Raw genomic sequence first — 72,089 nt, 5'->3', positions numbered from 1 at the left:
TACTCCAGGTTGTGGCAAGGGAAGAGGGAAGTTTGTTTTCAGAATCACCATATTGAACCATTAACCCAAGAACAAAATAGTTTATTTGCTTATAAACTATTTAAATACTTTTGCTTCATTTTAATATTTGCTGCAGCTCAAGTTGGCAAACAAAATGTTTAATATAGTGGCACTGTGAAGATACTGCATCAGTCCTATCATTACATGAATGAATTTCTAATGTATTTAGGTCAAGAGAACTGGACCAGAGTTGAGGATTACACTTCTGAAATCTAGTATAAAATGTGTCACTAAATTACAGTGTGAACTCTCAGTCCAAGCCTAAGTTCTGTGTATTTGAATGGCATAACAATAACAGGAAAAATATACTAACCAAAATAATAGCCCTCCTGGCTAACGTGATTTTCTGAGGTAAAAATGATTATCATGTTACAATATAAAAGTGCTTTTTGTTGTTCTTGTTAGCATTTTATTGCTCTTTAACTCTAGATTACAAACAAAGAGGTTGTTTTAACAGGGAAATGTCTAACTGTTGCCGTTCTGTTTTCACCGTTTTCTCTACTCAAATTCCTTTCGAAATGAAAGACTGTATTATAGATTTCTCCCTTTTTTCTCTTTCTGTCTCATCTACTTGTTCTTTCTTTCCTTCTTATGTTCCTTTATTTTTTTCATTTCATTTCCTGCCTTCCTTCCTTTAAAAAAGAAAACATCGAGCTTTTATTCTGTGCTAAGCATTGTGCTGTTAACTATAGATACAAAGACCGCTGAATAATGGGACAAACCAGAAAGTAAGAATTAAAAAAACAATAAATACGGTAATTTCTCTGCTAGCTGCAGCAAGTTGAGAGAATCTTATGAAGATCAGTTAATAAAACTGAACCACCACAGGGTCAGGGATGACTTCCAAGAAGATGACTCTTAATCTGAGTATTGAAATTGAAAACTGGGTCAGTAATTCCAGCAGAGGACGTAGTGTGTTCAGAGACTTAGAGATGTGGGGGAACTGCATGTAGTTCAGAGGTTCATACAATGGGACGGGACTGAGACAATCAGTGGAGATAAGGACCGACACTTGGTGTCAGAACAAGCTTAGTCATGAGAACTGGGCCAAAGGTTTAGAGTGGTAGTGTAGCAAAATGAAAAATACAGGGACCCCTAGATATTAGCCTAGATTTTCTTATCCCTACACATACCCTATCCCCCTACAGACTCCACTGGTAATTTTTTTTAATATTCATTTTATTGAGATATATTCACACACCATGCAGTCATACAAAACAAATCGTACATTCGATTGTTTACAGTACCATTACATAGTTGTACATTCATCACCCAAATCAATCCCTGACACTTTCATTAGCACACACACAAAAATAACAAGAATAATAATTAAAGTGAAAAAGAGCAATTAAAGTAAGAAAGAACATTGGGTGCCTTTGTCTGTTTGTTTGTTTGTTTGTTTCCTTCCTCTATTTTTCTACTCACCCATCCATAAACTAGACAAAGGGGAGTGTGGTCCTTATGGCTTTCCCAATCCCATTGTCACCCCTCATAAGCTACATTTTTATACAATTGTCTTCAAGATTCATGGGTTCTGGGTTGTAGTTTGATTGTTTCAGGTATCTACCACCAGCTACCCAAATTCATTACAACCTAAAAAGGTTTGTCTATATTGTGTGTAAGAGAGCCCACCAGAGTGACCTCTCGGCTCCTTTTGGAATCTCTCTGCCACTGAAGTTTATTTCATTTTCATTCACATCCCTCTTTTGGTCAAGAAGATGTTCTCCATCCCACGATGCCGGGTCTACATTCCTCCCCGGGAGTCATATTCCACGTTGCCAGGGAGATTCACTCCCCTGGGTGTCTGATCCCACATAGGGAGGAAGGCAGTGATTTCACCTTTCAAGTTGGCTTAGCTAGAGAGACAGGGCCACATCTGAGCAACAAAGAGGCACTTGGGAGGAGGCTCTTAGGTACAATTATAGGGAGGCCTAGCCTCTCCTTTGCAGCAACAGTCTTCCCAAGGGCAAATTCTGTGGTAAGAGGGTTCAACCCATCAAACCACCAGTCCCCTATGTCTGTGGGGATGTTAGCAACCATCGCGGTGGGGGGAATACCCCTGCATTCTCCACCAGCTCCTCAAGGGGGCTCTGCATATTTTTTTCCTTGTTTCTTTTTTTAACCTTTTTTTTTTTTAAATCAACTGTATGAAAAATAAATAAATAAATAAATAAACATACAGTAAAAGAACATTTCAAACAGACAATGACAAGGGAGTAAGTAAAAGACAACTAACCTAAGATAACTACTTTACTTCCAACATATTCCTACTCTACCCCAAGAAAGTAACCTAACATAGCAACATTTCTGTGAACTTGTTCCTACTATACCCATCAGAAATTAACAGACCATAGTCATTCCTGGACATTCCCAGAATGTTAAATTTACCCACGATAGCTTATCTGTTCTTATTGGATTATTGTTCCCCCTTCCTTAATTACTATCGTTAGTTCCCCTACATTCTACATTATAAACCATTTGTTTTACATTTTTCAAAGTTCACATTAGTGGTAGCATGTAATATTTATCTTTTTGTGCCTGGCTTATTTCGCTCAGCATTATGTCTTCAAGGTTCATCCATGTTGACATATGTTTCACAACATCGTTCCTTCTTACTGCCGTGTAGTATTCCATCGTGTGTATATACCACATTTTATTTATCCACTCATCTGTTGAAGGATATTTGGGTTGTTTCCATCTCTTGGCAATTGTGAATAATGCTGCTATGAACATTGGCATGCAGACATCTGTTCGTGTCACTGCTCTCAGAACTTCCGGGTATATACCGAGAAGTGCAATCGCTGGATCGAAGGGTATCTCTATATCTAGTTTTCTAAGGAACTGCCAGACTGACTTCCAGAGTGGCTGAACCATTATACAGTCCCACCAACAATGAATAAGAGTTCCAATTTCTCCACATCCCCTCCAGCATTTGTTATTTCCTGTTTGTTTAATGGCAGCCATTCTAATTGATGTGAGATGGTTTCTCATTGTGGTCTTAATTTGCATCTCTCTAATAGCTAGAGAAGCTGAACATTTTTTCATGTGTTTCTTGGCCATTTGTATTTTCTCTTCAGAGAAGTGTTTTTTTGTATCTTTTGCCCATTTTATAATTGGACTGTCTGAACTATCGTCATTGAGTTTAAGATTTCTTTATATATGCAAGATATCAGTCTTTTGTCAGATACATGGTTTCTGACAATTTTTTCCCATTGAGTTGGCTGCCTCTTTACCTTTTTTTTTTTTTTCATTTTTATTGAGATTGTTCAGATACCATACAATTATCCAAAGATCCAAAGTGTACAATCACTTGCCCCTGGGTACCCTCATACAGCTGTGCATCCATCACACTTAATTTTTGTTCAATTTTTAGAAACTTTTCATTACTCCAGACAAGAAATAAAGTGAAAGATGAAAAAAGAAAAAAAAGAAAAGGAAACTCTAAACCTCCCCTATCCCTAACCAACCCCCCTCAATTGTTGACTCCTAGTATTGATATAGTACGTTTGTTACTGTTTATGAAAAAATGTTGAAATACTACTAACTGTAGTATATAGTTTGTAATAGGTATATAGTTCTTCCCTATATGCCCCTCTATTATTAACTTCTAATTGTATTGTCATACATTTGTTCTGGTTCATGAAGTGATTTCTAGTATTTGTACAGTTGATCATGGACATTGCCCACCATAGGATTCAGTTTTATACATTCCCATCTTTTGACCTCCAACTTTCCTTCTGGTGACATATATGACTCTGAGCTTCCCCTTTCCACCTCATTCACACACCATTCGGCGCTGTTAGTTATTCTCACATCTTGCTACCAACACCCCTGTTCATTTCCAAACATTTAAGTTCATCCTTATTGAACATTCTGCTCATACTAAGCAAGAGCATCTACATTTCTTCCACAAGGCAGGAGGGAGAGTCAAAGAAGGTAGAGAGGCAAAAGAAAGATGAAACAAAAAAATGACAGCTAGGAAGCAGCAAAAGGAAAAATAACCTTAAATCAAAGTAGAATAAAGAATCAGACAATACCACCAATGTCAAGTGTCTAACATGCCTCCCCTATGCCCCCCTCTTATCTGCATTCACCTTGGTATATCACCTTTGTTACATTAAAGGAAGCATAATACAATGATTCTATTAGTTACAGTCTCTAGTTTATGCTGATTACATCCCTCCCCCAATGCCTCCCCATTTTTAACACCTTGCAAGGTTGACATTTGCTTGTTCTCCCTCGTAAAAGAACATATTTGTACATTTTATCACAATTTGTACATTTATCACAATTGTTGAATACTCTAGATTTCACCAAGTTACACAGTCCCAGTCGTTATGTTTCCTCCTTTCTTGTGGTGTCTCACATGCTCCCCACCTTCCTCTCTCAACCGTATTCATAGTTACCTTTGTTCAGTGTACTTACATTGTTGTGCTACCATCTCCCAAAATTGTGTTCCAAACCACACACTCCTGTCTTCTATCACCCTGTAGTGCTCCCTTTAGTATTTCCTGTAGGGCAGGTGTCTTGTTCACAAAGTCTCTCATTGTCTGTTTGTCAGAAAATATTTTGAGCTCTCCCTCATATTTGAAGGACAGCTTTGCTGGATACAGGATTCTTGGTTGGTGGTTTTTCTCTTTCAGTATCTTAAATATATCACACCACTTCCTTCTTGCCTCCATGGTTTCTGCTGAGAGATCCGCACATAGTCTCATGAAGCTTCCTTTGTATGTAATGGATTGCTTTTCTCTTGCTGCTTTCAGGATTCTCTCTTTGTCTTTGACATTTGATAATCTGATTATTAAGTGTCTTGGTGTAGGCCTATTCATATCTCTTCTGTTTCGAGTACGCTGCACTTCTTGGTTCTGTAATTTTATGTCTTTCATAAGAGATGGGAAATTTTCATTGATTATTTCCTCTATTATTGCTTCTGCCCCCTTTCCCTTCTCTTCTCCTTCTGGGACACCAGTGATACGTACATTATTGTACTTTGTTTCATCCTTGAGTTCCCGGAGACGTTGCTCATATTTTTTCATTCTTTTCTCCATCTGCTCCTTTGCGTGTAGGCTTTCAGGTGTTTTGTTCTCCAGTTCCTGAGTGTTTTCTTCTGCCTCTTGAGATCTGCTGTTGTATGTTTCCATTGTGTCTTTCGTCTCTTGTGTTGTGCCTTTCATTTCCATAGATTCTACTAGTAGGTTTTTTGAACTTTTGATTTCTGCCATATACATGTCCAGTGCTTCCTTTACAGCCTCTATCTCTTTTGCAATATCTTCTCTAAACTTTTTGAATTGATTTAGCATTAGTTGTTTAAACTCCTGTATCTCAGTTGAAGTGTACATTTGTTCCTTTGACTGGGCCATAACTTTGTTTTTCTTAGTGTAGGTTGTAATTTTCTGTTGTCTAGGCATGGTTTCCTTGGTTACCCCAATCAGGTTTTCCCAGACCAGAACAGGCTCAGGTCCCAGAGGGAAGAAATATTCAGTATCTGGTTTCCCTGCGGGTATGTCTTAGAAAATTGCTCCACCCTTTGATGCCTCAGGTCACTGTGCTTTTCTGCCCAGCAGGTGATGCCTGTTAGCCTATAATTCTTGCCTGGTGTGAGGAGGTATGGCTGTGTTCCCCCAGGCTCTGGGGTCTGGTTCTGAATGGAAAGGGCCCCACCCCTTTCCTCCTAGAGAAGACAGACCCCCCAGGTGGAGGTCATTAGCATTTCAATGGTCTTGCTCTCTGCTTGTGGTGTCTCCACCCTTCCCAGAGTCACAGCACTGGAAACTGAAAATGACCTGGGCTTTCTCCACTGAGCCAAAAAAGAAACAGATAGTCCCCTTCAGACCCAGTCCAAGGCAACCCTGCGGCTCTCGCAGATCAGTCATCACCCAAAGCCTCTGTCTGTTTTTTGGGGCTGCGTACCTGTAGTGAGCAGTTCACACTCGCTACTTAAAACCCCAGTTGGAGCTCAGCTGAGCTGTATTCGCTTGCTGGGAGAGAGCTTCTCTCTGGCACCACGAGGCTCCGCAGCTTGGGCTATGGGGGAGGGGGTCTCCCGACCTGGTTCCGCAGGTTTTACTTACAGATTTTATGCTGTGTTCTCGGGCATTCCTCCCAATTCAGGTTGGTGTATGATGAATGGATGGTCTCGTTTGTCCCCCCGCAGTTATTCTGGATTATTTACTAGTTGTTTCTGGTTTTTTGTAGTTGTTCTGGGGGACTACTTAGCTTCCACTCCTCTCTATGCCGCCATCTTGCTGCCTCTTTACGTTTTTGAGAAATTCCTTTGAGGTACAGAAACTTCTAAGCTTGAGGAGTTCCCATTTATCTATTTTTTCTTTTGTTGCTTGTGCTTTGGTTGTAAAGTCTAGGAAGTGGCCACCTAATACAAGGACTTGAAGATGTTTTCCTACATTATCTTCTAGAAGTTTTGTGGTGCTTTCTTTTATATTGAGATCTTTGGTCCATTTCGAGTTAATTTTTGTGAAGGGTGTGAGGTAGGGGTCCTCTTTCATTCTTTCGGATATGGATATCCAACTCTCCCAGCCCCATTTGTTGAAAAGACCATTATGACCCAGTTCAGTGACTTTGGGGCCTTATCAAAGATCAGTTGGCCATAGATCTGGGGGTCTATCTCTGAATTCTCAACTCAATTCCATTGATCTATATGTCTATCTTTGTGCCAGTACCATGCTGTTTTGACAACTGTGGCTTTATAATAAGCTTCAAAGTCAGGGAGTGTAAGCCCTCCCACTTCGTTTTTCTTTTTTAGAGTGTCTTTAGCAATTCGAGGCATCTTCCGTTTCCAAATAAATTTGATATAACTAGCTTTTCTAAGTCTGCAAAGTATGTTGTTGGAACTTTGATTGGGATTGCATTGAATCTGTAGATAAGTTTGGGTAGAATTGACATCTTAATGACATTTAGCCTTCCTATCCATGAACATGGAATATTTTTCCATCTTTCAAGGTCCCCTTCTATTTCTTTTAGTCGAGTTATATAGTTTTCTTTGTGTAGGCCTTTTATATCTTTGGTTAAGTTTATTCCTAGGTACTTGATTTTTTTTAGTTGCTATTGAAAATGGCATCTTTTTCTTGAGTGTCTCTTCAGTTTGTTCATTTCTAGCATATAGAAACATTACTGACTTACGTGCAGTAATCTTGTATCCTGCTACTTTGCTAAATTTGTTTATTAGCTCTAGTAGCTGTATTGTCAATTTCTCCGGGTTTTCCAGACATAAGATCATAGCATCTGCAAACAATGACAGTTTTACTTCTTCTTTTCCAATTTGGATGCCTTTTATTTCTTTGTCTTGCGGGATTGCCCTGGCTAGCACTTCCAGCAAAATGTTGAATAACAGTGGTGATAACGGGCATCCTTGTCTTGTTCCTGATCTTAGAGGGAAGGCTTTCAGTCTCTCACCATTAAGTACTCTGCTGGCTGTGGGTTTTTCATATATGCTCTTTATCACATTGAGGAAGTTTCCTTCAATTTCTACCTTTTGAAGTGTTTTTATCAAAAAGGGATGTTGGATTTTGTCGAATGCTTTTTCAGCATCTATTTAGATGATCATTTGATTTTCCCTTTTGATTTGTTAATGTGTTGTAATACATTGATTGATATTCTTATGTTGAACCATCCTTGCATGCCTGGAATGAACCCCACTTGGTCATGGTGTATGATTTTCCCCTGATAATGTTTTATCAGTCTGAAGCATGATAGAATTTGCAGATGAGAAATTATAAACTTAGAGAAAGAAGAGGAGGAATTGGTAAGGACAAGAAGTCAAAAAGGTATTCAATTAAGAAATAGGAATTAGAACTGCCCTGTGAGTGTTTACATTATAGATTTTACCATTTCTCCTAAATAACAGAAGCTTACCAGGAGCTTTTATGTGTTTGCTTACAAAAGAGAACAAAAAGATTCTTGGGAAAAGAAAAAAACATAAGGTCAAAAAATCAATAATAGGCATGATCATAAATCAAAAATGGATAAATTTAAGTCTACTCAAATGAAATCTGAATAAAATATGGAGTTTAGTTAATCATATGTAAATTTTAGTGTCAAAATTGCTTCACTAGTGACAAATATGCTGTTGTAATGTAAGATGTTAACAATAGGCGAAACTGGGAATGAGGTATACAGGGCCCAGCTGTATTATCTTTGCATCTTTCCTGTAAATTTAAAGCTATTGTAAAAAAATAAGTATTTAAATGTATAAATGATGGCATAAAAACCTTGAAAATATAATGTTAACCAGAACATTTTAAAAAACTTAAAACTTTTTACATGATTTTTGTTACTGTTCCTGTTGCTAAGGGGTCTGATCTGTTGGACATAACATAGAAAACTGGAGTCTCAAGATGGTAGTGACAGCAAAGTCTCATGAAGGTAACTAAGTTGGGCCAGAACTAAAGCCAGCAGTGAAGGTCCAGTCATAGTGTCCTTGCCATGGGTTTAGGACCTGTCCACATAGCTGACCTTCCAAACAAGGTTGAAGTCCTGGTAGTAGAAGTTGAGGGCAACCCAAGAAATTAAACCCTAATTTTGGTATAAGGATTGGGCAAATGATAGGAGGTCTGTGAATAGAATGAATCTTGTTGGGGTTCTACATGCTCAGGGTTAACCAAAAGTAAACCAGTTACTAATCTTAGGGCAGCAAGACTAGTTCCAAACCTTAAGGAACTGATACACCCAAGAAGCATAACAGGCCCAGGTAGGACTGATTCCAAACTTGGGTGAGGTTGAATCTTTGTACCGAAAACCTTCAGTTCCCATGGCCAAATAGTGGGTTGCTGTGGAGGCAGGTGGAGGATAGGTGTGCTGGTTTGAATGTATTATGTCCCCCAGAAAAAGCCATATTCCTTGATGTAATCTTGTGGGGCAGACATATTAGTGGGGATTAAGTTGGAACGTTTGGATTAGGTTGTTTGCATGGAAATGCACCCCACCCAACTGTAGGTGATAACTCTGATGAGATATTTCCATGGAGGTGTGGCCCCACCCATTCAGGGTGGGCCTTGATCATTGGAGCCATATAAATGAGCTGATGGGCAGAGGGAACTCAGCGCAGCTGTGAGTGATGTTTTGAAGAGGAGCTACAGCCAAGAGGGGCACTTTGAAGAAAGCACAGGAGCTGCAGATGAGAGACAGTTTGAAGACAGCCATTGAAAGCAGACTCTTGCTCCAGAGAAGCTGAGAGAGGACAAATACCCCAAGTGCAACTAAGAGTGACATTTTTGAGGAACTGCAGCCTAGAGAGGAACGTCCTGGGAGAAAGCCATTTTGAAACCAGAAGTTTGAAGCAGATGCCAGCCACGAGCCTCCCCAGCTAACAGTTTTCAGGACACCATTGACCATCTGCCAGTGAAGGTACCTGATTGCTGATGTGTTACCTTGGACATTTTGTGGCCTTAAGACTGTAACTTTGTAACCAAATAAATCCCCTTTTATAAAAGCCAATCCATTTCTGGTGTTTTGCATCCCGGCAGCATTAGCAAACTAGGACAATAAGAGAAAGAATGGTGAGATGTGAGGCCTGGAAGGTAGGCTGTGCTTAAATTAATAGAGTCTTCTATGCTGTGCTAAGAAATCTGGGCTTTATTCTTTGGGTGACTGGGAATCTTTGAAGAAATTTAAAAAATGACCAAAAGCAAGCTTTGGTTTTGGGAGACTGCTCTGGTGGTGAAATCGATGGCTTAGAAACTTGGAATTCCATCATAAGGTCTTTTGTGTTATGATATGATATGTAGTAATGGTTTGAATTGGGGCAATGGCAATGGAGGGTGGGAAGATATGGAATACCAATTTTTTCCTTTATGAATTTTTTCTTCCTAAAAAGTTGTGGCTAAGACTTTGGAAAGGCTTTTGCATCATGTGGGTTCTTTTACATATGTATTCAGACTCACATACACATGGAGAGATGTATCCTTTATATGTATATCCACCTTTCTCCCAAACTCATGCTAAAATCCTTACAGGCAATGAGAAGTAGGGTTTCCAAGCTTATATAAAACTGTTGGTGCATTCATAATGTGTTCTTTGGAAGTAGGCAATAAATATGCCTAGCCTTAGTTCCCATGTTGTGTTCTGGAAATATGAAGTCAGTAAATCCTCTTATGAGTCCATGAATCAGACTTGGTTTTGTCTCTGTTCAGTTATTTCAGTACACCAGGTGGTCCTAGAAAGAAGGGGCAGACCCACCCCAAATATCTGTGAGACCCATGTTATATGGAGCTTATATAACATGTATCTAAATAGTTAAAAGTTATAAATCAAGCTAGCAATATTAATAAAAAATGTTCTTATAACCTCATAATGACCACAGGGCAATTTGAAATTTAAAACACTCAGACTCCTTGAAGTTCTGTACCAGAATATGGTGGTGTAGCAGAAATAACAGGCCTCAAGTCCCCAGCCTCCACCCCCAGCCCCCAGCCCCCAGCCCCCAGCCTGCCTCTTCTGGTTCCAACCCCCACCAGAGAGGCCTCTCATGCATGATTGTGGATCCCATAATCCATCTCTCCAGGCTCTGTCCTCATGCTGGGCACAGAATGCCCCTCAGCCATCCCTCCAGCCTAGGGGTGCACACAACAGTGGTTTGGTCTACACTTAGGAGAATAGATCCAAAGAGACTCAGGAAAGCTGTGGAAATGGGCTCAGGGCATTTGGCTTTGTACCCCCAGACACCCACATGATATCAGTCATGTCCAATCAGGAAAACAGAAATTTTATCAGTTATATTAATAAAAAGAATTGAATATAGACAATTAGTTAAACAAATACTGTAGAATTGGAAATGCAAAATGGAATACCCAAGTTTTTGGTTTTCTAAAGATAATGTTGCCAACTCCAGCTATCAAGAGGATATTTAAAATATTTCCCAAGAACCTAAACTTTGCTACAAAAGAGCAGCATTAGGAAAAGGGAATGCAAATTCTAAAAGATTCTAAAAGAAAATCCAAAGCTGCAGTTGCCTGCAATGTTCCAGACTGACACACAGTACATTAAAGCCTTTCTGTCAAATCACATACTACTCCCTGGTTAAGTTTCCCCCGCCTGCTCTTCTGGATATTCATTGTAGCCAAAGGACAATGGTGGAAATGTTGAGGGGAGTGAAGGGGAGAGGGGAGAGTCTGAGCTGTACCAGAGATGCCATTACCATCCTCACCCATCTTATTTAAAAATTGTCCAAATGGCAACATTTTTCCTGGTCTACAAGGAGTCCTTCTGTAGCAATACATCATGCAAACATATATGCATACAGACAGACAGACAGACAGTCAGATGCTTTATTAAAGATAAAGTCATTAACTCTTCAGCACAAAAGTGAAACTCCATTTTTATCCAAAACAAATTAAGCTCTTATATGACTAGCGGTTATTGCAAATTGCCCAACAAATCTAAGTATTAGGGAGTTACAGACAATTTTTCTGAGGTTTGTTTTTTGACTAAGTAATCAGAAATGCCTTCCATAGCAATTGACTAGGAAATAGAGTAAGGAAATATAAAAATACTGGCAAAAGTCCATCATTACATTATTATTAATAATTAGTAGCAATAATAATTCAGTAAATATAATAAATATCTTTCCATGGCCATGAGAAGCTACAAGAAGCCTTATGTCAGAAGCAGATAACTACAAATATAAATGTTTAAGTGACCTTTTTTAAGGGATATCCTAGCTCTGGAACTAGGAAACAGGTATATTAAAAATTAAGCAATTAGTCCATAAAATTGGGATGATACTCTTTCCAGGGGAGAAAAATATTAGCTTAATCTTAATTCTATAAAATTAGTCATTTTGTTGGTTGATTACACTTTCCTAAGTGCTCTTGGTCAAATCACTTAATAACTCTGAGTTCATTCATAAACTTGAAGTTTAATAATATTACTTACTTCTCAAAGCACTTTTGAGACTCAAAAGCAAAAACTGTGAGCACATCAAGGACAGGGATCAGGCTATATGAATGGTTTATGCCCACCAGTCATTTCTTTCTTGCTTTTCTCTTTTAGAGTGCAGAACTCTTAAACATTATGAGAGGTGGAGAGTCAGCTTACTGGCTCACTCCCACTATAATTCCACTTAAGGAAAAACTCAAGGTGAAAATGAGATGTGTCCTCTAGAGAAACCTCTACAACAGAATACTAATAGCTTCTCTCACTCCAACACTCTCAGATTTCCATTTTCTCACATAAGCTTTACTAAAAGCGTATATTAAATTCAAGCAAAATGTTAAACTGCATTTCAAGATTTGGCACAATATCATACACAGTCCCTTAGCGTGTGTTTTCGGGCTCCGTTAGAGACAGGGCAAAAGGCAATCACAGTGCTTCGGAAGAGGCTACAAAGAGACATCAGAAGGAACTTCCTGACACTAGGGATCATTAAACCCTGGAGAAAGCAGGATGCAAAAGGAGAAGTATTATTCTTCATCTGAAAAGAATTAAAAGGTAAAATGAATCAAATAAATAGGACCTGCTTATAGACAAAAGATAGAAGAATTGATCTTTCAAGGTATCCTCTGACCCTAGTACAATATTCCTGATATCATTCTTGGGCCAGTAAATGCTCCTGAGTTCCTGCTTAATATTTAACACCCACAAAAGCTATCTATGCTCCCCAGCTATAGTATACAGCAGTGTCTTGTACTTTTATGCTGTCTTCTCTTTGATTCCAAAGTCACCATATTGGTTTCATTCCTTCATCTTCTGGTACAGGATGAGTCAAGAGTGTCCCAGGAAAGAATGTTTTCTAAATCACCTCTCTTTGCTCAATCATTAACAGGACAGCAGGATGCCACATGTTTTTTTCCTCAGTTTCTGCATAGCTGTCTTCATATCAGAATTTCTGAGTGTGTAGATGAGGGGATTCAGCATAGGTGTGATCACTGTGTAAAAGGTGGAAAATACTTTATCCACAGAAAAGCTACAGAAAGGCCTCAGGTAGATGAATACACATGGCACAAAGATGAGGTTCACCACTATTAGGTGGGAGACACAGGTAGAGAGTGCCTTTCTCTGGCCCTGGCGGAAGTGCGTCCTCAGGGTGATCACGATGACAGCATAAGAGACTAGCAGAACCAAGAAGCAGATGAGAGAGAGCAGACCACTATTTGAGACCATCAGGACCTCCACCACATAGGTGTCCATACAGGCAAGCTTGATGACCTGTGGGACATCACAGTAGAAGTTGTCCAGTTCATTGGGGCCACAGAAGGGCAGCTGGATGACCAGCATGACCTGTGTGACAGAGTGGATGAAACCCCCACACCAGCAGGCAAAAACCAACTGAAGGCACAGGTGGCGGTTCATGAGTGCCAAGTAGTGCAAAGGATTGCATATGGCAACATACCTGTCGTAAGCCATGACTGTCAGCAGAAACATCTCACTGGCTCCCAGAAAGTGGAGAAAGTAGATCTGGGTTAGGCATCCCAAAAAAGATATGGTCTTTCCTTGTTCTAGAAAATCCCCTAACATCTTGGGCACAGTAACACAGCTCAGACATAGGTCAATGAAGGAAAGGTGGCCTAAAAAATAGTACATGGGAGATTGGAGCAGATGAGCATCAGCCCACACTGTCACCACTATCAAGAGGTTCCCCAAGACAATAGCCAAGTAAAACACCAAAAACAGTAAGAAGAGAAAAAGCTGCATCTCCCACGAGGATGATAGACCCAGAAGAACAAAGTCTATCATCATAGAATCATTTTCTTTTCTCATCAAGCCAAGAATATCAAGTGACCTAAAGAAAGAAGAATTAAATTAGGAACAAGAAAGATTTAATTTATACAAAAGGCAAAAATAATGAGCTATCAATATCAAGATTCTGGGCATTTATCAAATCAGAAACTGGGATGGAAAAGAACTTAAGCATATTCTGTAAGGTAGAAAATGTACATCCCTGTACAGATAGCACAAGGGACATTTTGGATCTCTTCCAACTTTTTATTCTGGTAATGTCTTTAAATTGCATTTTTAACACTGGGAAGGAAGACGGTGACCTGAATTTGAGGTGGTGAGAGAATGAGAACTACTCCAATTTTTATGAAGACAGAATAATATCCTTTAATAAAATACCCCTCTGTAATAAAGGATCTAGATCTAATGTCCAGCTCTTCCACTCATCAATGGAGTGACCTCAGGCAAGGCATGAAACATCTTTGAGTTTTATTCTCTGTTTAATTAATCCAATGTAGGGATACTAATATCTTACAAAGTTGCTTTGGAAATCAAGCGTAATGTGCCTATGAGCACCACAAAAATATGCCTAAGTCCCTCAAGGTGAAGTAATATTTCTTTTTCACCTTTATACCCACACCACAGTGCTTACTCCATAGCACGGTACTCAATAGTTTATCACATTGAAGGAAGAATGATTAGTAAACTATGAAACACTATGCTGTATGAAAGTTACTAGATATATATATGTTACAAAACACAAATCATTTAGGAAGGATTGAAAAGTAGTCATGTTCTTTGTCTTTTTTTTATTATCCCAGGTAATAGAGGCCAGGAACTTTGCAGAGAGATTGTGTAAGAAGAAATAAAATCTTTACCATTAAAGTTTAGGGAAGCATCAGAATCAGGATGAGTAGGACAGTGGCTGGAACATACTAATCACCCACAGAAGAGACAATGGGCAATGACCCATATCACTGAGGTTTGTACAAAAGCAACCCACCGTGACATACTGTATAGAAAAAGATAATAAGAGAAATCAGAATCATGCTGCTTATGAACATTGATATATTTCTTCCATTAAATTGGTTAAAAATTATCAGATGTTCCTTTGCCTAGATTAGGGTATTTTCAGTCTAGAACTAGCTCTAGGCAAAAGATGAAGTGAGACAAAATTTGTCTTTTCTGTCCTTTGAGTGTCTCAAGTCATTCAGGGAAAGTTGTTTGACAAATTCATTCATGCTGGGTGTCAAGGATTTACATAGAGACTGCAAAAAGGTACCAGAATGTAAAAAAGAAAAGTCAACACCAGCAAATCACTTTATAGGGCATTGTTTCAAGAGAAGCAAATAAGAAAGAGTTTTAGGGCCCAAGGAAATTTTGGATCCCTCTGTTACACCACAAATATCACCACCCTCTTCACCTACTTATAGAGATAGGTACACTACTGCATGTAATTCTATAATCTCATAATTAAGTGAAGGAAGCACCTCACTTTCTAGAATCATTCGGAAAACAAAACACAGCAAAAGAAACATAGAATGGAAAACAATTTGCTCTCATATGTACATCCCTATTTGAACTATGCTATATTGGAAAATTTCCAATCTTTCTGGGATACACCAAGGATTAATTTCCATGTGGAAATGACTTTCTGATGCTCTTCCTAGTTATTCAAATGGTCAAATTAACAAGGGTCAGCTCTCGTTAAAATTCTGGGCCTAATTTTAAACATCATGTTGGAAAACTGAGTCTGAGAAAGAACAAATTTATACAAAGATTGCCAAGAAAAAAACAGAATATAAAGTGCTGACATCATTTAATTTTAGAATATGCCTGAGGAACTAGTTCCCAACAAGAAGACAGTCTGCAAAGGGTGGTCACCTGTACTGTACACCTGTTATGTACATAGGACAGACATGGGGAAAGATAAACTTGTATTAAAGCAGACAAGATTAAAAATAAGATTAAAATCAGAAGGTGGATTAAATAAGAATGTGTAAAATATATTACAACACAAAGTACCACAAATATTTTTAAGTCTTACTCTATGACTTACCTCTTTAAAGTAATATTTAATATTACAGAATTTCTGTACAATAAATATTTTGGATAGTACCCAGGAGATTAATGTAATAGAATTTTGACTAATATCAAAATCTTTACATTTTTATAAGATAAAATTGATAATCCTATACCTTGGTTATTTAAGTTGTAATCAAGGTAGGGAATGAATTCTGGTTATTTTAGGATTTTCTAACTGACTCAAGGAATTTGCTGCCTTCAGATAATTTGAAAACATAAAGTTAACTGACGTGGAAAGTTAAATGTCTGCGTTAATCAAATTGGCATGTTTGATGGAGACATCATCAAGCTTCTATTTTTCTGCAGTCTCTGATCACAGCAAGAAACCTCAGCCCGTGACTATTCAGTGAAGAATCAAAAAAGCACTATTTCCATCAGCATGAGAGAGTGTCCATCCCCCCAAACCACTTCCCACCTCAGCATTTCCCATTCCAAAACCCTCCGGGGCCAGGAAAGCAACATCTAAGAATGGCTGCTCCATGATCATTTCATTCTTCACAACCAAAAAATAACCTAGAGAATTTGTAAAAGTTAATAAAAATATTTCTAAGTTGGCAAAATAAGCCAAAGTTGTTGAGGATACTTAATCAGAAGTGAAAGTCTTATGGAAGGGCCCAATGCAGCCTGGAGGGAAAGAGGACAAAACCAAGCCCATTAAATAATGAAGGGCCCCTTATGGAAAGCAGAGAAGCTATTCTCTAGTTTTTCTAAGCAGGGAACCAGAGAGCTTTATGAGGAAAATACTGAGAGAGGGAATAAAGTTTTCCTCATGGGAGTTGATGTGGCTCTTTTTTAACAAAAGAGTATATCATATTTTGGTATTATTTCTGTTTATTTCTGTGTTGAACTAAAAGCATTCTATCTTAGTAGAAGAAATTGGACCACATTGAGGATAGAAAATGATGTTCTAGTTCTAGGTTAAATACCACGCAAACTCCTTTTAAGGAAATCTGTTGCACTTTCTATTTTCTCCTGAAACACCAAGAAAAGAGCATTAGTTGCAGGTTACATCTATAATAGTATATCCTATTGAGAATGACATGATCTTTCTGCTTTAAACAACTTGGCCTGTTCGATACATTACAATTTATATCACAACTGGGGGAAGTGAAGGGATTTGGTAAAAAAGCAACTGAGATAATTAAAGGACTAGAAATAGCATCTAGTAGGGATCACAGTAGAATTAGTAGTTTTAAGAAAATATTTCCATAAATCCAGTGCCTTAAGTTATATAAAGTGTATCTTATCATATCCAAACCTTGCAACCACCTCTCAAATTACCACCAGCCCTAGAATTTCCTCAGGATAAGGGAATGTCATTGCTTTGTGAACACTGCTAAGTGTATAAACCTAAAAACAAAACTCAAATGATCTTTTAAATTTTTAATCTGATGAACGTTGGAGTATATAGAGAAAAGAGATAAGGACAACAGGAGGAATAAAAATGGTATCAGAGATTGAAAGAGGAGCAAGGGGGAGTGAGTGGAGTTTTGAATAAATGTGTCTGAGAAACTTACATCACTGCAGGGTTTCAAGGAAATGTTACCCTGACATTCATCCCACCTGCCCCCTTTCACAGTCTCAAGCCAGCAAACTGAGCATCCTCAGATGACCATCACAGTTGCCCAGTCTGTGCCCTGTTGCTTCTTTATAAGTCAAGCCCTAGTTGAGTTGGCTGTGTGGATGGGAATGATCTCCTGTCTCCAGGGCTCTGAGTCTATCTAAGGCTTTTACGGTCCTTATTCCACTGCTCAGTCTAATGAGCCCTGGGATTCCCTGTGCTGCTGATGTCTGAATTGTCCGAATCTCAGTTCTTGCTAGAAAGCTGATCTTGGGCTCTGCAGGCTCTGAACCAGAAAGAGCTGAATATATAATACAGCCTATCTCTTTTACTTACTTTGGACTGATTAATGTGGCACTGCACATGACACCCCTTTCCCACTCCTCAATCTATCCCTGAGTAAAAAGATTATCTCCGGTTCCCATCTCAACCATGTTCCCAGGATTGGATGAGGCGGCAGGTTAAAATGCCAAGTTACCCCTGGAACACTTCCCGCAGAGCAATTCAGAGCCTTTGTACGACATTTGGGTGTCTCCTAATGACATCTAAAGCAGCTTATCTAACTGGATCTTATCCAGAAAATACAGCTGTTGTTTTTAGTCATTGAATACAGTTTAGAAATTGTTGCTGTCAGTGTAAAATTTTTTAAATTCTCATACAAATAGAAGATGAGAACAACCACATAAAATTATTTAACTCATTAAAGAGGATTACAAAGACACTTTGAAAGAGAATATGAGAACTGAGATTTTTATAAAACCATGGAATAAAAAAGAATGCTGAAATAAAATTTCTAAGTTAGATGTAAACCAGTTAATGTCCTAAAAGGCAGTATGTCTTTAATTTTTGGGATTATCTTTTTTACCACACTAAAAAAAATCAACACTACTGGTCAGCTTTCTATAATATCTGACTATATATAATTGTACAATGTCTGAGTGCTTAGTAGTAAATAACAAATTTTAAAAACAGTATATCCCCTTAGAGAGTCAGATGACTTTTAAGTGGTCTTGTTAAACAATGTTTTAACCTGACATCAAAAGGTCACACAACCATTGCTTTGTTTTATTTTGAAGTTTTGTATAAATTTTCCTAATATCCCCCCCTTATGATCATACATAACTGCCAAAGACATTCTAAATCATAAAAACATTTGTTTCATTATATTCTACTTTATTTTACTTAATTTTCTTATATAGGTACTAATACATGCAAATCTCCTTGTTATATAGTCAATTTGTCATGGGCAACCATTAAAGCCAGAAAATTAACTTCTGTCTGAAGTTAATATAAGTTGTCTAGGATAGCATTTTTGATAACCTTTATAATTTTAGAGACACTTTTTTTTTTGCTCTAATTTTTTTCTCTATTTAGAGGCCAAAAAACTATAACCACGAAATTCACCTACACCGGGTTTTGCTGCAGTACTTCTAAATGTGAGTGAATTCCTCTCTTCTTAACATCCCCCAAATTTTCTAAGGTCCCTGGCCTGCCAAAAAATAACCTTCCTTATTATATGTAAAGCTGGGAAACAATAGGCCATAGACTGGTACCAGATAATTCCTTGGGAGGACTTTGCAGGCATAGTTCCCACATATGAAACACAATCATTGTCTTGAAAAGATGAGCTTGACATTACCTGATTAAATAAAACTTGTTCTCAGATACAATGCTCTCAGTGTGGACTTGATCACATAATCAATTTGCCCAGTTAGAGTCTGACAAAAAAGAGAGCATTTTCTTTATTAATGCATGGAAATAACATACATTGTCATGAAATATAGACTTAGTAAAAGTATTTCTTTCTGAATTCTGAGGGGGTCAATAAAAAAATATTTGAAAAGTGTTGCATTTCAGTTTCTGTAATCAGAGTCTTCTCGAGACAGATGAAGGGGGACCTCTTTAAATGCCAGTCAAAAAGTAGAACATGAAAAACCAAATATAATCATATGCCCATCAAAATAAGAGCATTAAAAATAATATCTGAAGTTGGGGGAGGGATACCTCTCAGGGATCCATCCCCCTACAGAAGCTCTGAACAACCAGAAAGAACTGGCAGAAACATCTTACTCAAAGCTCCAGAAAAGAGCTAAAGGACTTCAGTAACAGGGTGAGCACTGAATCAGGAAAAAGGCTACTTAAAAGTAGTAGGATTTTGTAGTGCCCTGACTGGGTCCCTGCAGGAAAGCCCAACTCTAATAGATCACTCAAAATCCTCCTGCTCCGGATAACATTTACCAAGTGGAAATCATTTTTACCCCAAGCAATATTTCCTAGCAAACAATGTGACATTCCACCTTTATCAGGTTTTCAAGGGAACAAAGCTAGAAAGTTAACCCAAGTTTAAATTTGTTCTTTGAAACAAATGGTAAGATAACTACACATGCTTTCAGCCATCCTATAATATACACACCCAGGATCCCAGGCTGTAATCAGAAAGGCCAATTCCAGCCAGAGGCTTGCCCTGGAGACAAGGTTACTGCGATGCCCTCACACAGCAAAGCAGAGCCAATCTTCCAGTCTCCTGTCTGAAATAGGATGCCTGGAATAACCAGGCCTTACCAGTCTCCAACCAGCAATCAGTCATGGTTTACAGATATTTGTTTCTAAATTGTAAAAGATAAATGCATGTTAAACAGAAAAACGACCACTAATCTTTGACACATCAGAGCTCTAAAATGAGTCCCATCTGTCTTATCAGATTGGTTATAGAACCTCTGGAATCAGGAAAGTCAAGGAGACAAAGTCTCTCAAAAGTGCACTTTTTGTGTTGTTTCTTGATCCAAGGGCCACTCTCAGATCCAGTGGGATATTTATGAGACAAACAGAACTTGACAGTTTCACTAGATGGACTGGTTATATTATTCTTCAATATGTCATTCTCATCTTTGTGCCTTTTTCCAAGATTTTGATGCTTTTACTTAATATTGTGCTTTCTAATTTATATTAAGGTTTGTAAAATTGTTGTTATCAATGGAAAATATTTATTGATTAATTTCCATATGAGGAATACAAAAAATTAAGAGGCCTACTTCCTATTTTAGCTAACTAAGGTGACAGGAAACAAATATTAAAAAAAAAAATACATAGAAAATGACTTCATAACATATCAAATGAAAGATATTGAACAGCATTTCCAAAACTGTATTTTATAGAATATCAGTCCTAAGAATTGTTCTGAAAACAATACATATGAAAATGAAAATAAAGACCCTGAGTTCAAAAGTTTGGAAATTACTTTACCATTCTCTAGAAGATTCACCATTTGTCTTAAACTATAAGCTCTAAGATACCTTACAGGAAAAAAAAAAAACTATTTAACTTTATTCAAACTAAAATTTATCACATATATTTTCACATCAAATTATTTTTATTAATGCCTATTAATATCTCATGGAAACAGGATTCAAAAGAACACTGTTTTTCTTTCAAAAATATTTATTGAGTTGTACATATGTTCCAGGCACTGTTCTAACTGCCAAAATTATTATAGTTTTGAACAGGATAGAAGTAGGACTATCCCTCATGAAGTATACAATGTAACTTGGAGATAGGCAGTGCAGAAAATAGTTACAGATTTTGATAATGGCTAAGAATGAATAAAATAGGTAATGTGATATTTAGATAGCATGATCTCAGATGAATTTGAATAGGCAGGCAAAATTTAGAAACTCAAGTCTTGCAGGTCATTGTAAGGTGTTCTGGCTTTATTCTAAGAAAAGTGGGAAGAATTTGAAAGACTTTTTAAAAGGGTTACTGGAATGATTTGATATATATAAGATCACACTAGAAAGATAAGATGGGAGTAAACGGGTAAGTAGGTAACTTTGGCTACCTTCCAAAAAATATCAAATAGTATCTTACACTAGGTTATTAGCAGAGGAAAAGGACACAAATAGATAAATTAGACATTTTAAAGAGATGGTGGTAGCTTAGATTAAATGCAAAAGCAAAGACTGATTAAGTCCTCCCCACCCTGCCACCTTTCTGGTTCTCTGCAGCTGAGAAAGCTTTTCCACTCTTAAGGACTTATCAGACCAAATTGGACCCATCTGGATAATTCAGGATAATCTCCCCATCCCAAGGTCCTTAACTTTAATCACATCTGCAAAGTCCCTTTTTGCAGTACAAGGTAAATGTTCACAGATTCTGAATGTCATTCTTAGGAGTAGGACATGGACATCTTTGGGGGCTATTATTTTGCTTGTACAATAACCAAGCATATAATGAAACAAGGTGGCATGCAGACTGCATTAAAGTATAAATTATTCTGGTGTAGTCTCCAGTTCACTTACTTTCTTAGATGCTCTGTCCCATCTGCTATTAAATCTGTCCATTGGATTTTTTTTTAATAGTCAATATAAAAATTTTATTGTTTTTTCTAGCAAATACAGAAAATAAATCTTAAAAAAATACAGAAAATAAATCTTAAAAAAAAAGTGATTTCTAAGCAGAAAATAATAAACCATTATTGAAGTATTTTGGTTTGCCAGGCTGCTAAGACAAATAGGACATAATAGTTTCCTAGCTATCAAAACAAATACTTTACAATAGATGGCCTTGAAAATAGAAATTTGTTGGGTTTCAGTTTCAGAGACTAGAATGCTTTTTTTCTCCTGAGATAGGTAGGTTCTGGCCAGCCAGTAATCCTTGTTTTCTTTGGCTTCCCATCACATAGTGATCCCCTCTCTTTTCTCTTCCAGGTTTGCTGACTTCGCTTTTGGCTCCTGTGGCTTTTTCTCTCTGTGTCTGAATTTCTTCTGCTTATAAAGGATACCAGTAATCTGGATTAAGACCCAACCTCATTTAGTTGTGCCACACCTTAACTAAAAATACCATTTCAAGAGGTCCTATTTACAATGAGTTCACACCCACAGGAATGTGATTAAGGTTAAGAACATGTCTAAATTGGAATGCATAATTCAATTGACCACAATAAGTAAAAAGAGCTAAATTTAAAACACATACATAGATAATGTGGATAGATTGAAAGATTCAATATTGTGAACATGTTGGTTCACTCCAAATTTATCCTTAGATTAAATGCTATCTCAATTCAAATCTCAATGTATATTTCATAGAACTTGAGAGTTGATATCAAAATTCATAGGGAAAGGCAAGAGTCAAGAATAGCCAAGAAACTCTTGAAGGAGAGAAATAAAATAGGTTTAGCTTCCCTAAAACATCAGATTATATGGTTAAGTAACCAGGGGAGTGTGATATCATTGCAATATCAGTGACTAATATATCAATGAATCAGAAACAAACTCATTGATTTGATTGACACCTGATTGATGACAAAGCTGACGCTCTAGAAAGGACATAAAGTTTATTTCAGTTAATGATGTTGGGAAATTGAGTTTCCATTTTGAAGAAAATAAAATTTAATTTCTACCTTACAGCATAATAAGAATCAATTCCAAATGGATTGTAGGAGTGTAAAAGTCAAAAAATCAAGTTTCTAGAAATATTTCCTAAACAAGTTAAACAAAGAACAAAGCTCTAAAAATAATTAAGTACATCTTTTCCTCAAAGGGAAACCATTATGAGAATGAAATTCAGGCTAAAAAGTGGGAGGAGAAATCTTAACCAACAAAGGTATCAGATGTAATGTGTATATATGTATCTTTATGTAAATATGTAAGTATAAGTATATACTTATACATATATACATATACACATATATACAAATCCATAAAAACATATATATATATATATATATATATATATATATATATATATATATGTGCATATGTGCATGTGTACATTCTTATATGCTGTTTAGGCAAATTTAAATTTAAATTTTATAACCACTTCGGAAAACTCTGGAATTCTCCATTAAAGTTGAACATACACATACAGTAAACAATAAACAGTAAACAGATTATATCACTCCTAGATGTATTCCCCAAAACAATGTTCAAAATCTTCTCCTTTACTTTTTTTTAATTTTTTTAATTTTTTTTAACATTTTATTTTGGAGTAAATTCAAAGTTATAGGAACAGTTGCAAAAACCATACAAACCCCATACACAAAACTCCAGCATTCCCTGACCTCCCCAATACCCCCCAATACCCCCCGATCCACAAACTTTAACATGTTGTCCCACTGCTATTTCTTTCCCTCCCCCCCCGCCTCTCTCCCTATCTATCATCCATCATCTATTGCTCTGTCTTCTGAACATATGAGAGCTATCTGCACACATCCTTGAACAAACACTATAATTCTCATATACAATTCCCATGAACAAGAACATTATTTTATGCAATCCCATTAAGCGCAGCTAAGAAGTACAAGAGATTCAACAATGATACAAAGCTTACATTCTATATTTCCTTTTCCTTATGTCTCAGCTATGTACCTTTGAGCCTCCTGTCCTCCATCATTTGATCCTATCCAGGGTCATCCTTGGCATTCAATTGTTGTCTATTTAGACTGCTTTTTTCTTTTTTTTTTTCTCAACTGTGGAAACATATATACAGCCTAGATCTTCCCATTCACCCCCTCACTAGCATTCCATTAGTGGGATTAATCACATTTAGAATGTTGTAGTGCTATCACCTTCCCACCCTCCATTGCTAGAAATTTCCCTTCACGTCAAACAGCAACCTTACACTCATTTCGTAACTCCCCATTGCCCCTTCCCCCATTTCTCTCTGATACCAGCTTAACTTCTATAGGATACATAGACTATGTTCCTATACTCCTCCATTCCCCTATCTTTATATAGTTCTTGTCAAAAATTACATATTTTACGTTGCGTTCAAAACCACTGATTTGTCCTTAGAGATTGTGTATTTTATATCATGTAGGAAGTAAATAGTGGAGTTACAATTAAAAAAATTATTGACTTTTATTTGTATTCCATTGTGGTTGGAGTATGTGCTTTGAATGTATTCAATTTTCTTTTTTCTTCTTAAATTTATTGAGGCTTGTTTTATGTCCCAGCCTGTGGTCCCTTCTGGAGAAAGATCCGTGATCACAAGAGAAAAATGAGTTTCCTGGTGATTTGGGATGTAAGGTTCTATATATGTCTGTTAAAATTCTCTATATCTCTGTCTCCTTTCTTTGTTTCTCTGTCGGTAGGGCTCTCTAGTATCTGGAGTAGGGCAGGTCTTTTACTGGCAAAATCTCTCAGCATTTGTTTGTCTGTGAAAAATTTAAGCTCTCCCTCAAATTTGAAGGAGAGTTTTGCTGGATAAAGTATTCTTGGTTGGAAATTTTTCTCTCTCAGGATTTTAAATATGTCATGCCACTGCTTTCTCACCTCCTTGGTGGCTGCTGAGTAGTCAAAACTTAGTCTTATGTTGTTTCCTTTGTATGTGGTGAATTGCTTTTCTCTTGCTGCTTTCAGAACTTGCTCCTTCTCTTCAGTATTTGAGAGTCTGAACAGAATATGTCTCGGAGTGGGTTTACTTGGATTTATTCTATTTGGAGTTCACTGGGCATTTATGCTTTGTGTATTTATATTGTGTAGCAGGTTGGGGAAGTTTTCCCCAACAATTTCTTTGAATACTCTTTTGTTCTGGTTTGCTAATGCTGCAGAATGCAAAACACCAGAGATAGATAGGCTTTTATAAAACAGGGGTTTATTTCACTACACAGTTAGTCTTAAGGCCACAAAGCATCCAAGGTAACACCTCAGCAATCAGGTACCTTCACCAGAGGATGGCCAATGGCATCCGGAAAACCTCTGCTAGCTAGGAAGGCAGCTGGCATCTGCTCCAAAGCTCTGGCCTCAAAATGGCTTTCTCCCAGGACGTTCCTCTCTAGCAAGCTTGCTCCTCTTCAAAACATCACTCACAGCTGCACTCCATTCCCTCTCTTTGAGTCAGCTCATTTATATAGCTCCACTGATCAAGGCCCACCCTGAATGGGCGGGGCCATGCCTCCATGGGAACATCGCATCAAAATCATCACCCACAGCTAGGTGGGGCACATTCCAAGCAAATCTAACCAGTACCAAAATGTCTGCCCCACAGACTACAAAGACAATGGCATTTGGGGGACACAATACACTCAAACCGGCACATCTTTCTAGACCTTTACCCTTCTCTTCCCCTTCTGGGACCCCAATGGGTCTTAAGTTTGGATGCTTTATTTTATCTATTGTATCCCTGAGATCCATTTCGATTTTTTCAATTTTTTTTCTCCATTCTTTCTTTTGTTTTTTCATTTTCTGTTCTGTGGACTTCTAGGACGCTGAGACGTTGTTCAACCTCCTCTAATCTTGTATTGTGAACATCCAGAATCTTTTTAATTTGGCCAACAGTTTCTTTTATTTCCATAAGATCTTCTATTTTTTTATTTACTTTTGCAATGTCTTCTTTATGCTCTTCTAGGGTCTTCTTTATGTCACTTATATCCTGGGCCATGATCTTCTTGATGTCCTTTAAATCCTTTGTCACGTTTTCATTCCTCGACTGTAGTTCTTTGATTAATTGAGCCAAGAATTGAGTGATATTTTGATATGGGTGCTTGGACTTGGGTTCTCCAAATCATCTGGTTTTATCATATGCATTGAGATTTTCTGTTGTTTTTGGCCTCTTGGCATTTGCTTTGCTTGATAGGGTTCTTTTGAGTTGTTAAAAAAAGATGCCAATCTTATCTTTCAGAAACACAGGTTGGTGGCATACACTTTCTCTAGCTAACCAGCAGGTGGCATCTGTGACTCACCTATACCCCTCAAGTCAGCTCTCCCCAACCTTGTCCCTTGTGTTGGGAAATGATTCTTGTGGGGTTCAGTTGTTGAACTCAGTTTGTGTGTGTTGCTAGAGCCATCCACCCTGAATGTGGGGTGTGTGTCCGGGTGGCCAGGGAGGCAGGGAAGTTTTAATATTCAATCTCCCCAGGTGTTCCTGGAGATTCAAGGCCATCACAAGAGTCTAAGCCTTCATTTCGGATCCATCCCAGACCCTCTCTCTCTCGCTGACCCACAAACCACCGGGCTTGGCGCAGCATCCCTGGGTTTTCCGAGCAGGCCCTCTTTCTCAGCTGTGATCTTCCAGGACCTCTGCTGAAGGAGGGCTGTGCTACGTCACAACTGTGCGCCGTCCCTCAGGGGAAGTCCCGGGCCTCCCTGCCATGCTGGGGCCCTCTCAGCCCAATGCACAAATGGTTGAATGGGGCATCTCCACAACCCCCTCTCTTCACACAGTTCCTCCTTCCCAGCTCCGGGACAACTGGTGGGGCTCTGGGCTGTGGCCACGGCTCCGGGCAGGAGTTTATCCAGCCCTCCAGGGGTCCAGCTACAAGTCGCGGGACTTCTCCCTCCCTCTGGCTCTCCCCTGCACTCCCCGATCCTGAGGGTGTCTGCCGCGAGCTATCCGCCATGGCCGACACCGAGAGGCCGGCTCAGCTCGCTCCTGTCGTGTTTCTCTGCGTGTTTTCCACCATCGGCAACTGCGGCCGCTCCTGGGTTTTTCCCCCTTTTTTTTTCAAAGAACCAGTTTGTCTCCAGCCACCAACCCCCGGCTTCCCCACACTGCAGCATGGCTGTGGGTCTTCCAGCTGGCTTACGCACTCGTTTCGGAATGCAGACTCCTAGTTACACCAAGTATATGGCCCCTGTGGTGCTAGGAGGCCTCATCCAACTGGAGCATCGCTGAAACTGGTACTCTGGGTCTCCTTCCGTTTTTTTCTAGTATTTTTCACGGAGATTTTTTTTTGTCCTGTCTCACCTAGCCACCATCTTAGATTCCCCTGTCCATTGGATTTTAAATTTTGATTATTGTATTTTTTATTTCTAGATGTTTGTTTTTCTCCAAAATTTATTTCCACCATCTCCAACCAGCAAATTAGCACACTCACCTGGTATTAATATATGAAAGTGTTAACTGATAGAGATGTTGAAAAATTGGGAGCAGATGTCTAGTCTTTTTAAAAAATGATATGCCAAACTTCTTACATCTCTCCTTCTGCTTTGTTAAGGCTGGAAGGGGTGAGTGTTTTAAAAATGCTGGCAAGAGGCTCTGTGGAGAAGGGAAGAACTGCCTGCTGGTTAATAACGCCAATGGTGGAGAACAATAGTGTATCCAAGAAGCAATAAGGGGGGTGTGTCAGCTAAAATAAGTCAAGATATCATAGAAAACAAGTCCACATGACAGATATTTCTGTCCACTAAGGCAGAGGAAACTAGTGAGTTCTCAATTTTTGAGGGAAAATTGGCAATGTTTTTGCAAATTTGATGCTAATAAAGCAGATCTCCAGCACAATACGTAATTCACCCACCACAATGAACACAAAGTTTTGGAAACACTTCCTTATGGTGTGTAAATATTTCCATTTGGGATGAATGTAAAAGTCAATGGATGGCAACCTATGGCATGCCTACTACAGATGACATTAAGTAAGAGACATAACTGATCCTGTACAAAATTATTAAGTAAGGAAGGTGTGTCTTGGTTGCTGTTAACTTTTCCTTTTGCACCTCCATTCCCAATCACTGTGCACATATTGTGGTTCTGTTACCACAAACTGATTCTCATTGCTCAGGGTTCCTGTGATGCACCCAAGTAAGCCTATAAGTGCTTCATGCTCCAAATACTTTGCTATCACTCTCTCACTGCTAAATGGAAACAGATATCCATAGATAGATGATCTTATTCTTAGCTATTACAATTGATCATGAGAACTTAAAGAAATATATCAGAAAATTTTTGGCGATGGTACTTTTGGCATATGGCTATTTGGGTCCCTTCTTATCATCAAAAAAAGCTCCCATAGACTTTAAGTTGTTCTTTCTTCTTCCTCACAAGAGGGAAAGTTTCTTCCTACATGTCTCCAATGATTGACTTTATAGCTGTCATCTGTTCTTAGAAAAAATTTGATTTTAAAGAGGACAGGATAATTCACAATTGGCTATACATTCATGAGTCACAGCCACATATTTATTTCACAAACCTATTTGTCATTTTTCCTAGTTGCTCTCCCCAAGGCATCCCATCCTTACAGGAGGTAAAAGTAAATGTTGGCTTGAGGGACTGGCTTGACCATAGGACTCCTTGGGATGGGAAGTCACCTTTAAAAAAAGAAATACAGGGACCAAATCTCTTGAAATATTGACCAATGATAACTAGTCAGTAGAGTCTTCTCCAGTATATGTTCCATTTCAGATTATAGTTTTTGTGTAGTTGGTGTTTGAATCCTTCCTGCCAAATTAAAAATTGGAGATCTCCCAAAGTCTCATCTCACTGCACCATCCAGACACGTCCCCTGATGAGACTCTTGGCAGTCACTGCAAAATTAATTGTTCAAAAAAGGGTTTGTTTTTCTGTAAAGGTACTGAGAATCCATACTCATGAGAGAGATGATGAAAACTAAGGACACCCCTGACTTCTTTGTACTATTCCAGGTGTAGCTCCCAGGAATAATACATAAATAACATTGTGTCCCCCCATCCTTTCTTGCTAGAAATATATTCCTAGTTTTTTGTTGCAGTTGTCATTGGGTATCATTGATAAAAAACTGGAAGGACAAAATCTAAACAGCTTCAATTCCCAGACAAAACTGTGGCTTTTGTCATTAATTAAGGTAAGTAATGAGGAACTCATACCCCTTATCCCCCCTTATCCCCCCCATTAGTTATTTATTTTTTGTCTTTGTTTCCTTATTTTTCTGCCCATGCATTGGATAAAGGGAATGTTTCCTTATTTATCTGCCCATGCATTGGATAAAGAGAATGTCAGTCACAAGATTTTCACAATTACACAGTCACATCTTAAGAGCCATGTAATTATACAATCATCTTCAAGAATCAAGACTACTGGATTACAGTTCAACAGTTTCAGGCATTTCCTTCTAGCTATTCAATACACTAAAACTACAAAGGGATATCTATAGAACGCATTTAAAAAACCTCCAAAATAATCTCTTAATTCTACTTCATATCTTACAGCCATTGAAACTCTATTTTGTTTCATTTGTCTTCCACTTTTTGGTCCAAGAAAGCATTCTCAATCCCATGATGCCAGGGCCAGGCTCTTACTTGGGATTCATGTACTACATGGCCAGGGAAACTTACAACCCTGGGAGTCATGTACCACAGAGGGGGAGAAGCAAAGAGTTTACCTGTAAAGTTGGCTTAGAGACAGAGGCCATGTATGAGCAACAAAAGAGGTTCTCTGGAGGTGTCTCTTAGGAAAAATTATAAGTAGGCTTAGCTTATCATTTACAGGAATATGTTTGATAAGGGCGAGCCCCAATATTGAGGGCTTGGCCTGTTAAGTTGGTAGTCCCCAATGCTTGTGAGAATATCAGGAATTCCCCAAGTGGGAAAGTTTAATATTTCAACATTTTTCCCCAGTCCCTCAAGGTAGATTTGCAAATATTTATTTATTTTCTGCCCAAATTACTCTGGTATGAATCAGGGCATCACAGTAACCTGTATGAACCAAGATCTCACTCCCTATTCAAGGTTCCATGTGATTATATGTAACTATGGTGTTCGAATAAACTGACCATACAAGCTAAATTAGATAGTGTGCTACAGAAGATATAAATGTTGCCCCAAATAAACATCTCTTCCTTTGTTCTCACACAGAAGTTGAAGTTTTAAAACACCATCAATATTGTCCTTTATCCTTTAGTCTGATCTACCTTACTGCTAATCAGATCAGTTTTATTCATATTTTTAATTGAAATCTGATTTCTTTTTCAGTTTTTTTTTAACAGTTGCTATATGGGGTAATACTGATTTCATTGCTGCAGAACTCTAGCTCTTATACTCAAGTATCACACAGATACCCCAAATTCCAGGGGTCAACAAGGTTGTACACAAAGAGCTCAGCCTCTCAGAATTTAGAAATAACTGTAACAACTCAGGAATACATGTTACTGCTATAAGAGCTTACAATCTAGGAACATTTACAATAAGCCTTCCCCTGATAATCTATGCTCTTAAATTCAGTTCTAAGTGTTGCACATTATATTCAGTGCATATTAGGCATTATAGTATTAGTTTTTTATTTCTGACTTATGTCACTCAATATATTGTCCTCAAGTTTTATTCATCTAGTTGCACGCCTCACAACTTCTTTCCTTCTTGCATCCACTCAGTGTTCCATTGCATGCATACACCAAAGTTTGCCCTTCTGTTCATCAATTGATGTACCCTTAGGCCACCTCCATCCATTGCAAATCATTAATACTGCCACCATAAGTACCAGTATCTGCATGTCCATTTGTGCCCCTGTTTTCAGTTCTTCCATGTATATAACTAATAATGGTTGCAGGTTCATATGGTGTGCCAGTTTGGAGGTATTATGTCCCCCAAAACTCCATGTTCTTTGGTGCAGTCTTGTGGGGGGCAGATATATTAGTGCTGATTAGGTTGGAACCTGTTGGTTCAGTGTTTCCATGGAGATGTGACTCAACCAACTGTGGGTGAGATCTTTCATTGGATTATTTCTATGGAGGTGTTGCCCCACTCATTCATGGTGGGTTTTTTTTAATGACTGGAGTACTTTAAGAAGAGCCACACAGGCCCAGATGCAGAGAAGCTGTGAGTGACATTTTGGAGAGCTGCAACCTAGAGAGACATTTTGAAAATGGCTGTTGAAAGCAGACTTTTGCTCTGGAGAAGCTAAGAGAGGACAAAATGCCCCAAGGACAACATATTGAAGACTGCACAGGAGCTGAGAGAGAAGCTGGAACATAATCTGGGATCAGCAGATGCCACCCACATGCCTTTTGAGCTCACAGAGGTTTTCTGGATGTCAGTGGCCTTCCTCCAGCGAAGTCACCCTATTGTTGATGCCTTACTTGGACACTTTATGGACTTAAGACTGTAACTCTGTAACCAAATAAACCCTCCTTATAAAAGCCAATCCATTTCTGGTGTTTTTCATAATGACAGCATTAGCAAACTGGAACATATGGCAACCCTATACTTGGCCTCCTGTGGAACCACCACAGTGCCCTCCAGAGGGACTGAACCATTCTACATCCCTACCAAATGTGAATAGGTATATCTCCCTCTCCACATCTTCTCCAGTATTTGTACCTGTTTATTTTTTAAACAGTTTTATTTACATACCATACAAGCTATTTTAAGTAAACAATCAATGGTTCCTGGTATAACCACATAGTTATGCATACACCACCACAATCTATATGAGGATATTTCCATTTCTTCTGCAAAGAAAGGAGGAAAAAATGAATAATAAAACATAAAAAAATAAAAAAAATAGAAAAGGTGGACTAAAGAGTCTGTGCCTGGAGCAGACATACCCCCACTCCTTTTCCTTCTGCTTATCCTTCCTTCCCAATGCCTTCCTTGTTGACTGTGCTGAGAAGTCCAATTCACCTAGCCCAGTCACTGGCATTGAGGAATCTCAACCCAGTCTCAGAGATTCAGCCAGGGGGACAAAAAGGGGTGTACCCTACAGCAGGCACCCAAACCCACCTTTTCTGACCCATGATGACTCAGATCACCCAGGACACATCTTGGGTTTAGTTTCCCAGATCCTGGTGTTGCTTCCATAGTGAGAATCAGACTTTCTCCCCACAGGGCCCTGCAGGGTGGTGCCTGTGGCTCTGGGATACCTCACTCCTCGTGCTTATCTGGTTGTGAGTGAAAACCCAGAGGAAGACAGTTGTGATCTGAGCTATTGGCAATGCAGCCACTGGAATTAGTGAACTTGAAAGATGTAGTTATAGGCATCATCCAGGTAGAGTGGTCCCTGCTGGACACATCCCAGAGAAAGCTGTTTAGAGATGTGATGCTGGAGAATATCAGTCATCTGGTCTCAGTGGGACATCCAATCCTCAAATCAGATGTACTTTCCCGCTTGGAGCAACAGGAGGAACTGTGGAGAAAAGGAATTGGATCATTCCAGTCCCAGTAATCAGGCAGGAAAAGTGGTATTAAAAAAAAAGAAATCCTATTCATGCAACATAACTTTAGGAAAGACATATCTACCATTATGTAATTGAGGCAGAATTCTCACATTAAGAAGAATGGCATTATATGTAGTGAATTGCCAGAAGATTTTACTCATATATCCAAAGTGACTCAACAGGTGTTAACTCACAATGGAAAGAAATCCTACCTCAACAGTCTTTTTGGAAAAACCCTCAATGACCAGTTATCTGTTAATAAACAAAAGCAAGTATACACTAAAAATATGTCACATAATTGTCATCTAATTGGTAAATCCTTTATTGAAAGCTCTGGCCTTACACATTACAATGGAACTCACACTAGAGAGAAACCATATGATTGCACCTATGTGGGAAAGCTTTTTTTCTGTATTCTGCCAAGAGACACATTAGAGAGCTCACATTGGAGAGAGACAATATGAATGCTACCTATGTGGGAAAGTGTTCCTATGTTATTCTGTGCTTAGGCAACATGAGATGAGTCACACTGGAGAGAAACCCTATGAATGTCATCTATGTGGGGAAGCCTTTGCTCAGGGTTCTAACCTGAGACAACATGTATCTAAAGATATATCTATATCTGAATCTTTGTGTACATCTATTCATTGGATGTAAAATATGTACATATTGTTCTCCTTCCTGTACTGTCAAATAAGTTCCTAATACATCAACCTTCCCAGAGATAACAGCTATAATCTTTGAACAAGGTACAAAAAAAAAAAAAAAATACAAAGGTCTCCAAAGAATGAACCAAGGATTATGAAGAAGAATTAAAAATTAGAAGAAAGGACAGGCCTGGGGTGAGTCTGACATTTTTATGACCTTGGCCTGTGGGCAGTCTAGAGCTGCAGCACAGGATGGTGTAACAAAGTTTGATTAGAAAACTTTCCCTAGGAAGTTAGACCCTAGAGCAACCACAGCCTCCAGGGTATGAGGGGGAATACCAAAAAAGTGGAAGCCAGAGAAGGAGAGTCCCAAGTTCCACATGACAACTCTGTCCAACTCTCTGACTGACCCCTGAACCACACATGCAGACTCAAAGCAGCTTGAAGCAAAAGTTAAAAGAACTGAACCAAAGTTTAAGCTGCTCCCCACCTCAGGCAAGACTCAGCTTGCAGTTTGAGTCTACCAGGTTAAATACCTGCTAAAACAAAAACTTTATCACTATTCAGAGAAATGAAACAGTTCTCTCCACAGCATAACATTTATAATATCCAAGATAAAATCCAAAATTTGTCAACATATGAGGAACCAGGCAAGTATCATCCATTTACAAGGGAAAGTCAATCAACAAGAGGCCAACACTCAGATGGCCCAGATGTTGGAATAATAGCTATGCTCAAAAATAAAAAAGAAAACATGCTTATAATGGGTGAAAAGATATGAAATCTCAGCAGACAAATCAAAAATATAAAAAAGGACCAATATACATCTAGAACTGAAAAATATCTAAAATTTAAAAAAATTCTCTCCACGGACTTAAATGACAGGATGGAGATAATAGAGAAAAGAATCAGTGAACTTAAAATAGATCAACATAAATTATCCAATTTGAAGACAAAAGAGAAAAAAGTCTCAATAAAAAATGAACAGAGGCTCAAGGACATGTGGATCAATAAAATATACATGCTTATAAAAATATATTAACAGGTCAAGAGTGAGGACAAGCTTGCAGAACATAATCCTGACCTGAACATAAATCCTTCACCTATGAACGATGGACAATTGGAATGAAATTAGTCTAAATCATCATGGTCTCTGTTGCATTGATCCTGACTCTACCGATAATTACTGCAGAATAAATACCCAGATGACAATATGGGAAGATAACCCCATGGGTTTAAACAGATTTATTCAAGGTAGAACATATTTGAGGATAAAGACAAAGGATTAAAAGTAGTAGCTATAGGCAGAGTGCATATTAATAATAAAACTAGTCTTATATCTCATATGTGCATTAGGAACTCAAAACAGATGCAGGATTCCAGGCCTTGGGGATGGATCTTGAGAAAGGAAAAAATTTCATTGATTTTACTCTTGGGAATCAGCTGTTGATTAGGTGGGCTTGAACCTGTCTCTTCTCCACTTATTAGTTGGTTTGACCAAGGCAGTCTCCTTACCCTAAGGTTTTCTTCTCATCCACTCTTATCTATCCCTGCCCTCTTACCCTATCAGCCTCAAAGATGTAAATACAGGCTAACCACCCTTCCTACCCAGGTTTCACCCTCAAAGTTTCTCCTAGTTAGAATACCCTCCTCTTTCAATAAAATTCTGTTTTTTAAATCACTGCTTCTGAAATCATCTAAGGTGAATGGCCGGCTATTTTTTTATTTCCTAATTCATTGGAGATTGATAGTTTTGTAAATTAAAAAAGAATAACTAGAAATTGAAAAACAAAAATATAAGTCCATATTTTTATTTCTAGACTCAACACATATAAAATAAATCCGCTATAAGTTTCTTAATGCTTACTCTTAATTTCTATACTTACCATGTGTCCTAGTTTGCTAATGCTGCAGAATGCAAAACACCAGAGATGGATTGGCTTTTATAAAAAGGGGGTTTATTTGGCTATATAGTTACAGTCTTAAGGCCATAAAGTGTCCAAGGTAACACATCAGTAATCAGGTACCTTCACTGGAGGATGGCAAATGGCATCCGGAAAACCTCTGTTAGCTGGGGAGGCATGTGGCTGGCGTCTGCTCCAAAGTTCTGGTTTCAAAATGGCTTTCTCCCAGGACATTCCTCTCTAGCAAGCTTGCTCCTCTTCAAAACATCACTCACAGCTGCACTGAGTTCCTTCTCTTTGAGTCAGCTCATTTATATGGCTCCACTTATCAAGGCCCACCCTAAATGGGTGGGGCCATGCCTCCATGGGAACATCTCATCAGAGTCATCACCCACAGCTGGGTGGGGCACATTCCAAGCAAATCTAACCAGCACCAAAATGTCTGCCCCAGAAGACTACAAAGACAATGGCATTTGGGGGACACAATACATTCAAACTGGCACACCATGTATGGGAACAGTTTATAGGTGGTGCTGGTCAACTGATCACTTCAAGTAGCACTTTCCTGGGTCACATTCCAGCCATCTCTTCAATGAGTTTTTAAAGAAGTCTCTCATAGCCCATACCACTTTTAACCCATCTAATTTTCTCCCCTCCTCTGAATTTTTTAGCATCTGTAAACATAGTGTCATGTTTTCATGTTCTTCAGAGCTGTCTTTTTTTCACTTTGGTGCACCAAGAGTGGATTTTACAAATAATAAAACTGATACAATAAAAAAAGAAGACTGCTGTTTATTCAACAAATATTTTATGTAAACCAATAAATGCAATGTATTTCTATCTCCTTTTTTAATAAAGATGAATAATACCCATTCTCTGCCTTCAAAGAACTTATAATCTTGGAATTAGGAAAGACAAGTACACAAATAAACATAATATAAAGTATTTTGCAATAAGTATCATGAGAAAGATACAAAGAAGGTTAAATGAAAAGTCAGAAATGGAGTGTGCTTTTGGTTAGGGGATTAAGAGGAAGCATCATAGAAAAAAATGGCATTTGAACTGGATCTTAAAGGATAGGTGGGGATTTTGCAGGTGTAGATGGCAGTAAAGAGAATTCCATATGGAGAAAATGACTACAAAGAAATGAATATTAGAAATTTAAAGCTATTCAGAAAATGAAATGCTACTCAATTTATCTGTAAATAGGAGTAGGAGAGGATAAGACAGGAAAAGTAATTTGAAGTCAGTTTACAGAGTATCTGGGGCCTTATTTTATGAATAATGAAAACCATTGATGGTTTTTGGTGAGGACAAATAAAATCCCAGCTATGCTTTAGGAGTTTCTAAGGAACAAAGTAGTCAAGATAAGAGGTAATAAAGAATAATGTGAATAATCTCTTTTTCCTTTTTAAGTCTATCAATGCCAAGAGTTTGCTTTTAGATTTCCTCAGTCTGTTCCACAGACCAGTGTTCCTAGAGCGTAAGACACCTGATCACCTTGATTATTTTACACTGCATGGTGTGAACATCCATTCTCATCTGGACATTTTATTCATTCTATGTAGACTCTTATGCCAAAAGTAAAGCACCATAATCAGTGAAAGTAAATACTTGTTTCCTATTAATTGCAAAGTCACATGTTCTTCTGAACTATTCTGGTCAATTGACTTAAATATTCATACTTCTTATCTTTTCCTTCACCCATCTTCCATGCTGTCCTTCTTAAAGTCATTTCTAAATACTCAAATTTTATTGTCAATATTCTACAGTGTTCTATACTTCAACATTTTCCTTATTGGGCTCTCCACATATCACCTCAAACCCAAACTCCATCCCATATACAGTAGCATTTGAAATGTTTCTGAATTTCAGTATCAGAACTTTTGGTGGCAAACTGTGTCTTACTGTCCTACAAACTGTGTCTTCTGAAAACTCTTTGGAATCTGTATTCCAGATGGGTAAACTATTTGTAAATAATGGTGCCGCATAGAAGTTGTCAATGCTATTTACCAATTCCTCAGAGAATGTGTAATCATTATTTTTAAAAATTCATTGGCTTGGACAAGAACTTTCCTAATGCTATAGAGGCAAAGTCACAGGAGAACATGTTATTAAAAAAAGAAAAAAAACTACGTTCTTAATTTTTGTGCAGCAATAAAACTCTTTCTCCATTTAGCCAAAGGCAGAAGCATGTGATTTACCAAGCAGGTCCTTTAGAGATCTGAACCAAATCAAAACCATGATAGCTTCATTTTCTGAACATTGCTGTGTCAATCTCCATTCAGTCTATACTTTCTTATCACTCCTGGTTTAAGGCATTTTAAAAGGAGTGCATATTACTGAAAGAACTACAAACATAGTTTTCACCTAATCATTCTAAGGGACAATCCAGAGTGGTGTGAGATAGATTGGTGGAGGACTCCTTTTGAAAATTTTGTTTGTGCTCAGAATGTAAGACCTCCTGACTTCTGGGGTCATATCCTACATATGGCCACAAAAAAAGCTTCAGGGGACTCAGATTCCTGGCATCTTTTCCATGAGAACATGGAATGAAGGAGTTCATTTTTGACAGAGGAAAGTATTTGACTGCTGTTATCTAGCTTCTGTAGTGGATCATTTTTCTTAGTTTTTATACAAGCCCATGAGGAAAACCAATCCAGAAATTTCATTTTAAAAATCTTCAAAACTTAAGTCCTGTACGTAGTTTTCCTTTCGCAAATTTCTGTACAGTTGAAATGTTAAGGAAAAACATAAAGCCACTATTATTTACAGGGGACATTGCAACATCACAACATTAAAAGTCGATGCTGGTAAGTAACATTATGGACTTACATTTTTATGATGCTTAAGGAACAACAAAAAAATTCAGAAATATTGGTTTTAAAGGTATAACAAACAACTTACTGTAAAATATGTCCATTTGTTTTGAATATTTAAATATGTTACATAATATCTTTTACTGAGATGTAAACAGTCAAATTATCCTTAAAATTTTTTTTCTTGAGTCTATTGCAATATAGGGTGAATTTAAGATAAGAAACTAACATGTTTATCAAGGGCTAATTCTGTATTACATGCTAAATAGAAACTATATGCATCTCTGCCCACCCAAAAAGACAAAAACAAACAAACAAACAAAAAAGATAACAATGAGTTTAACTTTTTCTAGTTCTTTCATGGTATCATAGTAAGGGGGAGATTTAAAACAGGCAAAAGTTTGTTTCTGTGCTGGCAGTTACCTGCTATGCCCTAAGCTCATAGTATATGGCCAAGAAAAGGCAGACTGCATTCTCTTCATAACTGATGATTCTTTAAGAAAATGCCTCCATGCCCAGTATCTTTTTTTCATTCTTAAAAAGGAACACATTTTAAGCTAGTCCTAACTGATAACAATATATCTCTTGACCTTACAGATGACTGAGCCAATGAATGTCTCCGAGCAAGCTGCCAGCTTTGCTTCTGTAAGAGAATTTATGCTCCTAGGTTTCTCTTGTGAGTGGCAGATTCAGGTCCTCCTCTCCTCACTCTTCACTACAACATATGTTCTGACCATAACAGGGAATGGGGCCATTGTCTGTGCACTGTGGTGTGACCAGTGACTCCACACCCCTATGTACACATTCCTGGGGAATTTCTCCTTTCTAGAGATCTGGTATGTTTCTTCTACAGTGCCCAAGATACTGGTCAACTTCCTCTCAGCAACAAGGACCATCTCCTTCACTGGCTGTTTCCTACAATTCTACTTCTTTTTCTCCTTGGGCACATCTGAATGCTTCCTTCTGGCTGTCATGGCCTTTGATCGGTACTTAGCCATCTGCCATCCCTTACACTACCCTAATATCATGACAGGGCATCTCTGTGTCAAACTAGTCATTACCTGTTGGTTTTGTGGCTTTCTGTGGTTCCTAATCCCCATTGCTCTCATATCTCAGTTGCCCTTCTGTGGTCCAAATATTATTGACCATGTTGTATGTGACCCAGGACCATTATTTGCATTGGCATGTGCCTCTGCCCCAATAACCCAACTGATTTGTTACACTCTAAGCTCATTAGTTATCTTTGGCAACTTCCTATTCATCCTTGGGTCTTATACTCTTGTTTTATTAGCTGTGTTGCGTGTGCCTTCAGCCATGGGAAGACGTAAGGCCTTCTCCACCTGTGGGTCTCATTTGGCTGTGGTATCCCTGTTCTATGGCTCCCTGATGGTCATGTATGTGAGCCCAGGACTCGGACATTCTGCTGGAATGCAGAAAATTGCAACCTTGTTCTATGCTATTGTGACCCCACTATTCAACCCCCTCATCTACAGCCTCCGGAATAAGGAGATAAAAGCAGCCTTGAGGAAAGTTCTGTGGAGTTCTAGCATAATCTGACACATACTAGAGTCCATGATCAGGTCAGTCTAGTCTAACAATCAGAACTATATAATTATCTAAATCTTCAAATATGACTCTAGTGATATTGACTATATCAAGTTATGAAATTAAGCATCTATAGGACCACTTACAATGGCCAGAATATATAGCTAAATGGAATGTTGTGTTCCTCTTTAGCACTTGAACTGTATATTAACTAAGGAATGCCCATATTTGAGTGTTTTGTGGATGGTTTTCATATGGTTAATCTGTGATAAAAGTTCCCTTAATCTATTTGGTTATTTAAATTTATAGTTCTGGAAGCAATAAAATGATAACAATGTTTGTTTTGGTTCATTGGTTATAAATAAAAGAAGGAAGATTTCTACGCATTTTCTGTTTGTGGGTCATTCCTGGTAAACAAACCCTTAGAATAATTATGTGAAAGTTCTATGAGATGATCGTATTCTAGCATAATGATATCAGCCCTATATTGTTTTCTTTTCATATTATCTTATTCTAATCACCTGAGGGAAAGATTCTAATTTAATGTATAATATGTTTGGAAATGCAATAAATATTCTGGTCACCTAATATTTTTACCTAAATGATGTGTTACCAAGAACTTAAATACATTTATATAACAGAGTAACTCCTCTTAAAAAATTGAAGAGGAAAATGGTTGGAGATAAATTACTTGAGTTCAAAAAATAAATGATAGTTCATTGCTACTTGTTGCTGAAATATATTATAATACCATTAATTTAAAAAGTGAAAGGAAAATAGCATCCAGAATTCAATCACTAACACAACTATTTGAATTTTTATGTGTCCATTTTATTTAATACAGCATCAAATGAGTTTATGTGTTACAGCATGTTTTTATAACTATCATTTTTTAGAAACCATGACATTCCATTGAACTAATATGGTATGGATTAGGAATTTTTATGTGGTGAGATGAACATTTTCCTAGAAGGAAGATAAGTATCCCTTTCAAGTAGCTTGGAGCTGGATTGTGAAGGGTACAAGAAGGAATTTTCAGGAGGAGGCTTAGGAGGAAAATGAACGCCAACACTGCACATAGTGACAGTTGTAGAATTAATATTTGGGTAATCAGGGGTAAGGATGCTGAATACTACCCACTCACCTTCCATACACCACCAATCCTTTTGTTGGACATAAAGTTGTTTCCAAACTTTTGCTATATAAAATCTCAATAAAATCTTAAGGATTTGCCATGATGGTATTTTACAAAATTAAATTAGGATTAACTAATCAAAAACAGATTTATCTCAGAAAATCCATGATGTAACACTAGCACATGCATATCATAATTTTCCTTTTAGGGTTTTTGTCTTAGAGCAGCTTCCTAGGAAATAGATGGATTATTTGGTTCAAAATGACATCCTGGATAAAAAAACTATTTTCTCCTTTGATTGTGAGAACTTGTCAAGCCCCTTAGTCAATCTTACTTCTCAGACGTCTGCCACATATCTCTCCCTTATTTAGTCCATTGAGTATATGTTCTAACCTTATGCCCCTTTCCAGGTTATATGACTTTTTAAGTTTCTTGAGATGAGATCAGCAAAGAACTCAAGAGCAAGTAGTCAAGGCAGGCAATATTTCTACTATTACCTCAGTGCTCCTTCCCTTGCTTTACTAATTAGTACATGTGTGCAGTCAGTTTTAAATTGTCTCTTCTTATCACCGCAAACACTATGACTGGTTCACCAACTCTTCCACAGTATTAAATTATTTGACCTAACACTATAATTTATAAATGGCATTTCATCAAAGCCCAACTGCATTCCCAACTAGAGATAGAATGGGAGAGAGACAATTAGGAATGGCCTAGTGTTCTTTATTTTCTGAGAATTTAAATTTTCAATAGAACAGAGCAGGGTTAGTGGTTAGGGGTTTCCTTAGGGGAAATGAAAATAGAAAGTCAGTATTTTTTACTTTCAAATATGAGTTATAGTGCTTATTAGCTGCCTTTAAGTCTGTGTTAAGCTGACCAAACATTAAATTTCCTTCAATTGTAACTAACTCTCACAAAGTAAAATTTATTTATACAACCAAACTGTTACAGATTGAATCATGTACCCCACAAAATGCATGTTTAGGTTCCAACCCCTGGTCCCATGGGTGTGGACCCATTTGTAAATAGGATCTTTGAAGATGTTACTAGTGAAGGAGTGCCCGAACTGAGTGAGAGTGGGCCTTAATCCTATAGGGCTAAAGCCCTTAAAAGCAAAGGACAAGGAAGAGAAAGGAAAAGATTCTGCCATATAGATAGATATAGATATAGATATAGATATAGATATAGATAGATATAGATATAGATTCTTATGCTCACTTCATAGATGATACGCAATGAAAGCAACTGTGTTTCCCAAGGTCACACAAATGGTGAGTGACGGAATCAGTTTTGTAATCTTCAAAGTTAGTAAGCTTTCTGCTGCACCATGCTTGCTTGCCTGGGCACTATAGCTCTGTCACATGTAGCTGCCTTTAGAAGAACCCCATAGCTCTGCAGGCTAAAGAGCCATATTCCAGAACGGAATAGAGAGGAGAAGTGAATGTAGGAGACATGCGTAAAAGGACTTTTTGTTCTATTATCTTAAGGCAATAACTATACCCAGTACATGAAGATTAATTACAAGAAATATTTAATACATAAAATGTTTATTTTTACTAAGTGAACAGACAAGGAAACAAAATTATAATATAATCTTTAAATATAATGCAATGCTATTATGTGTGACAAGTTCCTTTTTTCCTCTTTTGTGTTACTGTTAGCTTAACTTTCCAGGATAAACATGTGTACTCTAACTTAAAAAAAAGGAGAATGAAAAATTAGTATTTAGAAGGGGATACACAAATTAGAGCAAAACCTTTAGACACACTACTTAACAGTATTTTCCTCTGCTTTATGCAAAAGTAAAAGATAGTGCTACTGTCGTAACTTGTGGCTTTCCACAGCTCAAAGACTTTTCAAAATGGAAAAACTTTATGAAGAAGATTAAATTTGGCTTTCTAGTTCTTCTATTTTATTCAGAATTGTCTCTTTCTCTAAAAGAGAAAGAGGTCTTGGTGGCAAACTGTGGATTTGCAGTTCTCATTCTAGATGATTGGAACAGAAAGTAAAGAAAGGAGATGGATGAACAAAACATATAACTAATTGAATACCTAATGAATCTTCCCAAACAGGAAAGTTTGCTTTAGGGTTCCTCTCATTTACCTCTCACCAGAACCGCTTCCTTAGCACTAGCACAAGAGCCAATTTTCATTAAAAGAGTTTGAATTATTAGGCTCTGGTTATCTATTTTTTCTTTATTACTGCTTTAAAAAAATATATCTCAAAGGTTCATCCCTTTTAAGAAATATAAGCCATTTATCTATCAGGAAATCCATTTTGCATCATCCTAATTAAAAACAGAACCATCTTCTAATGGCTATTCAGCTGTTTCTTCAAAGGTGCAAAGAATCCAGAACTTAAACTTTGGAAGAAATAATTATTTTCATTAAATAATCCACTTTCTCCCCATTTTATCCATTTGAACAATGGAGGCAAAGAGGAAACTCAAGAACTTCCAGGGACCCAGAAATGTTGTATATATTAGACTCAGATTCAGCTGAATATAATATAAAATCCAAGTAACAGCATATATTGCAAAACGTTTAATTTTTTTCCTCACAGAAGTTTTTAAAGGTAAACAGTCCACAGCACTCCCAAGTAGACAGTTCTAAGATTTCATCAGGGACCCTGTCTCCTCTGGCTTTTTAAAACTATACTCCTTAGTACATCTTTCCATCAAGGTCACTTTGTTAACTGAGGATGGCCGCTGAAGCTTCACACAGCACGAAGGAGGCCAATCTATATTCCATGTACATTATTTGTTGATCAGAAGGGTGTCACAAAATGATCCCTATTGTTCTGGTTTGCTAATGCTGCCATTTGCAAAACACCAGAGATGGATTGCTTTTATAAAGGGGGTTTATTTGGTTACAAAGTTACAGTCTTAAAGCCATAAAGTTGTCCAAGGCAAGGCCTCAGCACAGGGTAACTTCACTGAAGAATGGCCATTGGCATCCAGAAAACCTCTGTTAGCTGGGAAGGCACATGACTGGCATCTGCTTGCTCCTAGGTTGCATTTCAAAATGGCTTTCTCCAAAAGTGTTGCTCTTGGGGCATTTTGTCCTCTCTTAACTGCAGCTGCTCTTCAAAATGTCATCCTCAGTTGCTCTCCAAAATGTTACTCTTAGCTGCTTTTAGGTCCTCTGTCTGTGAACTCTTTTATATGACTCCAGTGATCCAATTAACACCAACCCTGAATGGGCAGGGTAAGACCTCCATGGAAATTATCCAATCAAATGTTTCACTCACATTTGATTGAGTCACATCTCCATGGAAACACTCAATCAAAAAATTCCAATCTAATCAACACTAACACATCTGCCTCCACAAGATCGTATCAAAGATAATGGGGTTTTGGGGGTCATAATACATCCAACCTGGCACATCTATCTACATGGGAATCTGTAACATTTCATTTTTTTAAGCTTGGGCATATTACCACCAAATTAGATTTGTGGTTGTATTAAGCAGGAAGATTAGGGAAATGAGCATTCATATACACTCTGCCATCAAAGTACTGGGCAATAAAATAAGAAAGTAATTGTAATGATGGAAATTTATAAATAGCCCCTTCTCTCAGTGCTCCTACTTTAGGTTGTTGATACTTCTCTTAGCAAATCTTTATATTGGAAGAAAGAGCAAGAGAGACAGATTTAGTGGATAAGAGAGCTTTACAAGACAAAAACTGTTAATAAGCAAACAATAGAGATGCCACTAAGACTAAGATTTTACTCAAAACTCAAGAATGTGTACAAAGAGTAAACTTAAAATTGTTTTTCCCCAATCTTCAAACAGAAAAAAAAAGCAACTCACCTGTAAACTTGAAAAATGAACGCTTTGGATAAGAGATGAAAGAACCATTTCAATGTCTCCATAATCAAACTTATTTAATTGTTACTCTAAGAACAGCAGCAGGTAAACAAGGCATTCAAAAAGTGTTTCAGTAAAATCAAGCCTATAGGAGTCAGAATGTGGACCCTCCTCTCTTTGGGATACTATATTACTATATTACCCAGTCCTACAGCTTTAATTTCAAGGCTACCTTCCCAGAAGCTTCTTGATGACTAAATCTTCTGGAAAAGAAGATCCTATCATTCAAGTAGAGTCTATCTTTCCTTTCTTCTTACTTCTACTTTGCACTTACAACCCTAGTTTGAAGGTTGAGTTCCCTATAGTAAGACTGTGAGTCTTGCTTCTATCTTCATGCTAAAAAGGAGCTTTATATTAAGATTGCTAGGAGGACTGGGCAGGGAAAAGGGTAGAATTTGGTGAAGATGTTATTGCAAAGAAGGAAACTCTTCCAGATAAATGGAGATGGAACTTAGTCTTTAAGACTTTAGAAGGATGTGATACAAAAGTAATGAGAACTGAAATCCTCAAGTCGTACTGGAAAAGAGGAAACCATGAATAGAAAAAGTTCTGTGGGAGGGAAAAGAGAGAGAGGCAGGTACAATTTTAGGAGAAGTTAAGAGGTTTGCAAGAACTTGCCTCTTTGCTGTAGCAATTTCAACCTTTGATCTAGTAACAGGGGTGATGCACCTATGTGTGAGTGAGGTCAAAGGAAGCAGAAGAAAAGACTTTTGCACCTTTGCTGCAGAAGAAGGTGTGAGAGAATCTATCCTGAAAAATTTCAACTCTGTCTCCACTGGTGTCCATTTCCTCTGCTCATACACAAATAGACTGCTGTCCCAGTGCCAGGTAAGCTTTCTGGACAAGGTGGGATTAGAAATAGTGGAAATTGACAGGGAGGAGAGAAAATAGGCAGAATCTCCTCTGCATAGAGATTCTTTCTAGAGGAGGCCAAGTGCCAGGAGGTAGGCAGGGGTTAGGCAAGAATTATGGAAAGCATTGGAGTTAAAGCTTGCTATAATTTAGCCAGCCAAATGATGCACTATCATTTGTGGACAATCTAAGCAATGCCTCCATGTAAAGCCATCAAAACTGAGTTCCTGTGGACACAGGACCATCCCTGGTCCTTGATCCTACTCCAAAGCCCAGAACTGTTCTGTATTCCTAGGATCTCTGTCCCAAGGAGATTGGGTTTCCTTGGTCTGAGATCTTGTAACTATTCCAGTCCCTGAAATCTCACTAGATTATAGAATGGAGAGGGAAGTTCAAGGATAACAGGTGTTAGAAACAGAACTGTACCTGGAAGAAAACAAAGGCTCACCCAATTGTGAAATAGAAAAATTTATTTTCATTCTTGCAAGAGTGGGCACACGACCAAAAGAAAATGGAACGGTTGATGCACTGAACAAAGGAAAAGCAGCACAATTTATTTCCTAAACCTAACACGCAGGTCCCTCCCTTGTTTCCCCATTGGCTGGGTACTCCAGAGGTTACAGTTTATCTGAGGGAGCTGACCAACCTGCCTTTGATTACACCTCATATTCCTTCGCATTTCAGTGACCTTGGTTGTTACTTGTTTTTACCCAGATAAGGAGCTGACGTTAACTCTAGACTTACATCAGCGGCCCTTTCTTTTCCTCTAATTGCAGTCAGTTTGTGCTAGTTGTGTTTAGTTTCTATTTCCCCTATTCCATGTCACCTTTATGTGAAAGCTAAACTTAATCCTTTTCTTACAGATGTCCCCTCTCTTTCTTTTAAACTTCTGTAGTTTTCACATTTCAGTTTTTCAAATTTGTTAAGAGCTTTTTCACATTCTTTATCATAGGGGTCTTCCTCTTTGAGGGGGTATAGGTTGTTCTGCTTATACTGCATGGGCATTTGTTTGGTTAGGACAGTTTCAATGAGTTTTTGAGCTAACCTTCCAGCACATGGGATGATGCAGTATCCAACTGCTGTGAGTACCCCAGCTGAAATGATAAGGGAAGTTAAGATGGATAGTCTGACTCCTTTCCATTATTTTGAACAAGTTTTTCAGCCATCCCATGAGTAGGTTGTTAATTCCAGAATTTCCCACTAATTCCTCAGATAAGGCTGTCAAACCCTGTAAAGCCTTGGTGATAGTTTCATTTGGTGCTGTGTTATTGGTTATAAATATACAACAACTACCCCCAATTATAACACAGACACCTCCTTTTTTAGCTAGTATAATGCCTAGGGCTATTTTATTTTCCTGTGTTATTTGGCTAGTTACATCTAACTGTCCCACTACTCCCTTAACTGCATCTCGGGTGTAATTGATAAATCTTTGCTGATTGTAATATATGTAATTAATCCAATCCACATTTTTGTTAATAGTGACCCACCAGAATAAAAATAATTTAAACCCTGCAGCTGCTTGATTTTTGGTCTTAAATTCATTTGGGATTCCCCAGGGAATTTCTATATTATTTAGGTAAATTCATTCGTCAAAGGAGTCAGGTGTGTTTCTTTTTTTTCTCTCCTGCTGTTTTTGCTTTGTCTTTTTCTTTTTAAATGCCATGGTGAATGGGATAGCCAATTGAACCAGAGCACAGGTCCCTGCCCACTTTTCAGGTAAGGTTGGCCTGAAGATGCCTTTTCTGCAGTGCCACCAGAGGTCTGCATGGGATATGGTTAAACTGGAGAAATTGCCAGCACTATACTTACTTATGTTTCACACTTATGTACACAAGGCCATCAAGATCCTAGAGCCCTTCTTTCCATCTAAAGAGACAGGCAGAGTAGTTTCCTGGACCAAGATGAGAAGCTGGTACAGCCTTGACATTTCCCTTCTGGACTGGAGGGAAGAGAGAGGACAATGTGCTACAATTTTTACCAGGAATAGCATTTTGAAAGAGTACTATACACTTAAACTCCTTTTCATGCTTTTCCATACATAATGGAAAGGGCACAGTTTGGGCAGTGGGTCAGCCTGTTTCACAAGCATAACATTCACTTTTGTTTAGACTCTGAACTGTATATTTGACCCATTTTACCCAGGCATTTGTGTTTTTACAACCTGCTTTTATTTCTATGGTTTTCTTTAATACTTCTGCTTTGAATACTTTGATTACCTTGGGATCAGTTTTTACTAGGGAGCTGATCTCCAGCCAAGTTTTCCCTGTTGTCACTAACAAACTAACTGGAGAAGACATTTTTTGGTAGTGCAGTTTTTGGGGAGGGGGGGAACATTCCCAGAGGGTCCTCACCAGTGACATCTGCTCCCATTCTATATACTCTGTTAATTAGGCTATCTGCTTTTTTGACAGTTAATACTACTAGGTTGCACTGAAGGTTTATGCAGTCCAGTGGGGCACTACCTTTGTAAAAAGTTATTTTATTATTATTATTATTATTTTTTTTTTTTAAGTAAGCTTCACTTTCCCCATGCCTCTGCAGTGCACCCTTTATACTGGGCAGTCCACCATACATATTCTTATCTCAGGCAGAAGAAAATGAGATTATACTTTTTATATTTCTACCCCTGGACAAAGGTGCTTATTTTCCCCCACTTAGCTGTCACTGATGTTTTAAATTCCTGCGGGTTATTACCTGACAAGCATCAAACTGCATGATTTGGGACTCGAGGCCCTTGCTTTCTGTTATTACTAAGTTGTTTTTGGCAAGGCTTATTGTTGGAAACACCATAATTAATATAATTATTTTCATTTTTAGGCTGAGCCTGAAGCCCCTCATCTGTTAGCTTTTGGTAGTAGTAGTAAAATACAGGGTTTGACCCACCCCTTCTCCTTTTCCCAATATACCTTCCCAGTTATTATCTCTCTAGAGTGATCCTCAAGGGATCTGAGGCTGAAGTTATTTTCCAGGATTTGGGCTGAGTTGCTGGGTAATTATCATCCGGTTCAAGTACTGGTCCCTTTACTCGGGTATAGTGAGTCCAGCCTTTTTTTTTTTGATGTTCAGACTGCCATTTTAGTTGTCAGCAGGACTTGATAGGGTCCTTCCTAGGCTGGTTGAAGTTTGGATCCCTTCCATAACTTGATCAGGACCCAGCTGCTGGGTTGGTGTTGATGTATGGCAAATTTAAGAGATGGGGTCTGGGCCAGCAAACCACAATACCTGAGGGATGATAAAGTAGAAGACAAGGCCAGTATATAATTTTTAAGAAAGAGAGCTTTCAAATCTAGGGGAGGGGGTTTTCCAGTCTTCCTGGGAAAAGGCAGACCAAAAAGCATTTCATAAGGGGAAATTCCCAGTTCTTTTCTGGGGGCAGTTCTAATCTTTAATAGGGCTATGGGTAAGCACTTGGTCCAGGGTAACTTTGTCTCCAAGACTGTTTTAGAAAGATGTGGGGTTTTTTGTTTGTTTGTTTTTTAAGGTTTGATTCATTTTCTCCACGCTCCCTGAGGATGGTGGATGCTAGGGTGTGTGGAAATCCTATGCGATATTTAAGCTTTACATAACATTTTTTAATACACAGGAGGTGAAGTTACTACCACTATATAAGTTTATATTTTTCACTAACCCATAGCAGGGAACGATTTGTTCTAAGATGATTTTGGAAGTTCTTGATGCTGTGGCTGAGGTGAGAGGATACACCTCCACTCATCCTGGCAGATGGTCTACAAGAACAAGGATATATTTTAGCTGACCCACTAAGGGCATTTTAGTGTAATCAACCTAAATACTCTGAAATGGTTTGAGGCCTGGTTCTCTTCCCCCATGTACTTGTTTCCTTAGGACTTATTAACCTTTTGGCAACTTATGCATGATTCACATATTTGTTTATGTACAGTACAAAGGCCACGCATTTAAAATGTTTAAGAACCAGATCACACATGGTCGGTACTCCCCAATGACTCCCTTGTTGTAAAACTGCTAACGCCTCCCTCATTGTTTATTTAACATTTGTTTGCAGTCTGGGAGGAGCCATTTCCCTTGATTATTTAAGGTTGCTTCTAACTGCTCCAGCTCTTTCATTTTTTTTTTTTGCTTAGGATGGAGGGACCCCAAACTTCTTGGGAATGGAGGGTATTAGAACCATAAACTTTAAAGGGAGACAGAGAGAGGCCTCTGCAGCCTTTTCATTTGCTAATCTATTGCCTTTTGCCTCAAAAGTATGACCATGCTGGTGTCCATTTATATGCACCACTGATATTTTTCTAGGTAAGAGTAGATTAGCTAACACTTATTTTACCAATTCCTCATGGGCTAATTTTTTTTTTTTTTCCATTAGGACCACTCCACACTTCGGGATTTGGGAATTAGCCAGCTATTTCCCTGCCCCCTGAAATGAGGGACACCGACTGTAGAGACATGGAAGCTTCCCTGGCTTTGCAAGTTATTTAGGGAGGCCTCCTCTTAAAAGGTTAAGAGAAGGCCAAGGCAGTGTGTGCCTGAAGGCAAGCAATTAAGATAAGGAATGATGCTGGGTTCTCTCCGTGCCTCTGCTTCCCACCCAGTCCTGAAGAGATTGTGCCCAAAAAGTAAAAACATACTTCTTGTTGTCAAGGCCTTGGGACTTGAGAAAAAAATGCAGTCCCCCTGAGAACCTGTAAATAGTCACGTAGAAGAAAACTTTGTATGCCATATAAACTTGCTGCTGGCAGTAGAATAAAGCTTCTTCTTGCAGGAACATAGAGATGGAGTCGGCTCCCTTCTTTCACAACTGACCACCAATGCCCCTTTACAGGTTAATCTCCCACTTTCCTCCACCAGGAGAGTGGTTACCCTCCTGAGACGGGGCCCACATTTTCAGAAAAGAAGGCTACAGGTCTTTACTGGCCTTCCCAGGTTTGGGTCAGTACCCCTAAGGCTGTTCTTTTATCCACTGTAACAAACAGGCAGAAAGACCCTTCGAGGAGGGGGAGGGCCAGAACAGGAGCCTGCAACAGTGCTCATCTGAGCTTCCCCCTCAAGGCCTCCATCTCCCCTCCCTCCACTCTGATCCACCAGGCTCCTCTTCCAACAGTCCCCAGCACAGCCCCCTAGCTCCAGATGCACAAGAGTCCACCCACAACCCACAGCACCCCACCAATCCCAGAAATCTCCCCAACCCCCTCTTCTTTCTTTAGACTTGGGCACTCCTTTTTGAAATAACCAGGTTTCCCACAGTGATAGCACCCTGCAAAGTTTTGTGTTCTCCCTTCTTTCCAACTGGCTCCAACTACTTCTTTATCTTGCCTCTATTGCCTCCTCCCTGCTTTGTTCCTGATCTTTCCTTGATCATGTGGTCAACCACGCTCATCATGACCTTGGCTTTCTGCTTCTGCTTTTTCTCCCCCCTTCTTACAAACACTTTCTAAGACTCTTTTAATAACTCGTCCAATGGCTTATTTAGCCATCCATTCATTTTCTGGATCTTTTTCTGAATATCAGGCCAAGACCCCTTCACATAGCTGATCTTTAACATTCCCTGGGCCACAGGGTCATCAGGGTTCATTTCTGAGTACTTCCTCTTAAAGGGTATAGGGGCTTGATGGGATTCCATCCCTTTACCCTTCCCTCCCTAGGAGTTTTTGGAAATGGAAAATTTTGTGTGTGTGTGTGTGTGTGTGTGTGTGTGTGTGTATATATATATTTTTTTTTTTTTTACATGGTGTTAATTCCTTCCTTAACAGTTGGTGGTTGTCTCTGGTGGAGCAGTTGTCACTGATTGACCTTCTGGCTCCCCAGGGACTTGGGAATGTTCTATTGTGCCCTCAGAGCCTGGCAATTCCTGCCCTGTGAGAGGAGGCGAAACACAGGGAGGCAGAAGGCTTAATAAGGGGACTCAGGGTTTAGATTTTACAAACTTAGCTTTCAGGTTTGGAGTTTCATCTTTCATGAGGTAGAGGGAGGTTTTTTGTTCTTTGGCCAGCACATGGCGTAGTTAGACTCGTCCTTGGAAAAAGGTTTCTTTTCATTAGCATAAAGTACAAGGTCAGCATAAAGCCAGTCCTCATCTGCCCCATATTTTGGCCAGAATACATTGGGTGGCAAAATGCCCCCCCCCCCAATGTAACAACAATATTTGATCATTTTCCTTTTATCCTTTCCCTTGATCTAATCACTACTGGCTCAGTGTTTTAACATCCTCCCCAATGAACTATACGGAGGAAATCTGTGAGGAACCCTACAGGTAATCCCTTCCCTTTCTCCCCGGCTGGCTGACTGCTTCTATTCTGTATTCTGAGTCTTGTCTGGGCATCTTTCCCTCAGGAACAGCCTCAGACTCATCAGAATGTCCTGACCATCAAGCCAATACTTAATAGTCCTTTTTTTTCTTAACTTGGTCTGTGCACAGAGTTACCTGATTGCTGCAAGGCACATTTTTTCCTTCCCCTTTTCTTGTCCACAATTGCAGACCTAAGTGTCTGATTGCAGGTCTCGCCAGCAGTCAGAGGTGGGCCCCCAATGACAGAGTCCAAGACTGCTCAAATGGAGGGGTGTGCCTTCCCTTCTTTCAACCTGGGGTTCCCTCTCAATGCTTCAGATCCCAGACAAGCCCCCAAGTTGTTAGAAACAGAACTGTACCTAGAAGAAGACAAAGGCTCACCCCATTGTGGAGGAGAAAAGAAATTTATTTTTGTTCTTGCAAGAGTGAGTGCACAGCTAAAAGAAAATGGAACGGTCAGCACACTGAACAAAGGAAAAGAAGCACAATTTATTTCATAAGCTTAACACTCAGGTCCCTCCCCTGTTTCCCTGTTGGCTGGGTACTCCAGAGGTTACAGTTTATCTGAGAAAGCTGACTAACCTGCCTTTGGTTGTACCTCATATTCCTTTGCATTTCAGTGACCTTGGTTATTGCTTGTTTTTACCCAAGTAAGGAGCTGACATTAACTCCAGGCTTATGTCAGAGACCCTTTCTTTCCCTCTAATCGCAGAGTCAGTTTGTTCTAGTTGTGTTTAGTTTTTATTTCCCCTATTCCATATAAACTTTATGTGAAAGCTAAACTTAACCCTTTTCTTATGCAGGACACGTTATTGGATACTGTCAGGGACTGTGGTGTCAGCTCAAGAAACAGCCCTTCAAAAATGCAAGTGAATAGCCATGAAAATAGAATTATGTAGTATCAGGTGGACTGAGCATGTTCAATAAATGAAGTTCATCATTTTGCCAGGTTGAGTTATCTAGAGATAAGGAATCCCCAGGCCTTCTCCTCAGGCTTCTTGTCAACTGAACTTTTGCATAAAATCTTAGGTGTATATGGTCTATGAAGCTATGGCAGATTGAGAAAAAGGCAGCTTCAGTGCTCTGAGGGCTTGCTTTATTGTGATCGCCCAGGCACGTTATCCTCATGGCAATGTCAAGGGGAAAACAGAGAAGACCATGTGTTTTAATGCCTAACCTTCCTTTTTCCAAAGGTATGAGTAAGTAAATCGCACCAAGCACTCTCAGGAGAGAATTGCCTGTCACTTGTGGTTAATTGACACCTATCTCTCCTGGAGTGCCAATCTGGTCTACTGACTCCATGTTTTCAGGACCTAGATGGGGGACATTTGATTACTATCCATTTCATAATGAGGAATTGGAAGCCTCACAATGGGAGAGGATCAAATGCACTCTCCTACCTCCAGCCCTGTGTTCTGACCACAAAAGTAGCAGGACTTCATGTTTCCTTTATCACTTTTTCAACTTCTTCATTCTCCTGCTTACTTTCTCTACCATACACCTTTTTTTATATTTTTCCTGTCTTTTAACATTTAAGACTGTCTTTATTTTCCATAGCTCAATGTAGAATTCACTTGAAATATTTCCCTAGTTCTGTCTGAAGACTAATGTAGTGGAAAGAACACTAAACTTTGAGGCTGAAAAATTTGGACTGTTGTCCTAACTCTGCAAATTTCTACTTCTATATACTTGGGCAAGTCACTCAAGTTCTCTGACATTCAGCTGCCTTATCAGTAAAATAAAGATAATAAAATTGATTACATATATGTATATATATATATATATATATATATATATATATATATATAATATGTTTAAGGATCAAATGGGAGTGTATGTTAAGGTCTTTTTATGTGTGCATCATCATTTTTTCCCTTCAATCAACTCTGCAGTGAGACAAGTTTATTTTCTGCCTAATCTTGAGATTACTTCACCCATAAGCTGAAGACTCCATCCCAAAGACCTCAGAAACTTGAGCTAACCATCCCCAGCAGGAGAATTGGGAAGTGTTACCATATTTTCTGCTGGGATACATCATGAGTTTCAGGCTCTTCTTGTGGTCTTTTCTCTTCAGGTCTCCACTGGCTCCTAACTGGCAGGGAGCACACCTGAGTATGCACAACTTGAGTCTCCTAATTGATCAAGTATCCTAATCACAGAACTGATTCTCCAATAGGTTCCAAAACCCCTAAGGGTGTTATGTGGATCAGAAATTCCTGGGCTGGAGTCATTAGCTTTTGTAGGGTTTGACATTCCTCTTCATTTCTACTCCTTTCCTAGAAACAATGCCAAGGATGAAAGGATCTCTGTTCACCTCCATGTTCCTCTCTCTCTTTCTGCTGACCTTGATGAGCCTAAGCTTTGGCTGGGCATGGACTGCTCCTGATTGCACCATAGCAGACAGCTCCCTGTTGCCTAACATCTCCTATTACATCCCAGTCTGTTCCTTGACCCCAGGACTTCATCTTTTTGCATCATGCTCCAATGTTAATGACCTGGCTGGGACCCTCACTGGAGTGCCTCAGAGTATAGAGGGGTTATGCCTCCAGGGCACCATTTCCACCCTGCCAGTTGATGCCTTTCAACACTTCCCCAAACTTCAGCTTCTGAGGCTGCAGCTGGGCACCATCAGGATTTCACCTGGGGCATTTCAAGGATTGAACCAGCTGCAGCACCTTTCCTTTGAGCATCCGGCTCCTTGTTGTGTGAGTCTATTCCTCCCTCCGGATGCCCTGGAGCCCCTTAGATTCCTCAGTAGCTTTTCCTTCCAAAGCTACTGCCTGAATTATAGCCAGAGCATCTGGTTGCCTATCTGCCTTAGTCGTCTGACCCTAAGGCACAGCTGTCCCACAGAACTGCAGGAACGGCAAGGGCTCTTCCCAAGCCTTGTGTCTGGTTCCTCACCTACAGCCAGCTCTAGCCCATGGCCACCCTTCCTGGAGGTGCTGAATCTGTCTGCCAACCTGCAGCTGAATCAGGTGGGTGTCAAAGTCTTGCATGGCCTCCAGATCCATTTCTTGAGACTAGATGGTACCCCACTGAGTGAATTAAAGCTTCTGGACTCAGGACTGCTCCATCTTGATTCCCTCTCCCTTGTAGCTACAGGTGCAAAAATACTGCCTGGGAATGTGACAGCCTATTTTGAGCTTCATGCACTCTACCTTGGGAGAAACCGAATCCAAAACATAGGAGATGGGGAACTCCCAAGCTGCCATTCCCTGGAACTCCTTAGCCTTCATGCCAATGACCTGCAGTCACTTCCCACCAGATTCCTGAGTGCCCTGTCCCAACTTCAGAGGCTCAACCTATCAATGAATAAGTTGGGCCCAAATTTGTTGCTCCCAGAGGGGCTGTTCAGCTCAAACCTGAGAGTGCTAGATCTGTCCCACAATGGACTCAGTTCTCTGCCCTCTGGAGCCTTTTCCTCTCTTCCTCAACTCCAGGAGCTCTGGCTGAGTGGTAACAACATCTCCAATATATCCAGTGAGAGCCTGGGAGGACTCAGGTGGCTAAAGACCCTAGACCTGAGTTGGAACCAAATTAAGGTGCTGATGCCAAGCTGGCTCTCCTATCTTCCTGCTCTCACCTCACTGAACCTCCTGGGCACAAATATGGAGCATCTCTCAGGCTCACAGCTCCAAGGTCTGCAGAAACTGAGCCATCTACAGCTGGGTTCTCCTGAGGTGCTGGAGATTCACCCTCCATGGCCTCTGACACTGCTCAGCTTGGAGGCCCGGGCAAACACATACATCCAGTTTAGTATCCCCAGTGGAGAACTCTTCTTGTTCTTAGAGAACCTTACCTTACAAACTACCTATGTGCTCCTGAGTCCATACAACACTACAGTCCATTTCCCTTCCCTTCATCACCTCACCCTCCAAGGCTGCAGTTCCAACATTTTCTCTAGCCATCAACCCCAGAGATTCTTTTCACAACGTACTCTCCTAGAGCATTTGCACTCCCAGTCTGATCGTGACTCTACAGTAGTCCTGCAACTATTTGGGATGCCCAGGCTGAGAGTGCTAGAGCTGGGGGACCTGAACTACTTCTATCAGCCAAGCCCAGTGAAGCTAGAGGTGCTATTGGAGGAGCTGCCTCAGTTAGAGGTACTGGCGTTAAGTAACATGAACATTGGGAACCTCTCCATCTCCAGCTTCAGGGGCTTGAGCCTCCTCTGGCTGCTAATGCTGAACTCTGAATGGGCCCTGGGGCTGGACAGCAGCCTCCAAGAGCTAATCCCCCAGATGCCTGAATATGTTTATTTTTCAGATATCACCTTCACCTGCCAATGTGAAAGCTCTTGGGTAGGACCTTGGGCAACACGTGCCCCAAAGTCCTTTGTGTATGGGCTGGAGAAATCAATCTGTATGGCCAATGCTTCTGACCACTCAAAAACTCTACTGCTCTCCTTCCTTTCTGGCCACTGCCCTCATGATCCTGAACTTCAGTGCTTTCTAACCAGCTTCACTCTTGTGCTTCTGCTGATCATAGTTGCACTGCTGGGCTGTCCTAAGTGGCCCTGGCTCCGCTACCTCTGGGCCCTGTTTCATGCCTGGTGGTGGAAGTTGGGTGGCCGGCACCCCAGAAGCCAGTACCACTATGATGTCTTCATATCCTATTGTGGGCAGGACCGAGCCTGGGTGCTGGAAGAACTGGTTCCTGCCCTGGAGAAGCCTCTTCCAACTGGAGAGGGCTTGAGGCTATGCCTGCCTGAGAGGGATTTTGGATTTGGGCAGGACAGGATGGACACTATTGCCACCAGCATGGAGAGCAGCAGATCTATCATCTGTGTGCTCAGCCACCAGGCCCTAGACAGTCCCTGGTGCAATCTGGAGTTAAGACTCGCCACCTACCACTTGGTGGCCAGGCCTGTGACTGCTCGCCTCCTGCTGCTCTTCCTGGAACCTATTGATAGGCGACAGCTGCACAGCTACCACCGCCTTGCCCAGTGGCTCCAGAAGGACTATTTGGATTTGCCCCAAGGGAGGGCTGAGTGGGAGACCTTCTGGGAGCAACTTCGGAGAAGACTAAGGAAAGCTGGGCAAGAAAGAGAAGATTAGGGGCCATAAAAAGATATTAAGCTATGCAGGAATAACTCCTAGTAGGTCCCTGGATTGCCTTCCCATAGATGGAGGGCAATCTCGCAAAAGGGATCTGTAAGCAATGCATAGTTCAAATCCAGTTCCCCACTAAAAATAATTCAGATGAAGAAATCAAATCCCTATGGGACAAGATATTTGAAAACACTTGAAGACAAAGCATTCATTCGTATTTGTCAGCGCCCTAAGCTAAACTGAAACCAAATTTGCAATTCATCATATATCCAACAAATTTGAAGAACTTCCCTAAGTCATGACATGAGGTTCTCACAGTAACACTATTACATAAGCGGAAATGATACTTTTGATCTATAAAAGCCAGTTCCTGAGTCAAAATCTAGTACTCTGTGCTCTCTACTGTCTTCCAGTTACCTCTAACCAATGGCAACTTAACCATACTATAAAATTGAAACAGGCAAACATACAAATGTCAAACACACACAGGCATGTGATTCATTTCTAAGAATTTTTTCTAAAGGGAGAAAAAACACAGACTCTCAGAAAATTTACATAAAATATTGTTTTAAGTGCCCCCCCCAAAAAATAATGGTTAAACTAGAATACATTCATAAAAATAAAATATCATGCAGCCATTAAGAATCATGTTTCAAGGGATATTTGATGTCATGGGAAAAGACTCATGATTTAATATTAAACAAAAATATTTACCAACTATATGCATTATGATTCCAATTTTGAAAATTTTCATATCTATCTAATATATGAAATATGTAAAGAGAAAGAAGACTAGAAATGTAAACAAAAAATAGCCCTAGAAATGCGATAAGGGTGATTTAGGTTTTTTCTTACACTTTTATGTATTATTTAATTTTGCTAAAATAAACATGTTGTTTTCTAATGATAAAAATAAAATTAATGCTATTTCAAAAATAAAGTAATCCAACTAATTCTCTACTTCTTGATGATGCAGCAGCAACGGAAGCTTGGGAGAAAGTATAGATGCTGAAATCTAGAAAAAAATGCAGAGAAAAGGAAAAAGCCACCACAAAATAATTCTATTCATTTCAGAAACCATCCTAAGTAGCCGTTCAATTTTGGCTCTGAACATGGAAGGTTTCCACACTCTTCTTAATAAAATATTAATTTCTTCAAATAATATAGTTGAATAATTTATAGATCCATGGCTGGCACATGTAGGCTCAGCTGCAGTCCAACTTTTCCTTTCCTTTTTCCCTCTGTCCTCCTCTCAACTAGTAGCCCTTGGAAAATGCTACTCATTTGTACCAATGTTAGTGAAAAAACTAATTAACCTGTATATTTTCTGTAACATTTTGGATCATTGAAGTTACTTAGATAGATTTTCTTTTTCTCTTGAAACTTCTTCAATGCGTATCACATGATTTCAGGGTTGAAAGAAATTTGCATCTGATGTTTGAATCCCCTCTACCCCTTCCCCAGCCTATATCTGACGAAATGCATGATGGGCAGTAGCCTCCATCCAAGTTATCTCATTCCATCCCTGGATAGGTTTCTCTGTCAGAAATTTATTCTCTATTCTGAGCTAAAACATGTGTCCACATAACTTTCATTCATTACTCCTAATGCTGTACTTAAGAGGTTAAATGGGAGATATTCAGTCCCTCTATTAAGTGATCACCTTTCATTTGTTCCAAGACAGTCTTGTACTGCAATTTAAATACATGCCTGTTCCTTCTACTGTTACTCATTTTCCATACTTCCAAGTTCCCTCTAAGTTTTTTTCCTACAAATTCACCACAGTTTGCCAATATACTTCTTAAATTATAAGACCCAGGGCTTAATGTAAAGCTCTATACTGACCTATGAAAAGCCAACAGGAGTATCCCCTCCCTGTTTCAGACATTGCTCCCATTTATAATTTCTAAAAACCACATTATTTGTTGTGGCAATCATACAGTCAATTTAAATGTTTAATATACTTTTCTCTCACTGAAGTGAAATTAAAAGTACAAATTCACAAAGCAAGTAGGACAAGAGTACCTCAGCATTACCACAGCATATGTGGGGCTGGTGTATGTGTAGGAATGTGGAGAGAAAAAAATAGATGGAGAAAGCCTCTGAAGGATTTTGTAAATTCTTTGCAATAACTAAACTCTGTTTTTACATCCTTTGGCTTTTACATTTTCATTCCTAAACCAATTCTCATCTCTTTCGTGGGAAAACGTAGCTGTATTGCTATCAAAATATAGACAGATATTTCTTCTTATATTGATAATTCTGATCCAAGGCTTAAGGCGAACTTATTCTTCGACTCAGACCCAGGCGTCGTCGTCTTTCCTTTTTCCTCTAGGGGCAGGACCAATGTAGATCCCAGTTAAGGAAATACTTTCTCAGATCTGGCCAAAATCTTCTCACTGTTGTCCCTAGATGAGGCCACTGGGAGAAGCTGGGTAATCCAGGAGGGTCACAAGCAAAACTTGGCACATTTGTTTAAAAGTTTAGAGGGGGACCAGAGCTCAGCTTCAGGGCCTGAGTGCACCCACAGTGTGTTCTGGGTCATCACCCCCCAGGATGGGCTGCTAAGGGCAGAGAAGCCGGGGCTCAGACCATGTTTGCTACATACTCTCCTTTAAAGGCAGGGGTGTGATTGTTCCTTCCTAAATCAGGAGACCACAGTGGTCTTTATATCCTCATGTAACTGCCTTTTCAGGCTACGTAAAGCAACACAGTCACTGCGTGGGATCCAATTAACTGCCGAACATGATAATTTTACTTTCAAACACGCACCCTCTTTTAGAAGCCTCCTCTGAAGCTGGGATGTGAGCATTGCCGTGTTTGGTTTTGCTGCACATTTTCTCCTGCTGAAATGGAGACCAAGGCTGACTCGCATACTCCAGGAGACAGCAACTCCATTTGGAAATCTACCCTTTCCAAATTCTGTAATTCCCACCCAACAGCTTCAGGTAAGGTACAGCTCAGACATCCTGTTGTTCACTTTCTTGTAACCCTGCATTTTATTTTCTCCATCTGAAAATGGAAATTAGAATAGCTTCCTCGTGATGGCAGTTGGATGGATTCTCAACTATGGAACGTTGCCTTCAGCATCAGAGCCAGTCCAGATAAGTTTTATGTTAAATGTTTTATTTATAAACCAATAAGTAAAAATACCTAATAAACATAAAAATAAAAATAAAAATATTCAACTTAAATTGAAATGCTAGCTGAACTAAAAATTACAGGAGCCAGGAATAAATTTTGGAATGACAATGTTATTCTATACCTTATTACTTATTCAAGTCACATACACCAGATTTCCTGGCCCTGAACATCAGGCAAAAGAGATGAAAATTACATAATTATTAAAGCACATTGACTAACTGGGGGGAAAAAATCAGCTATAGACCACAAACACATTTTCAATAAGAGGGAGAAAGCTAGAACAGTTCAATTGTCTATTTAAAATAAGAGCAAAAGATTATTTTTTAAAAAGCAATTCAATTTAAAAGAAGATATGGAAAGTAGATACAGAAAGAGACCTGTAGAGAGGACAACAACAACAACAAGCAAAAAAACAGTGCACACACACGTCCACACACAGCACCTTGACAAAATGATGACTCAGAGTCAATGACAAGGCACAGAGGGACACAGTGAACAAACAGAACATAAAAGAAGATGAAGTGATTTAGAGAGACGCAGCTTTGCAGGGGTTGTTCAGAGTATGCTCCTATCGTGGACAGTCTGTTGTTTACCTAGAGTGAGGATATATCCCCATAACAAGTAAAGTCCTGGTTGCTTTGCTTTTGTTTTTAACAAACTGGAGATGCCAGTGTTTGCATTATTTGACTTTTTGCTCTTAATGCAAGCAATTATTTTCCTAATTGGTTACTGTTAAGACTCATTCATTGATTGAGACATGCCTTGATTCTGGGAATTCATAGGTGAGCAAAACAAAGTCCTCATCTTATATCCAAGTAGATGAGACAGAAGATACATACTAAGTATATAATACAATGCCAGGTAGTAATATGTGCTTTGAAGAAAAATTGCTCTTATAGGTTGTAGTGAAGAGCTTGACTTTTATTTTTAGTGTGTTTTAGGAACTAAAATCAAATGGTTGATGTGATCAAAAATTTTCAACACTATCACTATAGCTGCTACATGACTAATAGTCTCATAAAAATGGAAGCAGACAGGCAGTTTCAGAGACTCTTGTAAGAGTCCAGGTAAGAATTTCATGGTACTGTGGACAAGGATGATAAATGATGGGGATGGTCAAAATTGGTCAGGTCCTGAATATGCTTGAACATGAAAATTTGTTGATCATCTGGATATGCACTATTGAGAGAGGTGGTATGAATTTGGCTAAACATTGTGACTTAAGCAACCGATTAAACAGATACAACATTTATTGAGATGGAGAAGAAATACAGAGCAGCAAGTATGGGGCGAGAACAATCAAGAACTCAGTCTTTATGTTGAAGTTGCCAATTTGATATCAAATAGAAATGTCCAGTAAGAATTCAGGTAGACAAATCCAGGTTCCAAATGTCAAGGATAGGGATGGAAAATTTGGCTTCATCTCACAAGGATAGTATGAAAGTCAAGGGCTAGATGACAGGTCTCCTACAGAGGAAGTATAGCTGGGGGAGAGAAAAGATCCAAGAACTGGGTCCTGAATAAACATAAGTCATATCAATCAGGAGAAGCTGTAGCAAGGAGCCTCAGATAATGTAGTGACAGAGTAATGAGAATGAATAGTTAATGCACAAATCTTCAATGGAAGTAAATCAAATTTCAAAGAGTTCTCAATGATACGGAACATGTGTGCATGTGTTTTTCTTTGTGGCAAAATGTATCAAATACCATCATGAGTTGCTTATCCAGAACCCAATAAATTTCAAGTGAGGACTGAATCCTGAACACTCTAATCAGGGTATATTTCAGTTAAAAGAGAATCATGCTAGTCTGTATTCTGTAACTCATTCATTCATGCGAACTTTATTTAAAAATGTTTATTCCAGATGATACTGCATGAAGCTTATTCCTCTTCAACAATAAAATTTTCAAATACAAAGAGGACTCTGTTAAAAATAAGTAGATATTTGGGGAATTGTGCATATGTTATTAACTACTAGGAGAAATTAACAATGAAAATTGTGGATTTTCTTTTGCTGAGATTTTTTTTAAAGATTTCACAATTTTTATTAAATCCTAGTCTAATTTAACAATACCTGATTTTATAGACATCATCCCATGGTGAACGTATTTAGTAAGTGAAAGCAAATCAGACATCTAAGCCATTATTTTCTGTAGACTAAAGAATAAGGTAACAACTACACAGAACACTGTACACTTGCTCAGTTTTCATACAAGCCATATTGTTTATCAAACTTTATCTCCTAATATTCAATACAGTAAAACTAGTGATTGTAGTTGCCATATAGTATTTTAATTATAATTGCCTTACTAAGATAACTAACATCTGACAGTTTCACTGATGTTTCTAAATCAGCAAAATATATTCAAGGAAAAGAGTGAAAACTGAACATGAAAAGATAAGTTATTAAAGGAAACTGAAGCAAAAAGGAAAGTGAAATATCACTGGGGTGGAAAAGTCAAACAAATCTAAACATTTGGTTGGAAGACAACAGATCAATTATGGATTTCACAAATCAAGGATAAATTCAATGCTATGCAAATCCTTCTTAAAGTTGAAAGTGAAAGATCTATAAACTATTATTTTTGGCCTCAAACAGTATCAACTCTTCTGATAAAAAAAGGCCACAACTATTAAGATTGTATTACTTGATTTTATTTTACACTATGTGGTGGGCACGAAGCGATCCTCCTTAATAAAGCTGACAATTAGCTTCACTCAGAACATTTTTAATAATGCACATTAAAAAAAAGTATTCACGTTACAAATTGTTCTGCAATCCAAATATACATTAGCTTGGAAAACAATGTTTAGAAAACAAAACCCAATGTAAAAAGATTAAAAAAACTAGAAGAGTACAGGTTTTACATGGCTCTGATTTTACAGTTTTCTTACTGCATCATTAATGTCAGAAATCTGTTCCTTCAGCTGGTTCCATTGCTTGGGATTTAAGGAAATACCTTTTCTTCCTGGTTTCATTTCACCTTCTGGATCCATCCAATATTCTCTAATGTCAATTAAGACTTTCCCTTTAAAGTCCCAAACACTGACATACTTCATTTTTCCAATCTGAAACATGTTATCATCTCTGCTCCTGCTGCTCTGCTTGGAAGATGACAGTGCTCTTGAGGTTCACCAGTCTTTTGCTTCTTTACAGGTTTTTCTGGAGTAACTTGCTTTTTCCTCTTTAACTTTCTGTCGACTTCACTATCAGAATCACTGCCAGATGAGCTTGAAGAAACAAGTTCCTTTGATTTAGGCATTGCTCAGATCCTGATGTGAAACTGCTCCCTGCTGGCTTGCTCTCTCGAGTTTTGCTGAGATTTTTAAAGAAAGACACACATACGTCTGAACTGGCCCTACTGTATACAGTCCTTGATTAAAATTCATTTTCCTTATCTCTTTTCCAACTTTCCCAGTACTACATGGAAAAGAACTCCATCTGAAACTATGCACGTGATAGTATTTAAAATTCTAATAGTAGACAAACCCTTGCTTGGTGCCTATATATTCTTGCAATATTTTCTTCTCTATATTTACTCATAGATCAAATTGTACAATTATTTAAACCTCCATATATCTTTATAAAAGTTTCAAAACTAGATCATAAGATCGTGAATAGCAGGAGAGTATGTATCTTTTTTTTGTAGTGCTGAGGACACTAAATAAAGGCAGGTTTAATAGATCCCAATGGTGATAGTGGTCATGATAATGATATACAGTATGATAATGATACCGTAGTAAGCACACACACCCACAGCTTCCTTATTTCCTCCCAGTATCATACTGGGGAAAAGAATGCAGAAAATTTGAGTGACCTAAAGTGATGTCACTAATTGAGTTGTAAAGAAATTCAGAGAACAACTTAAGAAAATTTCTGTAGCATCTTTTATAACAGGGCAATATCTTGTTGTTGCAGTTTTGGGGAAAAAAATGAAAAATTCAGGAGGGAATAATCTCTCTGACACTGTGAGTGAATTTATTCTCCTTGGATTCCCTTGTACCTGGGAGATTCAGATCTTCCTCTTCTCACTCTTCTCTGGGACCTATGTCCTGACACTCACTGGAAACCTGTGCATTATCTGTGCTGTGGGATGGGACCACCATCTCCACAACCCCATGTACATCCTGCTGGCCAATTTTTCCTTCCTGGAGATCTGGTACGTCACCTCCACTGTCCCCAACATGCTAGCCAACTTTCTGTCTGAGACCAACACCATCTCCTTCTCTGGATGCTTCCTCCAGTTCTATTTCTTCTTCTCCATGGGCACCACTGAGACCTTCTTCTTGTCTGCCATGGCCTTTGACAGGTACCTAGCGATCTGCAGGCCCCTGCACTACCCCACCAACATGACAGCTCAACGCTGCATCAGAATGGGAGCCTGCTGCTGGGTGTGTGGCTTCTCCTGTTTCCTCCTCCCAGTTTATCTTGTCTCCCAGCTTCCATTTTGTGGCCCCAATACTATTGATCACTTTCTTTGTGATCCAGGACCCCTTTTGAAGTTGTCCTGTGTGCCAGCTCCAGCCACTGAGGCTGTCTGTGCCGTCTTTAACTCAGTCCTCATTTTCTCCACCTTCCTCTTCATCACTGGCTCTTACACTCTGGTGATCAGAGCTGTGCTGAGGGTCCCCTCAGCAGAAGGCCGGCAAAAGGCCTTCTCCACTTGTGGTTCCCATCTGGCTGTGGTGTCCCTGTTCTATGGCTCCATCATGGTGATGTATGTGAGCCCAACATCAGACAATCCTGCTGGGATCCAGAAAATTGTGACTTTATTTTACTCTGTGTTGACTCCACTTTTCAACCCCTTAATCTACAGTCTCCGGAATAAGGAGATGAAGGAGGCCCTGAAAAAGCTGTTTAGGATGTTAAGATTTGGTCAAAGAGAACTTCTCAAGAACTGGAGTTCATAATGCATGTATGTGTAAGACACGTGGTGGTATTAAAATATAGGAGGTTAATGGTCTTAAGTAAATTTGGGAGAATATTTTAGGCATCCATTTAAATGAATCAAATAGCAAATAAGTGCTTACAAATACTTACATAAATCATCTGTCCTAGGCTTTGTTGTATTAACAGTCCTGTGTGTTTGGCATGGAAATAAGAACATGCCAGACATTCTCAGGCAGATTTTTAAGACAAAACTATGCATAACACAGATACCAAATGGTTATATTCTAATCTTTGCAGAATTAGGTAAATTTGCCTCTAACCCACAATATCATAGTTATTAAAAGGCTAAAGTAACCCCACTATACTATCTCCCTACATATACAAATACACATGCACACATACACACTTGCTCACACAAATCATAAAAACATGTGCATGTGTGCTTCTCTTTTTCCACTGTTGAATCTACCTGCTATCTTCTTTTGATAGACTCAATCTGGGTGTGAGAACTGGCCCCTTCAGCATTTTATCCAAAACAGCCATGACCTCCAGCTTTGCGTGGGTACATTAACCTGACTGCAGATTGGAGTGGGGGAGAGTCAGAGGAAGGGCCACAATGCTGAAAACCCAGTCTCTCTCATTGCACCTGGTCAGCCTCTCCCTTCACATCCTCTTTCCACCACACAACAGTGACCAGAAAATCTTCTCAATTCATATTCAGAGTAATGCTGTCCACGTGGAGGACCTTGAGTATCTGAGATTCTTCCTCAGTGTAGACTTGATATTGTCCTTCTTTGTCTTAGTACCACCCAGGAACACTTGTTGCAAAGAATACATATGGTGAGAAAGAGTAGAGGTAAGACCTGGAGATGGGATTACCTGGAGCAAGATAGCAAGGAAAAAGAGGAGGGAAAAAACTTAGGTAAATAGTAATGATTCACAATTTAAGTGTTTTATGATTTAAAAAGGGCTTTTCTCTAAACGTGGATTAGAATGAACACTAACCATGCAGAGAAGACAGAGGGAGCATGTCAGAGGATTGACACAGAGCAGTATGGCCAGTGTCTGAAATGAGGTATGTTACTCTCCAGGCAATTTTCACAGTAACTTGGAATCAGCAGATTGCCCTTTAGTATATAAATCTTACTCTGAGAGGGCACAATCTTACCTACTAATAAAATTGTGCCCTATTCCATTGGAGCAGAAAAAGGTCGAATTCACTGAGGTATCTTCATTTTAGATATGCAAAGGAGATGCACACTCTGTGGGGTGATAGCATGGCTTAATTTAATACTTGCTTGGAGGGCCAAGGCTAGCCTGTAAAATCACATAATTAGAAATCAGCTCCTCACCTGTGAGGTTTGACCAGCAGTGCCTTTGTCCAAATTTTAGAAAGCACACTGTAGAATGTTGAATTGTGTCCCCAAAAAGATATATTCAAGTCCTAACTCCTGGTACTTGGGAATGTGTTCATATTTAGAAATAAGGTCTTTGCAGATGTGATTAGTTAAGGCTCTCAGGATGTAATCATCCTGGATTAACCTGGGGCCTAAATCAATGACTGATGCCTCATAAGAAGAGGAGGGAACCCACACAGAGAAGCAAGATAGAAGACCACATGATGATGGAGGCAGAGATCAGAATGATGTGTCTACATGCCAAGAAACATCAACCACCAGAAGCCAGGAGAAAGGCATGGAAATCTTTTCCCCTCAGAGACTCCAGGAGAAACCAGCCCTGTCAATAACTTCTGGTCTCCAGAGTTGTGAGAGAAACCACACAGTCTGTGGCAACTTATTGTGTAAGCACTAAGAAACTAACACACACACCACAGGGAGGTCCATGCATACATCAGAGTGCACATTGTGGCTCCTGGGGTGTTTCAGTTTGCCTTTAGCTGCCTAAATGCAATGCACTAGAAATGGGCTGGCTTTAGCGATACGGATTTATTAGATTACAAGTTACAATTCTAAGGCCATGACAAATGTCCAAATTAAGGCATGAGCAAAAAGACATCTTCTCTGAAGAAAGGCTGCTGGCATCCAGGGTTCCTCTCTCACATGGGAAGGAACATGGCGATGTCTACTGGTTCTTCTCTCCTGGGTTCTGGTTTCAGTGGCTCTCTCTATCTCTCTCTCTCAGCTCCTGTATGTCCTTCTTGCTTCTCTGGACATTTCTCTCTCTGCTCTCTCTCTTTCTCTGTTTCTACCTTTTATCCTTTCATAAAGAGGTCTGGTAAGGATTAAGACACACCTTGAATTGGTTGGATCACATCTCAATTGAAATAACTTAACCAAAGTTCCCACCCACAATAGGTCTGCACCTACAAGAATGGATTAAGAAAACACGACCTTTTCTGGGGTACATGACAGCTCCAAACTACCACACAGGGCAAAGGCTGGGGACAGTCAGCCTCTCACTTTTGTCCAGCGTCCCTTACACCAGAACAATCTGCAGAGGTGACACAATGACCGTTGGTAGAGGAGGGAAGAAGTGAGCTGCAGATAGACTTCACTACATTTTCTCATCAGAAATGTTGAATAAGAAGGGAAAGCATTTGTTGGATCCTCCGACCCTTCTAAAGAAAGTGGTAGAAGAAGGAGGGGATCAAAACAGCACATCAGTGTCCATCAATTATCTCTTGAATTGAAGCTCAGAATTTTGTTCTCAGCTGAATATTTAGTTTTCTGCCTATTTTTCTTTACAAAGATTAGTAGATATTCAATGTAAATTATCATCAATAAGACACTTTAGAATGGCGGCCAGGTACAAAATAAATATACAAAAGGTAATAAACAGGAAAAGAATATAATGGAAGGAAAATGCTTTTCATAATAGCAACAAAAATGGTAATATATCTTGAAATAAACTCTCCAAAAGGAGTAAATCTCTGTGAAGAAAACTGTAAATATTTACTTTGAAACATTTTTAAATGACATGAATAAATGAAGACATATACCATGTTTCTGGATGTGATGAAAAAATCAGTAAATTTGCCATGCCATCCCAAATAAATTTGTAAATTTAATTAAACCAATAAAATAAAGATACTAACCTCAGAATCATACCAATTCAAATGTTGAGTAATTGGAGATAATGTCAGTTATAGTAAATCCATAGTATAGAATATCATACAGCCATTAAAAATCATGTTTTGAAATGTACTTTATGACTTCAGAAAATGCTAACAATATAATGCTAACTTTAATTTTTTTCTGAAATATAAAAGACATATAAAATTGTTTCCAAATTTATTTGATAATTAGGAAATTACAGGAAACAAGTACCTCAAAACTTCACAGCTGCAATCTCTGGGCAGTGAAATTAGGTGATTTTACTCTGCTTTTATATGTATTTTGTAAATTTATGGTGATAAGCATGTTATTTTTTTCTTCTCAGAATAAAAATATTTCTAAAATTTTAACTCAAAATTCTCAACTTGACAGTGTTAAGGAAGGCTTGCTCTTTATTTCTAATTCTGCCCTGTGAGTGAAGTGAGAAGGGGTCATGCTTCAGGAACTGAGTGTTTCAGCATAAAGGGACTTTGGTCTGGAGTCCAGTGCTGCTCCTGAAGCAGCCACTGAGGAGCCTTCAGCAGCAAAATATGTAAAGAATCTAGGTGAGAGACCCTATCCCCAAAACTAAAATTGCTTCAAAACCCATACGCTGGGTGGAGGTCTAACCCTTCAAGGAAAAATTAAAACATACATAAGTACATACATACTTATGTACATGAATACAGTCCAAACTTACAGTATCTTAAATTCTGTATAAATGGTCTAGGGAAATTTTCTTGCAGCCTAGAGCTCATTTAGGGTCAAGGGTCTGTGTCAGAGCAGCATGTGTTGTTTTGGGGCCTCAGTGTCTTCCCAGCAATACCAGTGGTATAAGCTCGTCACGTAAGGAAACAAAGTATTACAGGGGCTCTAACTTCTGGGTTTTCTACTCTCTCCGCATATCTGTTCTCCTTTATAACATCTGCATTTCCCCTTATCCATGTCAATTCTTCAAATTTCCTCATTAAAAATTAGCCCTTGAGAAAGATATAAAATTGCAACTAAATAAACCATCCACCAATAGATAAAGTGTTAAGAACACAGTGGCATGTGAACAAGATAGAATACTTAACCAGTACTTTAAAAAGTAGTTTAAAGATTGTCCTGAAATGTGGGTAAAGTCTTCAGATATACTATTAAGTGAGAAAAATAGTATTCAAAATTATATAGTTATTTTATGATTAGAAGTAGCTCAGGAATGGGAAAAAATGGAAAAGAATGCAACAAGGTATTAATAATGATTTGATTTAGAGGGACTGGTAGTGCCAATATTTTTCTATATTTTCCATATTAGTAAAATTTTTCTTAGTTTTAGTCTCTAAAATAATGTTTGTATTGAGTACAAATAATGTATTCCAGTGTTTTACAAATTAAAATGATTAAAACCTTCATGTAAGTGCAAAAAGTGTTAATGTTCAATAGCCTCAGGAACAAGGAGGTGACGTCAAACTCCATTTCTCAGGCGTAAATTATCTTAATGAGATATGAGTGATTATTATTATTGCTGTTACAACAGGACCTATTATCATCATAAACACCACTCCCCATAAGATGCAGTAGTCTTATTTAATAAGAACATATTTTAACAGGTGAAATTAATATCAAAAATGACCTTTCATGTATCTTAAGAAAATCAGTCTCTGGATATAGACTGTATTTTGAAAACAAAACAGCAGAAGTCTGCTTTGTATTACTGAGCTATACAGCATTTTACACATGTAATAGAGATCATAGACTACATGGGGGATTAACATTGGAAGCCAATAATTATCCATAGGGAGATTTTGACTGAAAAAGAAGATTCTTGTTTGAAGGAAGTTCACATTGCCAAAGTGTTCCTCATTTTGCCACCTCTGAGGAAGGGCAAGTGGGCTTTAAGGATCTTCAAAGAACTTAACTGACTAGTAAGCAGTTTTTCAAAGAATGCATGAGATGAGGATAGGATTTTAAAGTGAGTTAGTTGCCTAGTTAAAGTAAAGAAGAGAGTTAAAAATAAGAGCCAGCATTAGTCAGGACAAACTTTGCTTTGCTGAAAATCCAGTTTAAGCAACAGTTTCTGCTACAGTATTGAGTTTAGCATTAGTACTGTATGATTTATTTAATAATGCCATAATCATTCTCAAAATCCTTTCTATAAAATATTTAATTCACATCATTGCTTTCATTTCGACTTTATTTTGTCCTGTGGCCATTTATTTAAACATATCTATCCAAATCATAATGAAGGAACAAAAGAACCTAAGACTTGGTTCATAGATGTATTGTCTGAATATATTGTTGCAGGGCAAAATAGGCTGCTATTGCACAACCACCCCTCTAAATGAGGCCTTAGAGTATAGTGGTGGAGAAAATTCTCACAATGGGATGATTTAGGAGCAATCCACTTTGTGTCCACTTTTTATTGTGGATGAAATGGCCCACTATACAAGATAATACACATAGAAGAAAGGGTATTGCAAAAGACTTCAAGACTGGCCAGGTGAACAAAAGGAACCAGATAGGAAGATCAGAGACAAGGAAGTCTGAGGAGAAGACATGTGGATGGACCTTTGAGACTGAGCATAATGTATGCAGATCGTTGTGGCTCAAATCAGTGCCCTTCAGAAACCAAGTCCTGCAGTGGAGGCACTCACTAGTTAGGCAGAAAGGATGAGTTATTCAGTAGCTCTCAGGCAGCCCTGTCCTCATTCACCTCAGAGCTTCCACAAAGTGCCCACAAGGAGAGTGGCAGAGCTAGAAGTGATCAATCAGCCACAAAATATGGGCATTCTCTTACCTTGGTTAATACAGCCACTGGCACTCTTTTTTCATCCTACCAGCAGCAGAGACCAATGCTAAACATTCAAATCACCACCATTCTTAAAGGAAAACAACCAGCAACTGGTGGCAAACTGATTACCTCAAATCCTTTCATTCTAGAGGGTGTAAAGATTTGTCCTTTCTGTGTTTTTTTTTTTTTTTTTTTTTTCCTGGATAAGGGTTTGGCTTCATTTTGCAGAGCTTCTCCACCACTATCCTCGCGATTACAGAACACCTGATTAACTAATATGGATTCCTCACATAGCATTACAAACCAAAGGAAGTGGAACAATGGACACACAATCAAAGCTTTCACCCAGAAGCAGTCTACTTAATAGAACATTGGAAGGTACTATTAAGGGCTAACCAAAGTTTCTCAACCTCAGCATTATTGCTATTTTGGGATGGACAATATTTTACTGTGGGGAGATGTCCTGTTCATTGTATGCTGTTTAGAAGCATCTTTGGTCTCTATCCAATAATACCAGTAGCAGTTCCTCAAGGTGCGAAAATGACAAATGAGTCAAGCTATTGTTCAATTTACCCTGGATGGTGTGGGATAGGAGGAGGTTGCCAAGAACCAACTCAGGTAAGCAATGACATCAACTTGGGGATGTGACCCTGTAAATTCTGGGCTTTACTCACCACAATGTCTGCATGAGTTATATATATATCTAGTCAATGGCCAATAAAGGGGGCTGAAACCCCAAAACTAAAATATGACAATGGCAACCAATGAGTGGAAGTAAATTCGAATCCTTTTCCCATAATTCCCAGTGATCTACTTGCAGGATTTGCTCTTACTGTTTATGTGACAATAAGAGCTCCTGGATAAACCATGGTTACTAAGATGGGAGGGGGAAGCTTCTACAAGGGGACCCAGAATGGGTTCTACTGAACTTGAAGCTATGGCTGCTTCTATTTGGAATTCTCTTACTGGTGGAACAATAGACAAAGAAGTCAGTACGCTGGTCAGTGTGATCTATTCTAACTATCAGTGGTTGCCGCTATACAATAGGAACAAGGAAGAGATTAGCTGGAACTCAGAGGGCTCGGAAGAGTTTCTTTCAGTGCTTTCATGCCCAGTAATTCCAGCGAACAATATATGCGGTATGCATAGCCTGACAAGGGCAAAGCAACCCCAGTCTCAGAATCTTCAGAGATGAAGGTCTAGGTGCCCCAATTGGCAGGCCCCTTAAACCATCTGAATTGCTGATGGAAGATGAGATACTTCTATAAGGACTGGTGGAGGGAGGTGCTGAATACCTGTGATGGCCATTTATTAAATCATTTTTATAGATTGCAGGCTTCTAAAACCTTGAGGGCTCAAACAGACAGGACATTACAGGGAACAAGTGGAGCTGAGTAGTGCAAGTAGGGGACTATAACAAAAGCTTTTAGTGTCTTACATTATATCCTTTCAGCTTACCTCTACTGGCAGTTGCAGCTTCCTGGACAGTAGCAAGCCTAGACTTATTGTGATAGTGTTCAACCTCCAGAGCAACATATGCGTTTTCACTTTCTGCCTTGGGTTCTGTCGGCTAGACAAATGCAGCCAGGGTATAAGGGAACCAATGTTCCAAAGACAAACATCAACTAATGGTGGAGGGAGTCATTGGATAAACATTCCAACTTCTCAAACTCCTGGCAGAATCAAGCCCCAACTGCTTACCCTAGAGACTTGAATAATACAAACTGACATGGTTGTCCCTGATTCCAAGTCTCACTCACCCTGCTCTCTATTCCTCTTTCCTAGGAAACCCCAAATAAGCTATGCACTCAAGAACTCATCTCAGGTTATGATTTGGAAAACCTAAAGTAAAACAAGTTTTAACTGTGATCTGCCTCAATTATGCCTTTCACAATTATGATACACGAATGTTTCCACCCCCATACA

The 72,089-nt window shown here is 38.9% G+C and overlaps 4 protein-coding genes and 1 pseudogene across 4 annotated transcripts; 3 read left to right on the top strand and 2 right to left on the bottom strand.

The window, feature by feature from the left end:
* Positions 1-12,828: 12,828 nt before the first annotated feature.
* Positions 12,829-13,788, bottom strand: LOC119533467 (olfactory receptor 4Q3). The gene has a single exon (XM_037835502.1). The coding sequence runs from the start codon at positions 13,768-13,770 to the stop codon at positions 12,829-12,831; it is 942 nt and encodes a 313-aa protein (XP_037691430.1). The 5' UTR covers positions 13,771-13,788.
* A 24,377-nt stretch (positions 13,789-38,165) lies between these two features.
* Positions 38,166-39,140, top strand: LOC119533466 (olfactory receptor 11H12-like). The gene is given in 1 exon segment (XM_037835501.1): positions 38,166-39,140. A coding segment is annotated over 1 exon segment (960 nt). The 5' UTR covers positions 38,166-38,180.
* Positions 39,141-48,384: 9,244 nt separating this feature from the next.
* Positions 48,385-56,307, top strand: LOC119532912 (toll-like receptor 11). Its single transcript, XM_037835150.1, has 2 exons — positions 48,385-48,388; positions 53,528-56,307. Exons 1-2 carry the CDS (start codon positions 48,385-48,387, stop codon positions 56,305-56,307), a joined length of 2,784 nt encoding a protein of 927 aa, XP_037691078.1.
* A 6,019-nt stretch (positions 56,308-62,326) lies between these two features.
* LOC119533465 lies at positions 62,327-62,713 on the bottom strand (annotated as a pseudogene).
* Positions 62,714-63,379: 666 nt separating this feature from the next.
* On the top strand, positions 63,380-64,357 carry LOC119532911 (olfactory receptor 11H6-like). Its single transcript, XM_037835149.1, has one exon. The coding sequence runs from the start codon at positions 63,380-63,382 to the stop codon at positions 64,355-64,357; it is 978 nt and encodes a 325-aa protein (XP_037691077.1).
* The last annotated feature ends 7,732 nt before the right edge of the window (positions 64,358-72,089 follow it).

This window comes from Choloepus didactylus, chromosome 4 (assembly GCF_015220235.1).
Source record: "Choloepus didactylus isolate mChoDid1 chromosome 4, mChoDid1.pri, whole genome shotgun sequence".
NCBI classification, from domain to species: Eukaryota; Metazoa; Chordata; class Mammalia; order Pilosa; family Megalonychidae; genus Choloepus; species Choloepus didactylus.
This window is presented reverse-complemented; position numbering and strand designations above follow the sequence as displayed.

Excerpts from the sequence above, each read along its gene's own strand:
- LOC119532911 (XM_037835149.1), top strand. The coding sequence starts at position 63,380 with ATGAAAAATTCAGGAGGGAATAATCTCTCTGACACTGTGAGTGAATTT.
- LOC119533467 (XM_037835502.1), bottom strand. The coding sequence starts at position 13,770 with ATGAGAAAAGAAAATGATTCTATGATGATAGACTTTGTTCTTCTGGGT.